Here is a 72089-nt window from a genome sequence, read left to right on the forward strand (position 1 = left end):
CCTCATAGGAGATTAGAAACAGGCCCAAACAGGTTACAGTAGCAAAGAGTTAATTTTTTTTTTTTTGGAGAACAGAACAAACATTAGCTTTAGATATTATTCCCAAACAAGTGGACTAAGTATATATTACTAAAGATAAGTTTACATTTTGATCAGAATTCTAAGAATTAGAGAACAAACATTCTTAAAACCAACGTGCCCAAGGGAATTTGTGAAGTCAGCTTATCTCAAATATGTTAGTAATTAACAAAAAACAAGTAATTCTATTTTGTTATGTAGTAGGGGGACTTTGAATCAAGAACTTTGACATCTCAACCTGCTGACATACCCTGGTCACTTTTGTTAGCTTGAGATGAGAAAAAAAAACAAAACAAAACACATTTTTCTTAGAATTTCGTGTTTTGTTTTGTTTTGTTTTTTTTGTAATTTCTTCAAAGGACATAAGCTGGAACTAGATGGATACTTCCATCATAGAATCAGATTTACAGTGATATTATTACTAATAAAAACTCACCTAATATAGCACTTCAAGTAATTGCAAAGTCTGCACTTCACAACAACCCTGGACATGTATAATTGGGCACATTTTACAGATGAGTAAACTGAGGCTCAGAAAGGTTAAATGACTTTCCCATGGTCACACAGCTGTTAAGTTCAAAGAGCTAGAACCAAGATCAAACAATTTCATTAAATTGTAATATACATGTGAAAAAATATGTATCAATTTCACACAGGTCCTTCCTCATGCAGAAAAGTTGTGTAGTGCTACAGTTTGATAGGGCCACTGTCCTAAACCTAAGTGTTGTACTGTTACATTTGATCTATTAAAAAAAAATACAGAGAATAGCGAGGGAGGTAGACTATAATTTTGGCTTGAAAAAAAATTACCTATGATGTCAATGGTATAGGGAACTCCCTGATGGCATCTTCTACAAGTGGAGCTCAACCCCTAATCTGCAATGTCATCTTAGTCATCATTATCATTATCAGGAAAAGACTGGACCTTTGATTTCATTGGTATAGAAAAGCCCTGGATGAGGAAAATTCTATCAAGGCACCTCAGCACCTCTTCTTTGGTTTATAGTCTGAGGGAGTTTCCCAGAATACCAAAGGGTAACATAGCCAGTTGGTCTCAGAGGTGGGGGCTTAAGCTCAAGTCATACTGGGTTTAAGACTAGCTCCCTATTTGCTGTGACCCAAATGTCATAACTGTGGAAATTTAAGATTTACAAAGCACTTTAAGTATGTTATCTCATTTCATTTTGAAATAACCCTGAGAGATAGGTGCTATTATCAACCCCATTTTACAGAAGAGGAAACTGAGGCTGAGGGAGGTTAAGAGACTTGCCAGTCACACAACTGGTAAGGGTCTGAGCAGGAATCAGACTCAGGCCCCCGGGACTCCTAGTCCCAGCACTGTGCAACGCACCACCCAGCAGACTGTATAACTTCCTTATGATGGAATTGACATTTGATTCCTGTAACTCCCCATTCATCTTACTTCTGCTCATCAGTATCTTGCCAGGCCATCCATCACCCCTGTTCTGGCTGAACTCTCCTCTTTACCTAATCTCAATCCTTGAGTCAACCAGTGCAACTCTTCCCTCTCCTCTGCTTTTGAACTCCTTGCTGTCTTATTCTATAGTTGTGCTGCCTTTCCAAACCCCCCATCCTGGGCTTACTCCCACCACCTGCCTGACTCCTCTGCTCCAATTCAGGTACTGGTAAAAGGAGCTGGAGGAAGTCCTGAACCTAGACATTTATATGCAACTGGACCTCCATTGCTTACTACAGTAAGGTAATCCTTTTACTCCTCCTTAATTGATTCCCCATACCAGTGGTGTCAAACTCAAATAGAAAAGACCTTACACTTAAACTACTAAACCTTAGTAAGGATCCCTTCCAGTCTCATACCAGCTTGGAAAACCACAAATTAACATTATTCTGTGTTTCATTGTACTTTTTTTATTTTGTTAATTATTTCCCAATTACATTATGATTGGTTTCTAGCAGCACTTAGGAGTTTTGAAGATGCAATGTGGCATTCAGGCCTCTAGCCTGGCACCTCTACCCTATACCATTCTGCACAGTAGCTGTCCCAAGCCTTCTTTTCTTTCCTCAAGCGTTCTCAGCTGAATCCCTTGCAGCAGACTTTACTGGAAAAAAGTCAAAGCTGTTAGCAAGAGTTCCCTCTTTCCCTCTTCCTCATCAAAAATCCTATTATCATCCCTCACCATTTCCTCCTTCGGGCCATTTCCCTACTGAAGAGGTAACCCTTCTCCTTACTAAGGCCAGCCCAAGACTTTTCACACTTTATCCCCCTCCCGTTTTACTGGTACTTTACCATCCAGTTTTACTGGCCTATTTGCTCTTCCTCATGGCCAACACTCCATTTTCTGTTTCCTTCTTGGTCTGTTTGCCTGGTTCATCTTCATCTTCCTACCCCCGTAAGTGTGAGTATAACCTAAGCCCCTGCCTTAGCCCTTTTTTTACTTTTCTCACTATACTGTCTCCCATGGTGAGCTCTATTTCCATGGCTTCAATGATCACCTCTGTGGTAGTTCCCAAATCTACATATACAGCCTTTAATCTCTCCTCTGAGGTTTAATTGTATATCACCAACTCTCATCTGGGTATCTTTACTTGGATGTCCCATCGATGCCTCAAAAAAATGAAACTCATTTTTCTCCCTAGACCTGTTTGTTCTTCAATCTTCCCTATTTCTGTTTTGAGTGCATCACCATTTCCACAGTTGTCCAGATCTGTAAGTTCCAAGTCATCCTTGTTTCTCCCCCTCTCCCTTATACTCCATGGCAAATTAACCACCAAGTCTTGTCAAATCTATCTCCATATCTCTCATATCCAGCCCCTTTCTTTCTAATTAATAATTATAATAGCTAACATTTAAATAGCACTTATTATGTGCCAACTGCTTTACAATTATTATCTTATTTGATCCTTACAACAACCCTGGGAGGTAGGTGCTATTATTACCTCCATTTTCATATGAAGAAACTGAAGCAGACAGAGGTTAAGTGACTTGCCCAGGGTCTCACATAGCTAGTAAATGTCTGAGACTAGATTTGAACTCAGGTCTTCCTGACACCAGGCCTGGCACTCTATCCAATGAACCATGTCAAATGGTGCTCATTCAAATGGCCACTATCCTAGTTCAGGCTATTATTATATCTTGCTTAGACTATGGCAATAGATTCCTAATTGGTCTCCTTACTTTTATTCTCCTCCTCTTTCTAATTCTTTCTTCCATACAGCTGCCAAAATAATCTTCCCGAGACACACATAGACTATGTAATTCCTCTATTTAAAAAGTTTCAGTGGTTCCATGTTGCCTCTAAAAAAAAATAGAAACTCCTCAACTTCACATTTATAGCCCTGTACAATGTGGCTCCAACCCACTTTTCTAGCTTTATTTCATATTATTCATTTTCATGTTTCCCAAAATCAGCATTCCACTTTTCACCTCCATATCTTCACAGAGTCTCTCTCCTATGCCTGTAATACACTGCATTCTTATCTTCATTTGTAAGGATCGTAATCTCTCTTCAAAGTTCAGCTTAGATACCAACTCCTCTAAGGAACCTTCCCTAATCTCCCACATTTTTAACACTCTCTCCCTCATAAAATTATCTTGTATTTACTTATGTAACACCCTTTCAGGGCTACTTCTCCAACTTGCACTTACACTCAAGGGCTGTATTCCCTAGAAAGCAGCTATTACTTTTAGGCCCTAGGGTACCTTATGGGCAATTACTCCTAAAATAACTCATAAGTCCCCATCAGTGACCTTCCGATTAACAGTAAGCCAGTAGACAATAAATTCAGAGAAAAGAATTGCAAAAAATGGCATGGTAAAAATAGTACCTGAAAAAAATCTTTCTTCGCCCCCCATTGGGAGGGCGATTTTTGCAGGTACTGTTTTTGTATACTACAGGTATATTTTGCAGGTATAGTATCCATGGGAAAAGTAAGGAAAAACTTAGAATATAATAGTAGTGAGACTTACATATAGATTACAAATAATCAGAGATAACCAGAAAGGAGATAACTGGGGAAAAATTTTTTTTACAGCAAGTATTTCGGATAAAGCCTTCATTCCTCAAATATGTAGAGTACAGAGTCAAATTTATAAGAAATGATATTCCCAAATGATAAATGGTCAAAGGATATGAACAGGCAGTTCTCAAAGGGATCAAAACTATCAATAGTCATATGAAAAAAAATACTCCAGATTGCTTACTGTCTCAGGGAGAGGAGAAGACGAGGGAAGGAGGGAGAGAATTTGGAACTCAAAATTTAAAAAAAAAATGTCAAAAAATGTTTTACATGTAATTGGGGAAAATAAAACATTACTTAAAAAATAAACAAAAATTTATTTTTAAAAATAGCAATTCACCATTCCAAAACTGCAGGGCCTTGATGTCCTTTCTCTACCCATGAAGTCCTCAAGAGGCTTCTCTTTCAGCACAGCATCTCTTCTTTGATACTCATTTTTCTTCCAATATAACTAAAAGAAAACGCTGTTTTTAAATGTCACCATCTTCCCTCTTCCACCTCAACTTATTCTGGGCTTTAGCGTTCTTGTCAGTATTTTTATAGGACTATGCTACGGTTTTACATTCATCTTCTCTTACTTGGCTTTGTTTCCATCTTATGTATATTTCTTTTTAATCAATCAATGAATCAACATTTATTAAACACCAACTATGTGCCAGGTACTGTGCTAGGCACTGAGGATACAAAGAAGGGCAAGAGACAGTCCCTGCTCTTAGGGAGCTCACAGTCTAATTGGGGAAAACAATGGATAAAAAGAAGTTGAATGGTCTAGGGCAGGGGTAGGGAACCTGTGGCCCGGAGGCCACACGTGGCCCTCTAGGTCCTCAAGTGCGGCCCTTTGACTGAATACGAACTCCTTTGGGGCCACACTAGGTCTTAATTGCACAGCATTGAATTTTGGTTATTTTGCTGTTGTTATTCTTTTCATTTATGTTTTTATAGTCCTTGAGTCTATTAACTGGTTATGCTTGCTTCACGTTGCATCAGTTCACCTTTCTATGTTTCTCTGTTCAATATATTCGTTGTTTCTTATGGTACAGTAATATTTTGTCAATTTGTACATAATTTATTTAGCCATTTTACAATAAATGGACACACAATTCCTTATTACTATTAAAAGTGCTACTATAAATATTTTAATGGAAATAGGACCTTTCATTATGCCATATGCTTTTTCTAGGCCATATTAATTAGCCTTCATTTATATCATCTTGTAGTCATCAGTGAAAATAACAGAATAGTATTTATCTATTATTGCCATTACATATGTCACAATCCAAATGACCACTTTTCCAAATCACATTTTTAGTGTCTCAAAGTGCAAACGGGGTGGATTAGGGTGGTAGTAAACTAGATTATCTCTAAGATCCCTTTCAGCTTTAATATTCTAATTTATTGTGTAGAAATATTTTTCTGTGTATCAAAGAATTATAGTTTCTTTTATTGTTTAATTATAAATATAATTTATGATATTTATTTATAAATAATTTATTATTATATATTATATATTCTTATTTATGAGTAAAATTATAATTTATAAATCATCAGAGGGGTTTTTTGGGGGGGAGGAGTCTAGATCTGTGATGTCATTGGTTTAGGGAATTCCTGGTTTAGTTACTCCTACCACTGAAAGTGTGGTCATTTATAACTTATCATCTTTGAGAGTTGCTTTGGGCACTGGGAAGTTAAGTAACCTCTGCCCATTTCTGCAGCTAGCGTGTGTCAAGGCCAAGACTTGAACTGAGGTCTTCCTGACCCCCAGGTTGACCCTCTAGTCTAGCCACTATGTTATACTGTGTTTCTTTGTCTGTTCGTATTGTGTCTGTTCTTCCTCCCCTATATCCTGCTCATATAAAATGTTTGGGTCAAGTTTGTTGATTTTACTGAATTGGAATCAGCCCAGGATATAAGAAGAAGAAATCTTACATCAGGCACAGGGCTGACCTTGGATAAAACTATGAAGTACGCAGTCACTGCCTCCTGTTCCCTGCTTCTTCTCTAGGAACTTAGTGACTTCTTGGCCCATGGTAGCCTAGGACCTCCTAGCACAGCACTTCAGCATGTTTTCCCTCTCTGCTCCATGCTCCCTGCCCAGCACAGATGTCTCAAATGTCTGCCTTTTTGTTTTTCCCTTCCCCCTTCTCCCAAGACTTAGAACATTTTTAGATCGGTGATTGAAGTTAAAAGCAATCATAAGGGTAGCTTTGAAAATATATATTTTACAAAAGAGCAACATGTGACTTGAGCAGGACAGAATGGTGGTTATGGGATTCAGGGCCATTTCAGGAACTGCAAAAAACCAATGAGGGAGATGTGGTGAGGGAGGACTCTTCAGTGTGGCTAAAATTACATTTTACAGGTAGTTGCCAACCCTTCGATCATCCTTTTGGAACTAAGTCATAATCAGTTTTCAAGCAAGAAAAGTCAATAGTGGATAAATGGAACAAAAGCATCAAGAGCTTTCAGTGGGATAAAGGACCAGCTTTATTTTCCCTTTAAAATGCTGTCACACCAGCAACACTTCTCCACTTATTACTATAATTAATTATATTATCTTTTATTTCTTTTTCCAGTTCACGGAAAGATGCTCCCTTTTTGTTTCGGGTGTGTGTGTGGGGGGGGGGAGTCTTCTGACCAGGGACTCGGCTGATCTTCATTTTCATTTATTTTTAATATAGTATTTTATTTTTTCCCAATTACATGTAAAGACAATTTTAAACATTCATTTTTAAAAATTTCTGAGTTCCACATTTTTCTCCCTCTCTCCATCTCCTCCCCCGTCCCTAAGATAGCAAGCAATTTGATGTGGGTTATATTTGTGCAATCATGTAAAACACTTTCATATTAGTCATGTCATGAAAGAAAAAACAGACCAAAAGAAGAAAAAAAAAACATGAAAAAAATAAAGTGAAAATAGCATGCTTCAATCTGCATTCAGACTCCACCAGTTTTTTTCTGGATGTGGACAGCATTTTTCATCATAAGTCCTTTGGAATGGACTTGGATCATTGTATTGCTGAGAATAGCTCAACCATTCACAGTTGTTCATTGTACGATATTCCTGTTATTGTGTACAATGTTCTCCTGGATCTGCTCACTTCACTTTGCATCAGTTCATGTAAGTCTGAAAGAGGTTCCTAAGACTAGATTTTAACACTGATATTTAGGAGATGTCTAACTTCACCACACACACACACACACACACTCTAAATCCTAAGTATTAGCATTTGTCTTGGCATTTTGATTTTTATTGAGTTTGTAACATCCCTGTTTTCTCCATTTCTTACATTGCCACATCCCAAACACTTTGACTTTATATTACATTTCTCAACTTTGAAAAGCTATACAAAACTGAAATAGAGATACTGGTAGTAGGTTTGGGGAGACCACCAGGTGATTCTAATGGACTTTTAAGTGTCATTACCATCATACGTCATGTGGACTATTTTAACAGACTCTTAAATGGTGTTCTTAATTTCAGTTTTTCACTGCAATTCATCCTGTCAGGTTAACTAGAGTACCACATACCTCTGTTTATATACCTTCAATGACTCCCCATTGCCTAGTGAATACATAAATGAATGAATAATATTTATTAAGTGCTTACTACGTTCCAGGCACTGTACTAAATCCTGGGCATGTAAGTACATACAAGAAAGGTAGTCCCTGCCCTCAAGGAACTTGAATCCTAATGAGGTAAGAAAGCATATACAGGGCACCTGATGGGATGGGGTATGCTTATGGCAACACGGTTTGACAATCTCCAGGAAATGACTTGGAACCCTGGTTCTTGCCAAGCCAAGGTTCACCTACTAGAACTTGGGGTTGCAGGGGAAAAGTCTGATGGGAAGTACCAGAGCTGGTTTGGAATTGGATTAAAGTATAAATCGCTTAACCTGAAATTGCAAGTCATTCAAAATGGGCACCAACTCACCTACCTAGCCTTACTTCATTCTACTCGTGTCTCCCACAGTCTAGTCAATATAGATGATTTGTTATTCCTCTAAACTACATGATGCCTTCCCTTTTCAATGTGAAGAATCGAGTTTAAAAATACCTTAGACATCCCCTAATCCAAACCCCTTATTTTATATTCAATCAATCAACCAAACAATACAGAGCTTATTATCTGATTGGAAAGGGAGGAGGTTGGACATTGGAGAGCTGCTCCCTAATCCTCGACCGTTTAAGGAGAGCAATCAGGGAATTCACCTGATGATTTTTCAACTGGGCCGACTTCGTGGATTTCATCATCTCCAGAAACTCATCATTCTGCAAGAAGAAAACAACTCTGTGACTCATACCTCCTCAGATCATTTCCCATCTTGGCTGCAGGATTTCCTCATACCTCCCCTTTACTAACCCATTTCAACTTTTTGTGTGGTGAGGGCAGAGGCTGCCTTATGCTTTTCTTTGTATTCCCAGCACTTAGCACAGTGCCTGTCATGTAGTAGGTGCTTAATAAATGTTTATTGACAATTGAGTATGTATCAATGTGACATAAAGGATATAAAGCAGGTTTATGCTAAGTATTGGGGATAAAAAGAAAGGCAAAACACACAAAAAATTATCTACCATCAAGAAGTTTACACAGTAATGTGAAGATGACAGGTGAACAAAAAGGTACATATAAGCATCATATACAGAGTACAAGAAAGGTGACCATCAAGGGGAAGGCTCAAAGTGGCTGGCAAGGTCTGGGAAGGTCTCCTTTAGAAGATGGCATTTGAGCTGAGTCTTGAAGGAAACCAGAGATATTAATAGGGGAGATGAGAAGAGACAACATTTCAGGCATGAAATAGAATGGGGGACAGCCAGCGACGCGGCACAGAGCTCAGATATGAGTGTCACGTGTGAGGAGGAGCAAACAGACCCACGTCACTGAACTTTTGGGTACTTGGAGGAGAGTAAAATATGATAAGACTGGAAAGGCAGGAAGGAGCCATGCTGTGAAGGGCCTTAAAATCCCAAATGGAGGCTTAGTAATTTTCCCAAGATCATAGAGATATTAAGTAGCAGAGCCAAGATCACAAAATCAGAGTCAGAAAGGAACTCAGTGATTATAAAGACCAACTTGTGCCCAAACAGTGCCTTTTCTACATTGCTAACACTCTTCCCTCGTCTCTGACTGAAGATCATAAACTCCCTAGTTCAGGTCATTGTCTCTCGCTTAGATTATCAGGACAGACTCACAATTTAGTTCCTTCAGTTCCACATTCAGTCTTCTTTCTACTACACCATGCAGCCTCTTCTAATTTCAGCCTATTGAACTTGTACATATACTCCTAGGTGCAACTCAATGGAAAACCATTGAACAGGTATCATATGGAAGAATATTAAACTTGTTCTTTTTGTCCCCAGAAAGCAGAACCAGGAGCGATGGGAAGATACTGCCAAGGAGCTGGATTAGGTTTCACATCAAAAGAACTTGTGAAAAATTTGAGTTGTGCAAGAGCAGAGAAGGCAGCTTTTGAACGTAGTTGGATTCTATCAGGTCTCCAAGCAGTATGGTATATTGTAGGGGGGGGATTCTTTTTTGGGGTATGGCTGGATTAGATGGCTACTGAAGTCCAACTCTGAACCCCTGGAAATCTTTATTTTGTGAAATAATACCTTTTTCACTATATATATGGCAAAATTTGAGATTTTCTTCAGTTCTTCTTATCCCCCTCTCACCATTGGGGGCATGTCAAGAGTTAAAATTACTCTCTGAGAAGTAAAAAGATTTGACTTTTAAGAAAACTCTTATTATTCTAATATTGTAAATTTTACTTATTTTAATGCTACTCCTTGCAGCAGAACTGCAGCAGAACACATGAATGTTATTCCTCTGGGAAGTCAAGGGATCATGGAAGTCTTGTATTTCCTACCCGTTATCCACCCATATAGTAGAATCAACCTATGTAGGAAAGAATAGGAGACTGATTACTAAATTTTTTTTTAAACAAAACTGATGAGACAGCAAATGATATTCAATCCTATTAAAGAGACTAAGCACAGACCTTTAACAAAATCCTTACATTCCTTGCATTGGGATTGTGTGATATGGTTCTACAACTCAGGGAGATTGGAAATTACAGAACATCTGCAATGAAATTGGTTTTCTGTGGAAAACTGATGAATCACTTACTGCCAATGACTGGAAGGAAAAGTACTTGTTTATGCCCTTATGTAATGAATTTTTATGAGGTGAAGTTTGCTCTTTATAAAAAATACACTTTAAGCTGCTGTAGATGTAAAATAATAGAATTCAGAATTCAGAGCAATGCATTATTGCAAAGACAGTCACTAGCAGAATATTATCTGCTTACAAAACACCAAAACAGGGCTATTACTTCTATAATGGAATTAAAAAAAAAATCTCATCCACCCAGTTAGATTCTAGGAGAAAAAGTATTTAAAGAGATATAGCTAAAATTGACAGTTCTGAAATTGCATGTACCTTAAAAAAAAAAATTCTCTTACTGTCCTCCTGAATCCCAACTGTGCTTTTCCTTAAAGCAAGAGTGCTACATAACATTTTAAATTAAAAATGACACTCCTGAGAGACCCTACAAAAACAAAACTGGGAAACCAGCTTCCCTGTACGGTCCTAGGCAAGTATGAGCATGTAGGAAGACTGGCTCTGCTCTATTCTTGGGGAAGGATTTGGTTTTTGAAATCCCAAATTATCCTGCCTTTTTTGAAGAAAAAAAGGGGGGGCATCTTCATTCTTCTTTTTCCCTCTTTAAAAAGATTTAAGACAAAAATAATAGAGACCATTTCTCTTTAAATGATTCCTCTTTTCTTAAATAATCCAGGTTTGTTAAGGCATTATTATCATTCTTATTATTGTGGGAGGGGGAATATGTGAATTGAGGAATAGGAAGGAATGTATGTGTGTGTGTGTGTGAGACCTCACTCCCTTGTTACTCTTTAAATGTATTTAAAGCCAAGAATCCAATGTAGAGGGTAAACTTATAGAGCTCATTACTGTTCCGCTCTTAAACAAAGACATCTATGTAAGACAATATTGGTTGTAATTAAGGAATATAGTGATAGGGCCATCAAGAATTGATTTATGAAAAGCTTTGTAGTGCTCTTCCTCAAAGAACCGACAGGCCTTTTACCCATTGTTTAAAGAACTTTGCATTTTTGAATTGGATGGAAAATGAGAATCTTCTAATTTGAGGACATTTTAAAAAGTTCTTTTAAAAAACTATGATATATACATATATAACATATATATGTGTGTGTGTATATATACAAGCAAACATGCACACACACACATAATCAACAAAAATCTGCCTTCTTTCCTTCCCTTCCTCTCCTCCAAAATTGAGACCTAAAGAAAAACAATCCCCTTTATAAGCATGTGTAGTCAGTCAAAACAAATTTTCAAAGAAGTATTGTCCACAAGAAGTACTTGTCTCATTCTGCACTGAGTCCCTCACTTCTCTATCTCTACCAGGAGGTAGGTAGCATGTTTCATCATTAGTTCTCTGGAATTGTGTTATGTTGATAAGAGTTGCTAATTTTTCCAAAATTGTTTGTCTTTGCCATAGTGGTGTCATTGAATAAATTTTTCTCCTGGGTTCTGTTCACTTCACTCTGCATCAGTTTAAACTATGTTTAATCAGAATAGTAAAACCTACAATTCCACTAATTCAGAATATGGGATAATTTAGGCAGGAACTGAACTGATGTTTATGTCTGTGCTAACCATAAAAATGGATTTGTCAAACAGATGGGAAATGCAAACAAATAACCTAGAATACTAAGAAAATGCTTAAACCTATGTTTCCCTAACTTTACACATAATGAATCTGGATTTCTATGAAATATGAAATATGTTTAAGAGTTCCAAGAAAATTTTTATGCTTGAAATAATTATCTGAGGACATAAGTGGGGAAGAATCTTTTGAGGGTGAGACAACTAAGGCAAACAGTAGCATAGGTGTCATCCAAAGACAGAGCTGTGGTAGAACTTGGGGAAAAGGATGTCACAGTGGAACTGGATGGGGTGGGAGTCTAGAGGCCTTGCAATAAGAAGCAGAACCTGTCTTACAGTAATGTGCAGCAATAAACCCTTCTCCTTGCCTGAGAAACTACTAAGGGCCCTAGGATATGAGCTGAGTTACTATTCATAGCTGTTAAGTCCATTCTACTTGCAGGTTATAACTACTTTAGCTACAGTAGCCCAGCTATTGAGAATCATAGCAAAGCTCACTCAGTATTAAGAACGCTAAAATTCACAATTAGCTGAGGCTTGTGATGAATGCTAAGGGAAAAAAAATGGGGTGAGGGTTTAACCTGCATTGAGATCAAGAGAAAGCCTAGTCAAAGGATAGGATTGCTGGTGCTTAGGTGGGATGGGTTAATGTCATGACAAAGAAGACAGAACTATTCAACTTTTATTATTTGTTTTTTCTACCAAGGACAATGATCTCAGGCCAGCACAAGAGAGAAAAACGACACAAATAGTTTTCAGGGTACTGAAATTCAAAATAATCAAGATGTTGAAAGCACCTTGCTACCCTAGTAAGTTCAAGTCACCAGACCCAGGAGAAATACATCCCAGGGTACTCTATTGCCTGCGGGGATACTAGCTGCAAAACTTTTTTATCTTTGTACAAAAAGTATCAACTTCATACCTCTTTTAAAAATCCAATTTAATCTAACTAAAGGAAAATATGCATTTACTGGCACTACAATTTAGGTACAGCATGAGTTAATCTCTTTTCTACAGAGGATCTTCTACATCGGTTCTTTAATGAGAACAAGTTGTTCTACTGTTAATATGAAGGGTGTACTCACTTCAGTAGTGATTCCATGGAAAGTTAACTACGTATTGAATTACCTACTTTTGGATCCCCTGTCCTCAAGATTGACTTGGCTTAACCTTGCTTGACTTGTTACATCTGCCAGAATAACAGGTCAAGGCAGGATGGATGAAGGCCATTGTGCAAAGAGGTCCTTAATAAAATCTTTTTTGTTAATGGCTTTGTGAAATTGTAAGCTTTCTTATTGAAAGTAAAAAGTTTTCCAGAGGAAACACAGGTTGCCTTTCTAGGAAAGAGGAAGTCATCCTCTTGTTTCACTTCTTACATCCCTTTTAAGGGAAACTTAGATAAAAATGAAATACTCCTCACTTGCAATAGAGGCTGAACATGAGATTATCTTACATATTAGTTTAAAATAATAAAAACCATGGGCAATTGACATTGTGACAAGTGTATATATGTGAAAACCATCTCTGACCGGTTCAACTGAATTATGATTGCAATGATTCTATTTGCTGTCAATGTGCTACTAAGCTCAAATCTACTTATTATAATAATACTTCATTCCACCGGCCCTGAAGTCAGGAGGACCTGAGTTCAAATCCGGCCTCAAACCAAACACTTGACACGTACTAGCTGTGTGACCTTGGGCAAGTCACTTAACCCCAATTGCCTTACCAATAATAATAATAATAATAATACTTCATTCATTGAGCATTGCCAAGGAATAGGCTTTTATGTATGTTCTCCAAATATCTGACAGTTACCTCTTACATGAATATTTTTAATGTGAATTCTTGTAATGAAAAACTCCTTAAAACTTATCAGTTTGGGGGCAGCTAGGTGGTGCAGTAAATAGAGCACCGACCCTAGAGTCTGGAGGACCTGAGTTCAAATCCAGCCTCAGACACTTGACACTTACTAGCTGTGTAACCCTGGGCAAGTCACTTAACCCCACTGCCTAGCAAAACAAACAAACAAATAGAAAAAATAAACAAACAAAAAACATACCAGTTTGCTTCCTCCTTGAACAACATGTACCAAAGACAACTTCTTGATTCAGGGTCATCATTACGAACAATTAACGTACTATGCTAGAACAATACTTTAACCCATACTGATTCTAGATTGTTGTGCTTTTTGAGTTCTTTTCTTTTTTAGTTTTTATTTCTTCCCTTACTAATAGGCTTTCAGCTATCCTCCTTAATGCTGCCAGGATTGCCTATCTCTACTAGTCCTCCCCTATCCCATTCTATTTTACTGCTTCTAATCTGCACTGGGCTCGGACACCAACGAACACTGTGGGAATTATGTTCAACAAGCTCTAAGTGAGGGCTTAAGAATCATTAGCTTTGACGCATGAACATCACCCAAGGGTTCTTTTTTTGGGGGAGGGGGCGAGGGGGGAATTAATTTCCTGATTCTTAGTTCTATTCTAGATAATGATACTGCACACTTACAAAGAATGTTAAAGTTTACAGCTGCCAGGTGACTACTAGACAAGTGAAGTGTTGGTACTTTCTTCCAGGGGCTACGTAATTTCATGGGTGCGGATATCCTCTTCACTGATGTACCTTACAAAGAACCGTGCTGCCTTCTTATCTTGATTCTGATACATGCTTTCCTACAAAATCCTTCTTAGCAGATTTAACCACCAGGTTGGAGGCCGTCCTCTTGTTCTTTTCATATCGCAGAGGTATCAATAGGAAACTTCTTGTTTCTCATTTTCACTATAAAATCAGCAATTACACATCTTTGTTAGTGTCTTGTATAACACTTTGAATGAAAGTCATCATTAACATGCATTTATATCTTCCATGCATCTTTACATTTCGTTGTAGATTATTTTTTAGTTCTAAGATTGTAATATTCTGCAACTTGCAGTCACTTATGAAAGAATATTTTACAATTAAAAATAATTTGGCCAAAAGATAGAATATAAAATTGAATGAGAAAAAGATTTCTGCCTTTGTTGATTTAACTGATATTCTATAATGAGATCATTAAAATCAAACCAAGATATAAGTAATTAACTTTTTTTTTTTTGCAGTGGTAGGAAGGCATCAGGGGTCTCCGAATCTGTGATTTTATCAATATAGGGAAATCTCAGAATGGAAACTGCTCCATGGATACATAGCTGGTATTTATGTTGTTAGAGTTGCCTAGAGCACTAAGAAGTGACTTAGATAGGGTCACACAACTGTGTCAGAAGCAGTTCTTCAACTAAGGTCTTCCTTGCTCTAAAATAGGCCCTTTATTTACTATTATATGTTGCCTCTCAAGCCATTTAGTAGCTATGTGGCTTTGGGCAAGTCACTTAAGCTCTTTAGGCCTCAAGTTCCTTTCTACTCATCATTAAGAGATAGCATTTATGTAGCACCTGTAGTTCTAGCCACTGTACTAAGCACTTTAATAATAATAAAAGTTAACATTTATATGGCACATAGTAAAACACTATGCTAAGTACTTTACAAGTATTATTTCATTAATCCTCACAACCCGCTATTATTGTCCTCATTCTACAACTGAGGAAACTGAGGCAAACAGACGTTAAAGTGACTTGCCCAAGGGTCATACAAAGAGTAAGTGTTTGAGGATGTATTTGAAAGCCCATCTATAAAATGAGGATATTGGGTTAGATTACCTCTAATATCCTTCTGGGCTCTAACCCTACCATCCCTGTATCTCTTAGAAGTGTTATTATTTATGGTTGTTAAGTTCCCAGCGAAGTTTGGAAAAGCCTACTTAAATCCACAACCTAGCTGAAAATAAGAGTAATTTTTAGCCTCTCATTTCCCTAAAGAAGGTGGGGGCTAAAAGTCCTAGAGATTAGGTAGAATAGGGAGAAAACTCTAATGGCAAAGAAGCAGGGAGGGCAGTTGATGGAGTCTCAGATAATTCCCACAGCAAAGTATGTGGAGGCCAGTGCATTAATAGTAAGCATAACATACTAAATGGGCTAGTAATACTCACACAGAAAGATCTGCCAAAAATTCCTTCACTATGTTGTAGTTTTATTTTCCAATTAAAATAAAAGGGAATTACTGAAAGGCAAGGTTTCTGAAGAAAATATTCATATATTCATGTTAAGACTTATGGTAAAAAGACTCAATGCTTATGTTTTCAATTCTTTAATATATTACAGTTTTTAGAAAGTAATAGAATTTTCACTGGTATTGACATTTCACCCATAAAACAATTGATTTAGCATCAGAAGAGGTATCCTTTTGGTTAATTCTCAAGCTATCTAAATTTTTCTCAATTTGTTATCTTAAGATAAAGCACAACTCATTTTATATTTTTTCACTGTTAAAGAATATAAATTAAGAGCTAATTTTTAAAAATGCAATTATAATTTAAGTAACCAAAATATACCATGTACTTTTCATATACCTATTATTTAACATGAGTTATTTTTCTAAGGTACTTTTTTTTTTTTAAGGCAATTGGGGTTAAGTGACTTGCCCAGGGTCACACAGCTAGTTAGTGACAAGTGTTTGGTCTGAGGCTGGATTTGAACTCAGGTCTTCCTGACTTTAGGGCCAGTGTTCTCTCCACTGCACCACCTAGCTGCCCCTCTAAGGTACTTTTTTTTAGGCAATTGGGGTTAAGTGACTTGCTCTGGGTCACACAGCTGGTAAGTGTCAAGTGCTTAGTCTGAGGCCGGATTTGAACTCAGGTCTTCCTGACTTTAGGGCCAGTGCTCTATCCACTACACCACCTAGCTGCCCCTAAGTTACTTTTTTTTAAATTAAGAAAGCAAAGCACCAAAAAACAAAAAGACTACCAACCTGACCAGTGATGGATAGTGCAAATGAGCAGACATCCAGACATGCGCATATGTATGTATATGCATACTCATGTTTATTTGGGCCTATGATTTCACTGTTACGGGGAACTCTGATGAGGAAGCTCCCTCAGCCAATGCTGAATGACAACTGGTTTGCATCTTAGAGTCCTAGAAAGCTTCCTGGAAACACAGAAGAGGTGAAGGGACTTACCCATGGTCATAGAACCACAATGTGTCAGAGGCTAGACAGCTATCATTCTCTCACACTGATTCTCATATATGCCTACGTATAAACAGCTAGCTGTAGAGTTACAGACACACACCTGGATAAATATGGGAGTATGGATTTTCATACTAGAGGTATCTGAAACTTTGTTGGCTTTGGGGACTATCCACTGACAAGATTTCAACTCCTCCAACATGTAGTTGCTACAGTCAAAAAAACTGATTACCAAGTGGTGATCACAATATGCATGTTATACATATGAATTTGTAAAATGTGTGCATGTGCATATACACATATATGTATATATACATGTGTATATATATACACACACATATGTATATATTTAAGACAATTCAATAATTTAAACCACCCATTTATAAACAAAACAAAACTTATAGTCACAGAATTTCAGTTGCAGAGTGACAACCTAGTCCAACCTACATTGGAAAAAGAATTTCCTCCTAAGCATGCTTGAAGATTGGTCATCCAACCTTTGCTTAAAAGGTCACGATGGAACCCACAATCTTTCTGAGCTAGCTCTTTCCTGTTTTAGATCACTCTGATTGTTTGAAGGGGCAGCTACATGTCACGGTGGATAAAGTGCTGGGCCTGGAGTCAGGAAGACTCATTTTCATGAGTTCAAATGTCAGACACTAGCTGTGTGACCCTGGGCAAGTCACTTAGCCCTGTTTACCTCAGTTTCTTCATCTGCAAAATGAGCTGGAGAAGGAAAGAGCAAATGACTCCAGTATCTCTGCCAAGAAAACCCCAAATGGGTAAAGAAGAGTCAGAGATGAATGAACAACAATTGTTAGAAAGTTTCTTCCATCAAACCTAAATTTGCCTCTTTACATCTTCCACCTGTTGCTCCCAATTTTGCTCTGCAGAGTCAAGAAGAACAAATCTAATCTCTCTTCCACGTGGCAGCCTTTTAAAAACCTGAAGAGAACTATCCTATTTCATCCAAGTTTTGGCCTCTTCCAAGTGAAACATTCCCATATCCTTTAACCAGTCCTCACATGGCATGAACTAAAAGTACTTCACCATCCTGGCTGTCTTTCTCCGAGTACTCTCTTGTTTCCTAAAATATGGTGCCAAGAACTGGACACAACATAGATTTGTCCTAACCACAGCTAGGTAGACCAGGACTATCATCTACTTACTCCTTTTTCTCTCTTAAAGCAGCCCACTATCACACTGGCTTTCTAGGTTGCTGTATTATGTTGTAACTCTACTTTCACTATGCCTTTAGATCCAAATCACTCTGGCTTTCACTGATTGCTCAATACGAGGTCCTCTCCCATGCCTTACTTGCTCATTGTTTGGGTTTTGTTGGCTCAGAGTGAGTATAAACAGTGATTGTTTCTGTTCTGACCAGAAACTCTAAGTGTCTTCACCCCCCAGAATGATTCTTCTGTGAAGGCAAACAAGGCCATCTTTTGCATTAATTCTTACCTAGCCTTTAATTACTGAATGTGCTTCAGATAAACTGAGACCTGAGAAAGTCCTTAGTTTAAAAAGGCCAAGGTCTCCCACTGCATCTGGGGCCAGTGCCAGAAGTCTTGACTTGTGTCTTGCTACTGGACTTTGATGCCTCTGGAGGAGTGAGGCTGATGACTTTGCACAACCCTGCCTTACTTAAGTCCTATTCACTTGCACCACCCTCCTGAAGTCATACGTGCTCTTCAAGAACAAGGACAAACAATTCATATTTAATTTGCTGCTCACTCAAAGCCACAGATCTTTTTCATATGAAATGTTTGTCTAACCATACCTCCTCAGTCTTATACTTGCAAATTCAACCTGTGTAAAACTGTACATTATCTACATTTACACTGAAATAAAACTGTATGGTAATTTTTATCTCATTAAATTTAATCAAATGTCTTAGGCTAAGATCTTTTTGGATCTTGTATCTGGTGTGGTAGCTTCTCTCTCTACCTCTCCCCCAACTTTGTGTCACTTGCATGTTTGATATGCATATATCTATGCCATTTTCCAAGTGACTTCACTGCCATGGTGTCAATCATCTGCTATAACCCAATATTGACTTCTGATTTTATTAATCTTCACCTAGACACCAGAAGCATTGTAAAGACAAAAAACTCTTTTCTCTTCCCAGTAACTTCTGGTTAGCTCCATAGTGACCTTGAGTGGGCAGTCTACACTCTGAAGCAGTCACTGGTAAGACCATCACCCCTTACTTTTAGCTCTTCAGTGGGAAAAGGAGGAATGGATGTGTTGCAATATTCATAGATTCCACTACATTATCTTTCCTGCTAAACTGATCCCTCTTCTAAACTTCCTTATTTCCACAGAAGATATATTTCCAGTCTCCAAGGTTCATTATCCCTGATTCCTCAATTTAAAGTGCTATCTTCAAAGTAACTAAGAATCTCCTAATTGCCAAATTTGGTGGCATTTTCTCAACTCTCATCTTTCTTGTTCTCTTTGCAGCATTTGATACTAGAGACCATACTCTTCTCTTGTATACTTAACTCTCTTCAGTTTGCAGAAAATTATATAAGTATATCAACTATAAAATCATGTGTCATATCTTTAAAAAATTGGAAACAAATTTATAACCTGTTTTTTTGTTAAAATTTTGTTAAATACATAAAAATATAATACCTGATTAATTTGCAAGAACTGAGTGACATTAGGGAAGATTATTAGCTGAATTTTAATAAAAACCTTTATATAACTAGTGGATGGGATTGACAAATAAGCATTGTGATTTTGTAAGCCAATGGTGTACTTCTTCCATATAGATCTATATATCTTTGTGAGGTATTTTTTTCAGCTATGACAGCCATTAAAACTAAGTAATGAAATAAACTGTAATTAGAACCAAGACTTCTGAATTACTATCACAAAATAAGCCAATTTTTTAAAAATATGGCATATTCTATCATACTGTTCACTGAAACATCATTAACAATTATTATTAATTTGGGAAAAGAGGATTGTTTTTACTGTTCTCAAATCAATTTTTTTCATTTTTTGTTTTTGTGCAACCTTTAAAATGTCTATTTTTGTGTAAATTTACATATGATTTTCTAAGCAAATATACACATACTAATGGCATACATTCAAAACTAATTTACTGATAGAGGTATATGATCAAAAACTCTGTAGATCACAAGTCTAAAGATACAGTTAATCTTCATTTCCAAACTATTTTTACTTCCTAAAAGATCATTAGGCAAGTCTGAGAGAAAAAAAAGGTACGAAACATGACAGAGGCAATTTCAGATGTTGCTTAAGCCTGGTTATGCGGTAATATAATAGTAATGAGTAACATAATGTAATAGTAGTGAGGTAATATAATAGTAAAGGCATCTAACTTTATATAGAACTTTAGAGTTTGCAAAGCACTATACATACATACATACATACGTACATATGTATACACACACATACACATATACACATTAGGTCATGGGCCTCATAATAATCCCATAAGCTAAGTACTACAGGTATTACTCCATTTTACAGATGAGAAAACTAAGGCTCAAACAGGTTAAGTAACGTGGTCATACAACTAGATACAAAAGGAACACAGTATCTTCTTATTCCAAGTGTTTTTTCAAATATATTAAGGATTGCCTATAATGTGCCATGATTTTAAAATAATGCAAATAGTCAAAAAATATTTAGCAAATGTAATCTATGGCAACCAGTGGTGACGAAGAAAGGGCACGGGATTTGGAATTGGAGTAGCTGGGTTCAAATCCTAGGTATTACTTATTACAAACTACTTTTTTACTTTAGTGATCTGGGATAAGCCAGTGGGCCTTTAGTTTCCTTATCTGTACAAATGAGGAGGTCAGATGAGATGATTTATGAAGCAGTGTCATACAGTGCAAAGAGAACTAGCTTTGGAGTCACAGGTCCTGGTTCAAACATGTCTTCTGATACATACTGTCTATGTGACCTCAGGCAAGACACTTAACTTTCCTGGGGTTGCTTAGCAATCTTGAAAGAATTGGTCTAGAAGGCTTCTGAGGGCCATTCCATCTATGATCCTGTGAGCTGAAAAGTTCTGTCCATCTCTAAATATGACCCTGTGACCCAAAGATATTACAAAGGCATCCACATGCTATTAGGGTACATTTTATAGCTCAACTTCTTTGCAGGAAAGAACATTCTTACTAGTTGTTATTCAGGAAAGTAAGCAAGCAGCCATTAAATCACTTTGAGCATAAGCCAAAAACAAATCCTTATTTCAAATGGAATTGTTTTTTAAAAAAAAATCTAAAATTGGTTAAGTTCAAACTAATGATACTTTTATTTTCGAGATGTAGTAGAATTTACACAATAAATTTGACATAATGTAGCTTCCAGGGATTAGTGTCTTAATTATGTCTTTAGAGAGATTTGAAATGGTGACTCTGACATGCATTCTTAAGTATTACCTATTTTGCTTAAAGAAGGTGGATTCTGTTTCTAAGGAACATTTACTTCTGACATTTCGATCCCTGACTTTAGTGGCTGCAGACTCTGCACCTCTGTGCCGCACTTAGGACAAGTGAAGTACATGTCAAACAAGTAGCTGCTTTTAACACAATAATAACAAAACACATGTACACAACCTATGGTATGAGGCATAGTGGGCCACTCTCCACAAAGGGAACATTCTTTGCCATGGGTGGCTAATGTATCATCACTGTTAGGAACACCTGTGATGGGGATACACCAAGATGACAGTTTGGCTTTCAACTTTTGGATATTAATAAGTGGTAAGAGAAAGATCAGAAATTCTGCAAAACCATGCCACAAAAGTTCCCTGTTCATGTACTCAAAGCCAACTTCTCGGATGTTTTGGGGTTTGCAAAATACAGATCGAATACCTAAGAGACGCTCTGTCAATGTAGCAAACTTTCCTTTTTGAAGGAAAATCAGGAAATTAACCAAACTACTTACTTTCAAAAGCCCAACAATAAAATTAGTACACTGTTTGATTTTATAGAACGATGCTAAATGGTGGTTACGGAATAAATCATAACATCTTTCTTCTAACCACCTTCCTCCAATTGTGCAAACAGCATACCATAACTTTTGATTTTTACTTAGTGGCTGATATTTCTGAGTTTGAGAAAAATCATTCTTGTATTGGATATTCATAATTGACTGTCCCACAGTGGCATTCTTGGAGTAAATGGTGAATCTCCATAAGAAAAGCCACAAAAATGCTTTTACCTCAGGTTCAAACCGGGCTAAGAGCCCTGGCTTAAATCCATGAAAACAATGAGTAAACTGGGACCAAACTAATTGTTCCAGGGCTTTGTTCAGTTCCAGGGCATCCAGTTGACTTATTCTCAGTACAGGGCTTGTGTGCTCAGTATTCTTTCCTTTGGAAGACATATCTTCTTCACTGCAGGACTCTGGTGAAAACAAACAAATAAGTCAACACACCCCAATTTATTAATGCTTAAATTTTGTAAAAGCATGATTCGTGTTCAGGACATTCAGGACAAAAACTATACCATTAAACAGTGCAAAAATATACTATAGCAATGTAGTTACTATAATTTCTTTATTATAACTGTATTCTTTCTCCTATCTCATATATATTTACATACTATATATATGTATATATGTGTGTGTACACACACACATTTAGTTGGTTGTATCCTTTTTCTTTTTTGCTAGGCAATGGGGTTAAGTAACTTGCCAGGGTCACACAGCTAGTAAGTGTTATGTGTCTCAGGCCCGACTTGCACTCAGGTCCTCCTGAATCCAGGGCCGGTGCTCTATCCACTGTGCCACCTAGCTGCCCCGGTTGTATTTTTTTTTCAACAAACCACTTCCAAGGCAGAAGTGTCCCATAAACTTTTAGCCAGATACTTTAACCATTACCATAAAAAAATTAAAATTAACACTATTTTCCAAATTACCTTTAAGTTAATATGATTAATGGGAAAGTTTATCATAAGACTAATAACTGTAAACTATAACTTTTCACTAGATGGTGAATCAAGACAAGAGTTTAATCTGTAGCTCTGGCATTTTCCACATTTATATTTTTAAATGAATAATTTAATTTTTAATCGCTATCCTTTTCATTGATAAAGGCAAGTGGTGGGGATAAGAGAGGTGAATGCCTATCATGCTACTGTGAAAACTGACAAGGGAAAATCAATTCTTTTTAAAAAACAATCCAAATAAATATAGTAATATTATCACTAAAATACTAATAGGTACAAATTATATATGGGGGAAATTTTCAAAGGAATATTGAAAGCTATAGCACAAATGTTATTCAGAAATGTGGTGAACTGTAGGGGTCACGGGTATAGGATAAAAAAGAGAACAAAAGTGTCAGGAATATTACACATCACCAAAATGATGAGGTAGGGAGTCTTTTCCCTTATCTAGACTACTCTTTTCCTCAAATTATAGTCCATTTACAGAGTTAGGGTCCTGATTTAGAATCAGAGAAACATGAGGTATATATACTCACATTCTGAAGGACAGTGACTCTGGCTTGGTTTGTTGTAATATGGCACTGTACTGATATTCAATAGAAAAGCATCCACATTTTGGCTGCATCACTGGAATACCACAGATTAGAACATCAGGATGAATCTAATAAGATGAAAATAGGGATAAAATTTTATACCTGGGTTTAAAAAATCAACTTTACAAGAACAAGATAGAAGGGGAGACATTAATTTACCTGAAAAAGATCTGAAAGTGGTAACACAAACTTCAGCTGCATTAATTGAAGCACAGCATCCAAGACTATGGAACAGAAGCATAATTCTTCAAATGAATAAATGAAAGAGATTGTATGAAGTGCCCACTATGTGACAGACACTGTGCTAGGCACTATAGATATAAATCCAGAAATGAGACAGTAATTGCCCTCAAGGAGTTTACATCAAATGGGAGAACAACACATACAGCAGAGTGCCAGGGAAAGGTTGGAGAGTCAAAGGAATGGTGAACAGTCAAAGTGCAGTCCAATGTCAACGTACTTTTCAGAAGCAATAGCAGGATTGATTTGATACTGTTAGGTAGGTAGATACTGTTAGGTAGAAAGAATGGGTGGAGAAGGGCAGAATGTGTAGTGTGGCAAGATGTCCCAAAATGTCTGGGGTAGGTGGATGTAAAACATGGTCTAGGTTGTTAGATACATTCATTAAGGCAAGTTTGCACTCACTCACTAGCCACTCATTGCTTAGCAGATTTAATTCACTTAGGGAGAGGCATGATATCTAGTACAGATTGGTATGTTCGAGGTGGGGAGTAGAAGAGTTGCCAGGTGAATGGCACAATATCCCAAACTTTCTAGTGTGGATGGCTATATACTACTGAAAAGATTATGGGGAATGAGTGAGGTGGGAGAAATAAGAAAACATATGGCACAGTATTAACTACCTTACATCACCATAAAGGGTGTCCCAAAAACCTTACTGCAGCTTTAAGATACTACTAAAACTTAAAACTAAAACTGCACTAATGTTTTTGGGATATTCTGTATTTCTTCATAGCCTTAGTCTGAATTCCAGATTATCATAAACTATTTTCAACCCCAAATAGACTATGTTAAAATAGCATGAGTAAAAAGAAGAGTTGAGCATCATTTGAATGATTAAAGAAAAAATCAAAGTATACCTGTTTTAATAACATCTGAAATTCCTAAGGAGCAGAGAAACAGCAAGCAACTCATAATTTTGATATACATCACATGTCAATAGCAATCAATTGGCAAGCATTTACTACGTGCCAGGTACTGTGCCAAGCATTGGGGATACAAAGAAAGGCAAAACCATAGCCTCTGCTCTTAATGAGTTCATATTCTAATTCGAGAGACAACTTTCAAAGAACTGTACATACAAGATATATAGTATAAACAGAAGGTAATCTAAGTGGGAAGGCACTAGTACTGGGTAGGGGGTAGATGGAGGGGACCACTTAGAAAGACCTCCTTTAGAAAGCGAGATTTGAGCTGATCCCTGATGGAAGCCAGAAGTTAGAGGTGAGGAGGTAGTGCATTCCAGGCATGGAGGACAGTCAGTCAAAAGGCATGGAGTTAGGAGATGGCACATCTTTTAAAAGGAATGCAAGACTAGAGACACTGAATCGCATATCACATGGAAGGGAGAGACTGGAAAGGTAAGAAGGAGTCCACCTTATTGATGGTTTTAAATGCCAAACAAGGCTTTAGATTTGATCCTGGAGGTGTAAGAGGCCAATAGAGCTTACTGAGTGGGGAGGGGGTGTGATATGGTCAAACTTGTGCTGTAGGAAGATCACCTTGGCAACTAAGTTGAAGGATGGACTGGGGAAAGACTTGATGTAGTGAGACCAAACAGAAGGCTCTTGCCATAGTTTAAGTGTGAAAGTGATGAGGGCAGTACCAGATACATGGGTGTGTGAGTGAAGAGTTGACAAATAAAAGGTAGAAATGACAAGACTTGGAAACAGACTGGATATGTGGGGTGAGTATAAGCAAGTAGTCAAGGGAATCAATGTTATAAGCCTGCATGACTGGATGGGGGTACCTTTGACAATAACAGGGAAGTTGGGAAGAGGGTAGGGCTTGGAGGGAAAATAATGAGTTCTGTTTTGTACATGTTGAGTTTGAAATGTCTATGAGGCATAGATTTGGTGATGAGATACTGAAGTCAACTGGGTCAAGAAACCCAGAGAGGAAGAAAAAAAAAAGTATGGCAAGCATAAGATTATGGATCTAGAACTTGAAGGGACTTTGAAAGTCATCTAATCCAACCCCCTCATTTTATGGATGAGGAATCTGAGGCCCAGGGAGGCTAAGGAACTTGGTCAAAGTACTCTAATACCAGAGCCAGTATTCTTTTCACTATAACATGCTGCCTTCAGTCTTAGGGGATCACTCTGTATCCTCAGTTTAAAGCAATACATGATTGTAGAAGGCTCCTAGTCTTTGGATTATCATGATGGACATAGGCTTCAAGTAGAGGGGAATCTTGTGGGATTTATTCTGTTCCACAGCTGGTTGGGAGACAGTAATCTCTGAATTTGGGGTAATCCTGAAGATGTATAAAGTCCTCGGTTTAGGCATTTCAAGATTTCTTCTTAAATGCTATCTAGTTCAATATAAATTGAGAAAGACAGAGAAAGACATAGAGAAGGAGAAAGTGAGAGAGACAGACAGATAGTCTGATACTGCCTGAATCATTACAATGAAGCTACTTGAGTTAAGAAAATTCGGATCAGGTTTCATCTCTAGTAATAAGCGCCCCCCACTACAAAGTAAACTCCTTGTAAGGATTATTTCATTTAAAATATTTATATCTCCAGTGCCTAAGAGAGTGCCTGGAACACAGCAGGTGCTTAATAAATCTATATTGATTAACCTATATATACTTTCTTTCCAATTGCTTCCCCTGTCCCTCATTCTACAGTGCATGTATTGATGTCTTTTGAACTTAAGAGTGAAAGAAAAGGGGGTATAAGAATTCTGTATGAGAACTCCACAGGTAGACTTCTGGTTGAGATGGTGACATTTTGATACTTTTATTTCAAAAGAAAAGAAATCAAAAAATGTCAATGAACTGTTAAAAAATGAACAGAAAAAAAAGTTCAGAAGAAGAGAGAGGATAGCATTGGAATTACTATGTCAAATTTGAATTACACAAAAAAAAAAAATCCCAATGACCCCAAGATGTGTGTAGTGGGAGAAATAGCAAACTGCACATGACAGATGTTTTCAGTTGCAAATAAAATCTCCTTTTTTGTTTTTCTGCCTATGTCCATGTTGGATGCTGTTTATTAAGTTTATAATAACAAGGAAAATTTACAAGAAAAAAAGGTGGCAATATTTTACAGAGCAGTCCAGCGCTCCCAAATACACTTCAGCAAGTATATCTGAAAGGGCACCATAAAGAATGATCATCAAGAACACCAAAAAAAAATAACAGTGAATTCTTCCATAGAGGTCAGGATTATACCAGCCAAAAGCCTATGAGTTCTTAGAGGATGAAAAGAGAGGTAGAAGGCAGCCTCAACTATTCTAAATGGTTTAGTGCAGACCTTCTGAACAGGAGGGGGAAAAGCAGTCTAAAGTCTGCAGTCTAAGACAGGATGGGCTGCAGTGGGCCTGTCCTCACAGAGTTTTAAAAACGTGGGTTCTCATACTCACAATGTACCAGGTGAGGAGAAAGTTAGCACAACAGAGGGGATGTTATTTCTGACCTGCTGAAGCAGCAGGGAGGGCCACAGACCCAGTCTCCATAGGTCATTGCTAAGAGATACAATAGTAACAAGAGCCATGGAGCACTCAAATCCGCAGTAGAAGATAAAGTGAGCTCAACAAGAAGGGATACAGGAGCCAGTATGATGAAGGAGGAAGGGGTGGGGAAGTAGGGAAAGGGATGGGAGCTTTGCAAAGAAGCCTAAGACCAGGGTTATCTCTATCATTTGATCAGGGCCTATCAGGGCCAGAACTGGGCTCAGAACCAACTCCCAGTTGGGTATTTTGTCAATAATTGAATTGGTATTGGAGAGAAAGCAAAAGCTGAGATTGCAGCAGACAATGAAGCTTGGTACTAGAGACCCCTATCTAGAATTGCAGTGGTATCAAGACTACAGTGGAAAGAAGACCAAACAGGAACTGTGCACTACATTCAAGAGTTCATGAAAAGGTAGAGATGGGACCTAACACAAAGTTCCAACACAGAAATTGAGACTGGAGATGAAAAAAGGAAGAGAAGTGGCAAACAAAATGAAGAAATAGCATGAGTTACACGAGGCCCAAGAGGTTAACCCAGAAGAGACTGTTATCTACAGGTACAAACAGTCAGAGAAAAGAAAAGCTTAGCCACAAAGACCTCAAGTGCGGCTGGAAGAAACAAAGCAATAGATGAATCGCTGAATAAATGGTAGTATATGAATATAATGGAATATTATTATACAATATTACACAATAAGAAACGACAAGAAGGACATCTTAGGAGTAACCTAGGAAGATATGTGTGAACTGATTAACAGTACAGGGGGCAGAGATTATCTTATTTAAACTTTGTATCTATGCCACTGTCCAGTATAGTGTGGTCCACAGTAGACATACAAGAGTAAGAATTAACTAAAAATGGAGTGGGCTACCTCTATTTGTAGTGGTTTCCTCCTCTCTGGAAGTCTTCAGGCAAAGGCTGGTTGACTCTTAATGAGACATATTGTAAAGAGGATTCTTTTTCAAATATGTATCAGTCTAGATGTCCACTGGTCTTTTCTACCTACAAAATTCTGTGATTTCATGAAATGTTAACTCTATTTTGACCACTCCCATATTCTATCTATTTTCCTCCATCCATTTCACAGATATTCATTTTAATATTTAGCTCTCCCTCTTATGCTCAAAAAGTATACTTTATTGGAGTTGGATTTTTCTCACCTCATACTCACTTTTCAAATCTTTGCAATTTGGCTTCTGAGCTCATCACTCAATTGAAAATGTTCTCTCCAAGGTTATCTTTTCTCAGTCCTTTTCCTTCTTGACTTTTCTGTATTTTTTTGACCCTGTAAATCACCGCTAGCCATTCTCCCCACACCGTACTCTCATGACGCTCCTCTCTCCCGGTTCTCTTTCTCCTGTCTGGCTGCTTTTCAGTCTCCTTTGCAGGATTAACATTCACATCACTCTCATACATGGGTGTGCCATAGGCCATTCTTCTCTATTTCCTCTCAGTGATCTAGTTTCTACCAGTTTGTGAGTGTGTGTGTGTGCGTGTGTGTGTACCCAGTCCACCTGAATGTCTCACAGGAGCCTCAAACTCAGTATATTCAAAATATAACTCACCCTTTCTCCAAATCCTCCCTTCTTCTATAATCTCTATTTCTAACAAAGGCACCAAAATTCTTCTAGTCATTCAGGTTTGCAACCTTAGAGTCATCCTTTGTTCTTCCTTCTCCCTCATTTCTTACATCCAATCAGTTGTCTTGTCAATTCTATTACTGTACTCCAAACTAATGTATTTTACATTTGTCCCTTCTCTCCATCCACTCATCACTTTTTACCCTGACATATACTAATAGTCCCCTAATTGTTTCCCTATTTCTAGCCTGTCTTCTATAAAGATGACAAATTCTTAAGATGTAGGTTTGACCACGTCACTATCCTGCTGAAGAAATTGCAGTGATTCTCTGCTGTCTCGAGGACAAAGTCCAAACCTGCTGTTTGACCCTTACAACTTCCAACTTAATTTTTTAGACCTATGGTACATTACAGACAAGTTCTAGTCAAACTTACCCACTTCACTGCTCCTTTCCCATGTCATTCCATTACTCCCATCTGTGCCTTTTGCCTGGAATGCACTCCTCCTTCATCTCTACCACTAAGAACACTGAGCTTCAAACTACAGCTCTAGGTATTATATCCTTCAGGAAGCCTATCCTGATCCCATCAGTTGTTAATATCTTCTTCCTGGAAATTCCTTTGTATACAAGGTATCCCAAAGGTCTTAGTGCAGTTTTAGGTTTTAGTAAGCTTAAAACTGCACTAAAACTTTTAGGATACCCAGTGCTATGCATAACAGCATATAAGTTCTTTGAAGACAGGGACTATTTGATTTATGTTTTTATATCCTCAGCAGTTAACATAGTGCCTGGCACAAGCAAGTACTTAATAAATGTTTGTTGAATTGGACTGAATTGATTGTTATGATTTTAAGCTCACCATACAATCTTACTAACATAACTTGATTTGACCAGAATATTTTCAGGGGGGTCCCACATTTTTCTTTACTCCACACATGCTATCTCATGCTTTTAACATTTTCGTCCCCTTTTCCTGACCTTTTAAAGTCCTAAAAATTAAGCCTTGGTCACGTATTTCCAGTCAATAAAAACCGGAAAAAAAAAAAAAGAGTCCAACCACCAACAGGTTATTATCTTTTTAGCAAAGGAGACCCCAAGTCAGAGATATATGAAGGGAATGCTTAAGGCAAAAAGAAGACCAGATAAAAGGTGTAACGTCTACCAAGGTTAGGGTGATTAACTTGTCACATAAATATGTTTAAGACAAAATGATCTTGCACTAAAAACTATTAAAAAGGTCTCCTGCTGACATTTTATCACCAGGCATGTCACGTTGCTTTTCTTTCACTGAAAAACAACTGAAAATCAGTTTACCAAGAATAGCAATATATAACTTCTTTTTAAAAATAATACATGTTTTGTTTTATTTTTGTCTCCAAAAATCAAAAGCGCTTCTTATATAGCATATTCCATAACCAAAACAAATTAATGTATATCACTGAGGAAACAGGAATTTCTCAGGATGTATTTTAGAGCTTTTATTGAGTATTGTACAAATTATGAATGAATATATTTTATTTAGAAACATGTTATTGACAGAAATTTATCAATAATAATGTGAGTATTGTCAAGGGCCTGTCAATATTAATGTAATTATGATTAAGGGGATAACATGGATTTTAGCTATAATACCAAGTAACATCTCCTACATTGCTGCTATCAATATAAGCCATTATTATTGACTTGTTCCGAGACTCTCAGTATTAGATGTATTACCATTAGGCATATTTGTCAATGCATACTGCCTACAAAAATTCTACATTCAAATTTACAGATCTGTAAACCTTGTCAGCAGAAATGCATGATTCCCAAATAACATCTAAGGTCTCATCTGTCCCACAACCTTCTTTGCTCCTGTCCCAACACATATTTACGTACACACACACACACACACACACACACACACACACACACACACGCTATACTACTCTAATTCTACAATAATAAACTAATTTCTACAAAGTCATGCTCCTCTAACTCTTCTAGTAATCAAAGAGGATGAGACTGAACATCCCATTAGCCACTTCAGTTTTTAAAAAAGCTGAAGGGGAAACATACACATAACCAACCCTAATTTAAAGGATTGGGGATAGTTATGCAAATTTAATTCTGTGACTGAAGATTGCTAAGCTTCTTGCCCATACCCAAATATTTTATTTCCTTTGTGAAGTCAGATAGATTTACTGTCTATTGCATTGAAATCAATACTAATAAATGGGACATGCATCAAAAAGGGATTTAGCAGGACAGCTATTCCCAGAACAAATTACAAACACAGGCATAAGAGAACAAGTTATCACTAAGTCTCATTAGCAATAGTGTGACTTTGTGGACAGTGAACAGGACTGGAAGTGAAAAACTGAGTTCAAATCCCACCTTTGTTACTGAATTACTTAATGACTTTATGCAGGTAAATTAATCTCCTTCACTTCTTTCTCTTGCCTACTTCCTTTAGCCTAAATAGGACAAGGTTTACCTTATAAAGATATGGTGCTTCATTATTCTAAATCCTAATGTTCATTTTAAAATTGTGCAGCTATAGCTTTAACAAATTTAGGATGCCTAACATGACGCTATTTTTTTTTTTTTTACAATTCTGCCATCTTATTTCCTTAAGTGTTTGTCAATAGCGCTATATTTTACAAGTTACATTTTGCTAAGAACAGTAGATCTTTTGGTTAAAAATGAAAGACAACATCAACACCTTTTGTGTTTTACTAATCTTTTTGAAAACTATCACACTACTTATTTTACTATAAAAGTAATAATTGTTGAGTTGTTTCGATCACATCTGATTCTTCAGGACCTCATTTGGGGTTTTCTTGGCAGAGATACTAGAGTGATTTGCCATTTCCCTCTCCAGCTCATTTTACAGAGGAGAAACTGAGGCAAACAGGGTTAAGTGACTTGGCTGGGGTCACAGCTAGTATGAGTTTGTGCCACCTAGCTGCCCCTCAAAAGTGGACAGACCTGATATTTTCACTCAATCTCTAGGGCAATTTTAATTGAACATCACACTTTTCACTTCTCTTTCTATAACTGTGATACAGGACAATCTTGAAAAAGAAAGAATACTGTAGAAATGATACTTGAATAATCATGGAACAAGTTTTTATATTAGACTTGTGTTCTAGTCTCAGCTCCATCACTTTGCATTCAATATAAGTAGTCTATTACCTCAGTTTCTTCATCTGTAAAACACTTACCCTATCATCCTCACAGACTTGAGATCTTCACATTTAGATCTCAAAAAGAGGAGAAAAGCCAAAGGCATTAAATAGTAAAGCATTTATTTTCACCTTCAGGAATATCTGATGGAAAGCATGGATACAGGAAGGAAAAGAAACTAGAGCAGAGTAGTAAAAATAAAAGAACAAATGAGACAAGTATGCATTGACAGGATTAGGTGATAAAGATATAAGGAAGATCAAGTAAGAAAATAAAGCCATCCCCAAAAGATATTTAAGAGTAAAAGGAAAACAGAAAGTGGAGGTATGCTCAAAAGATAAAAACAGACACATTAAGATGACATGGAACAAACAAGAAGCTGTGGGTAATAGAGGAAGGTGTTGTTTTCTTTTTTTTAAATTTAAATAATAGAACTCTTTCAAGACCCAGAATAGTTACAGATCCAGGGGCAAGAGCATGGGCCTGTGCCAGGATTCTAATCAAAGGATGAAGAAATAAGCAATTTGGATGCAGACGTCATAGCCTGAGAAGTAAACAGTAAGATTAAATTGTTGGAAGAAAAGTGCTCTGGGGCCTAATTACCCCACAGCTGAGTACTGCAAGACTTTTGAGGACTGTTTAAAGCAGCTGTCTTTGGCAGCAGTTTTTAATGGCATATAGGAGAAAGGCAAAATGACCAAAAATGAGACAAGAACTATTAATAATGAGAATTTAAAATGAGGAAAGGTGAAGTACTAGAAATTGGAGACCACTGGCATTACTCAACATTATACAAAACTTATGCCAGTATCAGGCTGCAAATGATGGTAAGAATAGAATATGTGATGACACATGAAATTTAGAGGTTTGCCATTAAGGGATGGAAAATGACTGGGATTTTTTGTTGTAATTAAGAAGACTAATGAACTTTTGATTATTTAAACCATGACTTTCTCTTGAAGGCCACGCAAAAGTAGAATGCTGGACAATGAAATGTGAAGATATTCCATGCTAATAAGAACATCATATCACCTATGGTGGCCCTCAAGCGGTCAGCAGAAAGAAAGATAGATAGATAGATATAGATAGATGGATGGATAGATAGAAAGATTATAAATGAACATTGTATATTATTCAGAAGAAATCATTACCAAATGTGAAAGGAAGGAGTGTAAAGACTAAAAAAAGAAGACTAAGTCCAGTTTAGCACTTTAGCAAATATTATAAGAGAAAAAGTGAAATCAGTTGACTGAAGATGGTGGGTTGCTCTTCACTGTTCTTGGATGGCTTCAAGCAGAAGCTAAATGACCATTTGTCAGGTATATTATAAGTGGGGATTCCTTTTCAGGTATGGGTTAGAATAGATGGTCCCAGGATCACTTCTAATTCTAAATTGTCAGGAAAATATAAATGAGAGAGAGAATGAGAGAGAGAGAGAGAGAGAGAGAGAAAGACAGAGAGTGTTCAGTATGGCACAGCACAAAGAACAGTGGTCTGAGAAAGGAAAACCAGGTTCTAGTCTTGGCTCTGCCACTCATCTGTGCCAGTTGTTTGATCTGTATAGGCCCAAGTGTTTCTGTCTGTATAAGAAGAAAGTTGCAGTAGATTATCATTAAGGTCCCTCCTAGTTCTACAATTCTATGATTTTTATATCTCATTACTTCCCTTATGAAATAATATCTGTAAGTGTGAAGCACAAGAGAAAAAGGGATGATGGGGAAAGATGTATAAATGTAGTAACAGAAATTGTTTAGGAGAAGGAGATCATACTTCGTTCTTTAGAAGCTTTAATTCCACAAGGAACACAAAGAGATTAAGGAAATACTAAGTACACAGATCATAAATCAAAAATAAAAGTTGAGAATAGACAGAAAGGAAGAGAATAAAGACTCTTATAGAAAAAAAGTACAGAAAAAGAAAAAAAAACTAAAAAACAAAATAAATTGAAAGGAAGTAGATGAAGAAGGATTCTGAATATGCCACTTAACTGAGAAATGAAAAAGAAAAAGAAAGAAGGGGGAAGAATTACATAAGTAAAAGAAATAAAAATAAATTAGGAAAAACTATAAAACTAGGGAAAAGGCTGACAAAGAGAAAGGGGTAGGAAAGGTGGGTAAGCAAGGTCAGAGTGCTTGTGGGAATAGGGTTGCAGCAATGTAGATTAGGCAAAACTAATGGTAGAGCCAACCCCCTCCCCCCCCAAAAAACATCAATTAAAAAATACTAGAGACACAAATAGAGGAAAATATAAACACAACTCTCATAACTTTAAATGAGAATGGACTGGAGGAGCTAGGTGGCACAACGGATAGAGCACAGGCAGGGGTGGGGAACCTGAGGCCTTGAGGAACCACATATGGCTTTCTAGGTCCTTGGGTGCAGCCTTTTGACTGAGTCCAAGTTTTACAGAACAAATCCTTTTATTTAAGGGGATTTGTTCTATGAAGTTTGGATTTGGTCAAAGAGCCACACTTGAGGATCTAGCTAGAAGGCCACATGTGGCCTTGAGGCCACAGGTTCCCCACCCCTGGCACAGACCCTGGAGTAGGGAGGACCTGAGTTCAAACTCGGCCTCAGACACTTATTTGGTTGTGTGACCCGGGACTTAACCCCAATTGCCTCCCCTCAATGTAAATGCATTAAATAATATAATAAAATGAGAATGATAGTGAAAAAAAAGCATTATCTTACAGTTTCAAGAAAGATAATACAAGAAAAGATATACATAGAATAAAAAATGAGAGGCTAGAACAAATTTACTATGCATAAAAAGTAGGAGTTGCAATCATATCAGACAAAGCAAAAGCAAAAATTTACAATATGAAGAGATAAACAAGCAAAGTCAATTATGCTGAAAGGAACCATAAACAAACATTAACATTCAATCTATGTGTTCCAATGTCATAATATTTAACTTCATAAAGGAAAAGTAAATCAAATTACAAAAAGATATAGTAATGCAATAATAATAGAAGACTTTAATGTCTCTCTCTCAGATATGGACAAACCCAACAAGATAAATGAAAGGGAAAATATAGAATTGAACAAATTTGGAGAAACTAGAGCTAAAAGATTTACAGTGTCTTCTAAATAGGATAATAAATGTATTTCTTAGCTCCACATGTAACTTCTACAAAAACTGACCATATACTAGGGCATAGACATATTCTAAATAAATGTGAAAAGATAGAAAAAGTAAACACATTCTTTATGGACCATAACACAATAAAAATAGTAATCAATTCAGAGAATACAAACAAAAGACATAGACCTAAATGGAAGCTTAATAATAAAATCCTAAATAACGAATTGTTCAAAGGAAAAAAAAAATCACAGAAACAATCATTATGTGAACGACAATGATAATGATGAAAAAATTGTACTACAATTTCTAGAATGTAGCTAAAATAGTTCTCAGGGAAAACATTATGTTCCTAAAATATATTAGTAAAATAGAAAAAGAGGATTAAATAACTGAATATGCATTTAAAATTAGAAAGTGAATAATCCAAAACAAGCAAAAAAAGAGGAGAGATTGAAAATCACAAGAAAAATAGAAAAACTGGATCTGAGACTATAGAAACCTAAGGAAAAAAAATCACTCAAAAATGATTTTTTGAAAATACTATCAAAATTGATAAACTTTTAGCCACTTAGCTTAAAAAGAGGGCAAAAGTCAAAACAACAAAACAGCAAGTGAATGAAGTAAAATCATAACAAACTCAGAAGAAATAAAAATAATCAGAACCTACAATGAACAGTTATATAGTAACAAAACTATAAACAAAACAGAGGACTATCTTCAAAAACATAAAACAACAAAACTAACAAAAGACCAGACATGTTAAGCAATCTAGTATCAGACTAGGAAAAAGAACTAGCTGTAAAGGAACTATCAAGAGAAAAGGAAAACAAAAACAAAAGCTTTCATTCCTGCTGAGTCCACAGAAGAATTCTATCAAACTTTTAATAAAAACAACAATTAGCACAACCATATTTTTCTCAAAAACTGAAAAAGTGTTTTATTAGATTCTTTTTATGAGATATAGTCCTAACAGCTAAACCAGAAAGGGATAAAACACAAAATAACTATAAACTAATTATCATTAATAAACATTGATTCAAAAACTGTAAATAAAATCTTGCCAGACTACAGCAATTCATCAAAGAAATCATTCATTATGATGAAGTTAGATTTACATAAGGAACACAAGGATGGTTCAACATTAGGAAAACAATCAACATAATTATTGATATTAAAAGCAAAAATATACAAAGCCACATAATTATCTCAATAAATGCTGATAAAGCATTTGCCAAAGCAGAACATTCATCTGTGTTAAAAACCATACAAAGCATAGGTATTAAAGAGGTATTTTTAATAGGACAAAAAGCATATATCTTAAACCAAAAGCAATCATCATATGCAATGGAGAATCACTAGAAGCTTTGCCAATAAATAAAGGAGTAAAACAAAGATGCCCCCTTTCTCAGGTAGTATTTAATAGAAGCTCTAAAAATGTAAGCAATAGCATTAAGGCCAGAAAAATAAGTTCAAGATGTAAAGATAGGCAAAGGAGACAAAATTATCCCTACTTGCTGATGACATGATGGTTTATTTAGAAAATTCTACTGAATCACCAAATCTTTGTTATAAGGGAAGGCTTTCTGGTTGAGATGAGGGAGAAGGATAAAGGGAAAATTTATCTGATGCAGAAATAAAACATATCAATCAAATCTATTTATAAAAATAACATATCCAAATCTGCAAATAATGGTTAGAAAAATATAAATCAAAACAATTCTGAATTTTCACTTCATATACTTTGCAAACTGGCAACAAAGATAAGAGGTGGAAAAAGCAATCTGTAATTACAGCTAGGTTCCAAACAGTGGAAAATAATGAATTCTTTGAAGTTGTTGCAATATTCAAATTTGCACTGTATATTTCCATTGAGTTAGAACAAAGACTGCATTTGACAGAATTATAACTTCACACATGTGAATCTGAATACATGTGACCATATGAGGGGATTCATTATTTGCACTAATCAGTACCTAGCTGTATGTTTTTTTAAAATTTTTTCAAAATTAATTTATTTTAAAAAAATAAAAAGCTAATTTATTTTGATTCATCAACAATCACTTCCATAAGCTTTTGAGTTTTAAATTTTTCTCCCCTCCCTCCCCAAGACAGCATGCAATCTGATACAGGCTATACATATACATTCCTATTAAACATATTTTCACATTAGTCATTTTGTAAGGAAGAATTAGAACCACAAGAAAGAGGAAACAAAACAAAACAGAAGAAAAAATAGCAAATAGTATGCTTCGATCTGCATTCCAACTCTATAGTTCTTTCTTTGGATGTGGATAGCATTTTCCATCATGAGACTTTTGGAGATGTCTTAGATCCTTGCATTTCTGAGAAGGGCTAAGTCTATCAAAGTTACTCATCGCACAATGTGGCTGACACTATGTACAACCTTGTCCTGGTTCTGCTCACTTCAGTCAGCATCAGTCCATACAAATCTCTCCAGGTTTTTCTGAAGTCTGCCTGCTCATCATTTCTTATAGCACAATAGTGTTCCATTACATTCATATACCACAGCTTGTTCAGCCATTCCCCAATTGATGGGCATTCTCTCAATTTCCAATTCTTTGCCACCACAGAAAGAGCTGCTATAAATATTTTTGTACATGTGGGTCCTTTTCCCATTTTTATCATCTCTTTGGGATACAGCCCTAGAAGTGCTATTGCTAGGTCAAAGGTAGCTGTATGTTTTTAAAAAGTGACTAAAATGTCCATCCATACCTTTTGACCCAGAGATTCTACAGCTAGTGCGCTATATGAAGGAGGTCAATGACAGAAAGACCCATATCATACCAAAACATTCACAACAGCACTTTTTATGGCAGCAAATAACTGGAATCGTAGCAGATGCCCGTTAACAGGGAATGATTAAATAACCTGTGGTAAATGAATGTAATGAAATACTAAATATCAATACATCAGAGAAACAGGAGAAAATCAGTAAGAATTGATACAGAATGAAGTAAGCAGATCTAGAAAATCACTACATATGATAACTGCAAGGTAAATGGAAAGAATGAAACAAAAGTGAATGCTGTATAAGTCAACAAGCATTTATTAAGTGCCTATTCTATAACAGGAACTGTGCTGGATATAATTGTGATGATCAAACTTGGCCCTTGAAAAGAGAGAAAATTCACCTTCCTCTCCCTGTGGATAAGAAATATCACATTGTCATACACGGTCAGATTATTAGTTTTGCTGAATTGTTTTTTTAGCCTCTATTTCTTCTTAAGCTTCATTATAGGATGAGTAGAAAAGTTATATTCTGAAAAGAACATGATACAAAAATAAAAGGTATCAATAGAAATAAAAATTTAAAAAAATTAGCCTATCTAAGGTTGGAGAGATTATCAGGTTGATTACAGGGTAATGATTTCTATTTTTAGCCACAAAAACTCTTGAAGATCATTTACAGTGGATGACAACAGTCTAATGAACTTCATAGTGTAGCACATAAATACCACACGTTCTGGGCTCCTTCCTTCCACTTTTCTATAGATAAGGAAGTTACCATCCCTCACTCTTAATTTCTCATTCATAGTAACCAGAATTGGCTTCCCTTAGTTCTTGGCTCATTCCCCATAAAACTTTGCAAATTCATTCAAGGAGGAAATCAGTGGAAAACTGGACCAGCAAAGGATTACATGTCTGATGGGAGTGAATTCACTAGCTCAGGGGTGATCACACTCTTCAAATAAACCTTGCTTTACTCTAGAATCATCTTTCATACAGTCATTCCTTGGACTCTGTGATTTGAACCTGAGCACTGACAGATTTATCCATCAGATTAATAGGAATTAACAATTCTATTATGTTGTCATTTCAGCTGTGTCTGTTTGTGACCCCATTTAGAATTTTCTTGGCAAAGATACCGGAGTGGTTTGCCATTTCCTTCTCCAGCTCATTTTACAGATGAAGAAACTGAGGTAAATAGGGTTATGTGACTTGCCCAGGGTCATACAGCTAGTGTTTGAGGCCATGTCTGAACTCAGGTCTCTTGACTCCGGGCCCAGCACTCTATCCACCGTGCCCCCTAGCTGCCCAATATTATCATAGCTAACACTACTATAGCACCTACTATATGCCAGGCAGGGGACCTAGGCGGCAGAGTGGACATGGTGCTGGGCCAGGAAAAGGAAGTCTTATCTTTCTGAGTTCAACTCAAAGTGTCTCAGACACTTACTAGCTATGTGACCCTAGGCAATCACAGATTCTTTTAGTATGATCCTTTAAGTATGAAATAGAAATAGTAAAGAAAAGTATAGGGTAGGCAGGGTAAGATTGTGAAAAGAACTCTGGATTTGGAGTCAAATGACCAAAGTTCTATTACCAGCTGGGTAAGGTTGGCCAAGTCACTTAATGAGCCCACAACTGTGAAATTAGGATAACAGTACTTACGGTTCTTACCTCACAGGGCTATTGTGAGGTTAAAATGGAATAATGTATGTCAAGTGATTTGCAAATTGGAAAGCAGTGTCAGTTATTATGTTATTATAAAATAAAACCAGAAAATCTTCAAGTATATCAAAGTCAGGAAAGTAGAAGAGGGATTTGACTTGTTTTCTTTGGTCCCAGGGGGCAATAACCAGAAACAAGTAGAAGTTGCAGAGGCAAATTTAGGCTTGATGATAGGAAAAACTTCCTACCAAAGCTACCTAAAAGTGGGAGGAGATGCTTCAGGTGGTAGTAGGTTCCTCCTCATTGGAGGTCTTCAAACACGGCTGAATGCCTACTTTTGGGAAATGTCATAGATGGGATTGTGTTTTGGCATTAGTTGGGTTAGGGGATTACCAAGGTCTCTATTCCCCGACTCCCCATAGAATTTTGTGAAAGCAATCTAATTAAATGCAAAGTAGCCAGGTGGGAGGAGAGCATTAGTAATTGGAAACACAGAGAATCATGATAGTGCTTGTAGAGGGGACACCCTGAAATAGAAGAAAGAAAAAAATTAGAGAAAAAAAAGAAATTTTATGTTTAGAAGAAACTAATAAGTGATTAAATAAGGAACTTTTTTCTTTTGTAGTTTGGTACTGAGTCAACAAGGATTTATTAAGTACCTGCTATGTGCTAGGCAAAGAAAAACAAAAAAACCGTCCCTGCTCTCTACAAGCTCACAGTCTGATGGGGACACAACATGCAAACAACTACATACATCAAGACATATACAAGATAAATCGGGGATAATCTTTGAGGGAAGTCACTAGCAATAAAGAGGGATTAGCAAAGATACAGAAGATAGTCTGTATCTGATGAGTCCTGAAGGATGCCAAGGAAGCCAAGAGTCAAAGATGAAGAGGGAGAGAATTCCAGGCACAAAGGACAGTCAGTGAAAATATAGTGTTGGAAGATGGATTATGTGAGGAACAAACAAGAAGCCAGTGTCACTGGATGGAAGAAGATGTGGAAGGGAATGAGGTGAAAAAGAATTATAAAGGATATATAGAACAGAAATATCTTTTATAACAAAAAGCCTGTGACGATTAGATGACAGAGTAGATAAAAGTGCTTTGAAAAGTGTCAAGTTCTCTCTTTCTGTCTGTCTCTCATTATATATGGCATTTATAGCCTGAAGGAATCTCAGAGAATCTGGTCCAACCTGCTCATTTAACAGAATAGGAAATTTCGGTCCAGAGAAGTTAACTAACCAGCCCAATTTCACTTAACTAGACAGTCTCAGATCCAAGACTAAAACCCAGTTTCCTGACTCCTAGCTTATCACTCCTGGACTATGCTACCTTAATGCTGTTTACGTGTAGAGGAAGAAGGGTTTTCTTGGGAAATTATCCACTAAATTGGCACATTTCTTTCAAAAATCCATATTCTGCTCAAGATTTCCCAGCTTTAATCTCTTCCAATAAAAGCAAATGGTAATCAAGATAAAATCAGAGTTTGTAAAGACAAAGGAAAAACAAATAAAAACCTAAAACAAAAAAGAAAAGCCAATGATCCTCTGTCCCTCTAGTTCACATCTTCCTTTAGTATTCCATGATTAGAAAATTGTAGTGTATATTGTGGTTTTATTTTTCTACGGTTTTCAGAAGTCAATATTAGAAACTTCAGTGGGGTTGGGGTAAGACACACAATACACATGATTTTTTCTGCCAAACTAAATGCTCACATGATGAAAATTTCTTTGGCTTTTCATTAGATATCATGCATGTAGCATTTTCAATATTAAGACTCCAAAACCGAGGGGGCAAACAGAATCAAGATTCTTAACTAACTCAAAATCCTAACATAAAGACCAGAGATACAAGCAGTGCCAAAACCAACTTCAGAAGAATTAAAACCACCAGTGAAAACTCTGGAAACAGCAAATATCCAGTAAGACAGAGATTCATGAAAATAAAGCTGAGAAGTTTGGCAGACAAGTGATTTTATGTTTCCCTAAGGAACCATTTTTGCTATTCACCTGTGTCCCCAATATACTTTCATCTTGTGATAATATTCTTTATTCTATATTACTTAGTGAAGTGACAGGAAACCTATTTGCTTAGTTCCTCAACATCCCAGACCACATAGGGAAGTGAAAACATGGACACAGTAAGATGTGAGGGGAGAGAGGAAGGAAACTTTAGACATCCTAGGAGCCTGGTTCCAAATGACAGTAAACAGTCAAAGCATGGCACAACCTATGAATAGCTTCCAAGATGATGTGAATAACTGTTATCTATTTTGCAGAAGGGCAAAACTGATACAATGAAGTTACCACTGGGTTAAAAAATCAGAAGCCTTGGGTTATAGTCTTAGTTTCACCCATTACTCTGAGACTGTTTCCTCATTGGTAAAATGGGGATAATACTTGTATTATACCTCCTAGATCATGGGGGTAATATGAAGACCAAATGTATGGACATTTACCTCTCTTTCATTTAAGCTTTAAAATGGGCATTAGGTTGGTTCAAGGACTCTTACTTCTACCTACCTCAAGCTTTATGAGAAGTGTTTTGTAATTTATAAATGCCAGTTCTATTATAATTATTACAAATTTTTTTTTTAGTTAAAAAGTTAACCAAGTCAAAATGAATTTGGTAAAATTTAAAAGGTAACAAAGTTAAAGTGAATTTGGGCCAACTCTCTGATGGAAATATTTATTTTGCAATTAAAAGGGTGAGCCCAAATTTTACTAGTGAACCCAAATTTTAAATTTAGGATCAAAGTTTATAATTGAAAAGGGTCCTGTAAGGTAGGTCATTTAGTACAATATACCTATTTTATAGATGAGGAAACTGAGGACAAAGTTAATAAACTCATCCAAGGTATTAAAGGGTAGAGACAGGATTCAGATCCAAAAATGCTATTACTTTACCAGCTTGGATCATGTCATTACCCTGCTACTTCGTCTTGGATAAAATGCAAACTTCTCTGTTTGCCATTTAAGGCTCTTAATAATCTGGCTCCAGCATACCTTTCATGGTTTATTATATATTACTTTTTTATACACTGTAAGATCCTGCAAAACTTTGTTTGTATGTGTTCCAAGAAAATGACAGTCTGACACACAGCAATAAATGCTTTTTCTTTCATTCATTCATTCGTTCGTTCCGTTCGTTCATTCATGCCTACTTGCAGTCCCTCCTACAAGTTATTCCTAGCTCCAAGACTTTTCGTCCTGTCCCCCAGGCTTGGGAAGCACTCCCTTTTCACTTCCACCTCTTAGAATCTCTAGCTTTCATCAAAGCTCAGCTCTAGAGCCATTTTTTACCGGAGATGCTTCTGGTTCTCCTTAGATGCTAGTTTTCCTCTTCCCCCACTGACTTTTTACTTATTTTGTATGTCATTTGCGTACACAACGTCCCCATCCCCTCCCCTTCAAAAAGTAAGCTAGCAAAGTCTATGACAAATATTCACATTTGATCCTCTCACAACAGTTCTAAGAGACAGGTGATATTAAGATTTTCATTTTATAGTTAAGTAAACTGAGGCAGGTAGAGCTTAAATGACATGCTCAAGGTGGCTGAACTCGTAAGCATCTGAGGCCACATCTGAACTCCAGACCCAGCACTCTTCACCACCTGCCTGGTTTTTGCTTTGTGACTCTATCGCTTAACATAGTAGAAACTTAATAAACGCGTGTTAATTGACAGGGTGCTTTACGCCACTACATGGACCGTTTAAAAAGTTATTTTAAGAATGACGCAGTACTTCATAAAAAAAAAAAGTGACGCTGTAACTTTTAGCACCCTAACCTGTATTAAGTGGCATCACAATTCCTCCTCCCCCTTTATCAGAAGCCAATTTTCCAATAACTGACCCCTCTGTAAGCCGGTTTCCATCGCTAACTATTTTTACGGTAGAGAAGCCCCTGCAGTGAGCATACTTGTTGGAAAGTGTTAGGAACTTGCTCCTGAGGAACAGACTTGGGAAAGGCCGGGATGCGTCTACCCGGTGGCGATGCGGGCATTTGGACGGGGCCTTCGGGGATCTGGGGAGGCCTGAGCCGGAAGAGCCAACGACCCCCCGCCCCCAGGCCCAGTGGGTCGGAATTCCTCGAGAAGGCCTCGGGGCAAAGCACGGAGAGCTCCCGCCGCGGCTCGGCGAGCTCTCGGACTCGGCCGCGGGCACTGGAGGGGGTCGGGGGCGCGCGGCAGCTTCCGCCCAGTTTCCTCTTCCCCGCCCCTCCGGAGTCCGGGCACTTTTGTTTGCTCCTACCTGGAACGAGGAAGCCGGTCCGCGGGCGTAACCACGCAGGCCGGAGCTCGCGGACCGGGCCCCCAAACGGGCAACGCCCCGAGCGAGGAAGGACCAGGCGATTGGCCTGCCGGCTGTCAATCACTGCACGCACACGCGCGGACACCGAAGAGCCGACGCCGGCAGGAATGATGTGGGAGAAACCACGGTCCAGGCGGACTTTCTCGGAAACATTCGGTGGACGCTTCCCCCTCCCCCTTACACCCCCCACCCCAATTAGGCCGACCTCGGCTCCCCAAGGGCCATACTTCCGGAACCTAGGGCTTCCGGAGCGACTCCAGACCCGGAAGTAGCTGAAGCAAGGGAGCACACGAACGCACACGAACGCGCACACACATATCAACCCACCCCCCCACCTTCCCGCAACCCCCCCTGACACACTAGCCGCACCTCCTCCCCCAGCCCTGATTTAGGTCGAGACAAGGGCCCAAAACGAACTATGAAATGCACCGAGAAGAGCCGAAAACACGATTTGCACGTCTAGTGGCGCTGTGATTGGTCAGTCCGCCACGTGGAAGCAAAGAAGCGCACTGATTGGCCAGCGATGTAACTAAAAGGCCATACTGCTCAAAGAAGACCTGGAGTCAGCCGTGTACCCTCTGTCTGGCAAAGGTTTCGCGGGAAAAGGAGCTAATAATAATAGAATAAAGTAGCGAGAATTGGGGGAACAGGAGGAATGATGGTGGCAGTGGGGAGCGAGGTGTGGGGAGGGGAAGGAGCGGTGCTGCCGAAGCTGCAGACGCTGACGGGGAATTGAGTCAGCTCCTACCCGAATAGCAGGCAGGGTTTAGAATTGGAAGGGGCTTGAGAGATGCCGGGGTTGCTGTGGACTGAGGCTATAGCGTTTAGCGTTGGAGTTTTGGAGGGGCAAAGAACCTCAAGATCTCAGTTTACAGGTATCTAGTGCTGATGCATCGGCGGGGTTGCTTTTGATCAATGCTGCACAGTAACCCCAGAGAGCTTCACTAAGGGCTTATCAGCTGGAAGAAAAGCTCTCCATTGTGTGCATGGGCAGGGACACTTAAAGTCGTAGGATTTTTAATGGTAAGAGACTTTTAGGTAAGCTCTAGTCCAGCCTCCCTCGTCCCAGAGAGGTTAAATGACTTGCCCAAGGTCACGCAGGTTTTTTGGTGGCAGAATCAGGCTTTCTACTCAGGTTCTCTTGACTCCAAATTAAGCAGCTCTTTCTATAGTACAATACTGCCTTTTCCTTTTAGATCACAGGAGCTTGCCCCTAGGGGTGCCATTGTACTACAGGTACACCTGCCATTAGGAAGTTCTTTTCATTAGACAATTGCAACATTCACCTTGGTGTGCTACCTTTAATGTATAATTGGCATTAATAACACTGCACTGCTTGTCAATCATTGCTACCTCATTGATCAACCTGCAGACCTCAGCATCATTTAGAACACGAATAATTGGACATTTCGGGAGAATTTTTTTTTTATCAAGCTCTATATAAATAGGAATTTCAAACATAGCGTCAAAGATTCAGTTCATTTTGACAAATATTTCTAAAGCACCTACTTTATGCCCTTCGAGATACTGTGCTAGCCAGCCTGGAGATTCAAAGAACAATGAAACAGTGCATCCTTCAAAGAGTTTATATATTCTACGGGGAAAAAAAACAATGTGCACAGATAAGTAAATATAACTGGGGTGGTCCAGAAAACTTTGAAAAGGAAGTGACATTTGAACTAATCCTTTGGGAAATAGGACAGAGGGAGACAGTTCGGAAATTAAAATGTAACCCCCATTTTTTTTTTTTTCTACAAAGAGGAAACTGAATAATACTGATAGGCAGAGGTAAGGCGAGAATGCACTCCAGGCTAGGGGTTAAGCTATGTATGACAGCATAGTCAGGAGATAGAATGCTGAGTTTAGGAAAATGTTTTTAGTCTGATTTGGCTGCAAAATAGAGTACTTAAATATGAAATAAATCTGGAAACAGAGGTTGAGGACAGATTTTGAAGGTCTTCAGTAGCCAACAGAGAGCGACTGAAGGTTTTTGAGAAAGGAAATGACATTAAACCTGTGCTTTATAGGAAGCTCATTGAGCACAAATCTTGTTTGTGTTTGTGTCTCCAGCATCTAGATAGTGCTTTGATCATAATAGGTGCTTAATAAATGTTTGTTGAATTGATTTAAAAATAAATTCTATCACTTAAAAAGTTGGTTGTCAGCTGACTGGAAAACTCAGCTATCCAGAATGATTCATTCGGTAAGATTTCCAGTTAGCTAAGATTTCCCTGTAGCTACAGGTTCACTTATGTCGTTGCTGAATATGCAGAAGTCATTGGCTGTGTAATGGAATTTCAGATGAATTTATTTTGTTAAAGAGTATCAATTCATAGACAGGGAATAACCAGATAATGACAACCTGGGCATAACAATGAATCAAGCTCTTTAAGTAAGTGCTTTATCTTTAGAGATGGTAGTTGAGGTTATGAACCCAGTTTTTTTTTTTAATACTTCTTTGTGCTCTTTTATATTTTTGCATAAGTATTAAAGGGGTAGTCCTATTAGTTACTCATGATGTTTCTTCAAATGCATTTCCCTAGAAGTCTGGGCGTATACACTAATTTATTACAAAATCAATCAAAAATTATTGTGGAATTATATATACATACACACACACACACACACATCCTTGAAAAAGCCTTAGTAAAAGCAAAACTTACTTAGGTTTTATAATCATAGGGCAACTAACAATAATGTAGGACAGTTTTCTTTCTCAAAAAAAAAGATTTTTTTTTTTTGGAAAGCTTTATGTTGTCTCTTAGCTGCCAACTAATAGAGTGCTAAAACAATTTAAGGAATACTCATCTATGCTTAAGGCAGGGTATATACAAATCATTAATTTAAAAAATCAAATATAAAGTTTTAAATCTTTTAATTTGTTTTAAATGTTTTCATTTATTTGTATAGTAGTGGAGACTATAGGATTCATCTAACCTTTTAAATGAAGTTTTAAAAATACAATGTGGGATAATGGATAGAATGCTAGACTTGGAATCAGGTTCAAATCCTGTCCCAAATTTCTGACACTTAACTAGCTATGTCAAAGTAGACTTTCTGAGCCTCAGTGTCTTTCACATCTATAAAATGTGAATGATGATAGCTGCAGTACCTACCTCACAAGGTTGTTGTGGAGTTCAAATGAAAGACTTAATGTAAAATGCTTTATAAACTTCAAAGTTCTGTATAAATATTGGTTATTATTATAATTTATTATGATCTCTCCCAAGCTCATTTTCTTCTACTGTTCTCAACAGTTCATATGAGGTTCAGTCCTAAATTTCAGCTGGCTGTGATAAAATGAGGAGGTTGTAATAGATGACCCTCCAGCTCCATACCTATAGTCTAGTGATCCCTTCATACTAGACTAATAACTATAAAATGTTCAGGATTCATGAACCAGTAGGAGTCATATAGAGAACCTGGATTTTTCAGATGCCTAAATAAACAGAAAGAAAAAAGTAAAAAGTAAGTTATTTGTGTATGTGCTTTGTTTTTCATATTAGCCTTATTGAAATACTTTTTTTTTTAAATTAGGAACTCTATATTTCTTTATAAACACTTAGACATATTTTAAAAATTAGGTATGCTTGCTCTTGAAAACAGATTTCTGAAATTTATAAAATTGTATTGAACTAGAGTAACAATACTATGTGCTATTATGGTGGTTGTATTAATAATACACTGTAATAAAAATATGTCAACATAACTGTTATTATGATTATTGATTGATTTGAAAGATGGTCCACTTCTCCATGATTTAAATAAAAATTTATTTTAAAATGATTAAAACATCTTAATTTTTTTGATATAGCTATAAAATCTGAAAAAAATGAAATTAATCACTTTAAAATGTTTAGTGTATATACCTTTTAAAAAGAAAAGTTACATTTATCTGATGTGTGAAAAATATATGTTAGACTTATGTAAAAAAAAAACAAGAAAGCACTTTTGGTAGAAAAATTGGTTATTTAGTTTTTTGACTGATGAGTCAAATCAAATTTCTCCCAGTTCAGAGAAGACAATGACACTATTTTAGATATGAATTTGAAAGGAAAGGAGTCAGATTGTATGAAAATACAAACTCACATAAGATATTAGCATGTAGAAAAATATGAGTTTGTGCTAAACACTTTGCAATAAATATGATTCCCAAACACACTTTTAATTTAATATTTCACTTAAAATACACATTAATATCCCAAATTATACTTTAAAAATCATTAAAGGCAATTATTCAAAGGACATTAAATTTTTTTTTACCAGAAACAAAAACATACAGAAAAATTTTTGTACCATTTTTGGGTCTAAATTATTTTAAGACTTTAAAAAAACAACATGGAAGAAAATCATACATAGCAATATTTAATTTTTCTTGAAGAAATATCTTTCAAGTGCACTGGAAAGACCATTTTAAAAAAATAGGACTCAACAACAAATCTATTTAATATGCTGGGTTTCAACTTTAGACAATTTATCCAAATTATTTATTTATACTAGATATTTATTTATACTTTCAATTCAGATTTAGTATCCTTTTTAAGGAATAAATTAATCCAGGGAAATGCTTCTACAATTCATAGTTTAGCCAAAAGCAAACAATAAAGACCAATAACCTTAGAAATGAACTCATTGAATAAGGATAAAAAGAAAATATATCATCCCCTTCCTCTTCTCTTGGTTCACCCCACATATCCAATCTTTTGTCAGGCCTTTTTGTTTCTGCCTTTTCAACATCCCTGTTATGTGTCTCTTTTTTACTTACAGCCACTACGCTAATATAGGACTTATCATCTTGTGCCTGGGCTACTTCACTCACCTTTCAGTTGATCTCTCTGCATAAAGTCTTTCTCTCCTGTCCTCTATCCTCCACTCAGCTACCAAAATGATTTTCCCTAAGTCTAACTATGCCACGCTCCTCAATAAACTCCATTGGTTTCTTGTTTTCTCTAGGATTACACATAAGATGCTCTGTCTTTTAAAGCTCTTCACAGCCTTGCCATGTCCTACTTTTTGGCTTCTTACTCATTTCCTTTTATGTGCTCTTTGATTCAGAAACACTGGCACACTTGCTGTTCTTTACACATAAGACTCCATCTCCAGACTCACTAATTAACCCTTTTGACTGTGTCTCCTATGTTTAGGCTTCTCCTTTCCTTATCTCTATCTCCTGGCTTTCCTGACTTTCTCCAAGACTTAGCTCAGATCCTGTCTTCTGCAGGACGTTTTTCTCTATACTCTCTCTCCCTCCCCCCAAGTACTAGTGTCTTCCTGCTGAGATAACCTTACTGGCTGATATGTCTTGCACCTACATAGTTATTTGCATGTTATTGCCCTCATTAGAACGTGAGCTCCTAAAGGGCCAGGGATCTTGTTTTTGTCTTTCATGGTATCCTTTGCACTTAGCACAGTGCTTGGCAACTTAGTGAGTGCTTAGTAAATGCTTGTTGACTGTCTTATTGTGCTTCATTACTTTTTTGCAAGCTACAAAGCCAATTGGTAATATATCTTTTTCTTCTTAAAATTTGAGTTTGAGAACTTTGAGTCAATGTAGTGCATAATCTGTGATCTAGGACTCCCTAAAGACTCTGAGCTCACATCGACAAAGTCTGATCCTGGGGGCTGACCTCCAAAGGGGCATTATCTGAAATAGCTATTAGCTCCCTTTAACATTCCATTTATCTTTTTTTTTCCCATAGAGTCCAACACAGTCCTCCTAAGACTTGGACTATCCTTTCTATACTGGCTGAATAATTTACTGTAGGATTTTAGGTCCAGTACAAGGTCCAGACCTTTTGTACTATCCCTCTGTGCCCAACTCCAGTCCTTATCGCTCTTCAAGAAAGATACTTTTTTTTTTTTTAAAGCTGTAGAGTCAGAACTTCTTTCTCTAGGTCTGATGACTGGACTCTTAAACTTTATAAATTTTGAATCTGAGGCCACTCAAAGTTATGTCCCTTGCACATAACTATTAAAAGAAGTTGATTACCCTGATCAATCTTAATATAACGCTTCCCAAATACAGTACAGATATACACATCAGGACCCATCTAAAAAGGGCAAAGAATTGCCAATTGGATTTCAATGTCCGAGACCACTTCCAAGATGATTGTTGCCCAAAGTTGGAGCTGCCCAGGAAATCTCTTTTCTTTGGCAAGAGGGCTAGATTCTGAAATCAGCTGCCAAGCAAATTTGAAACCATCCTTCTTCTACATAGGAGATTGGAGTCACAAACAATGTTCATGAATTTCTCTCTTGGACTATGCAGGTGCACATGTCTTTTGTATTGTGCTTTTGCAGGAACTCTGAACGCTATGTCTGTCGCCATCTCTTGAAATGGGAAAGTCCAGTCCTAGAAACTCTTCATCTCTGACATGTGCTCAGATATCTATGGGAAAACATGTAGCCTTATCCAAAGGCAATCATTACTGATTTCCAGGGGAAGAGACTAAAAATATGTAGACTTCCACATCTCTAGTCCCACGATCACCCCAGACCCCAGATTGCAAGATCACTATGTAGCATACTGGTCTGTTCAGAACACAGAAGAGTTGAATAGGCAAAGGGAAAGTCCAAAAGAACCAGAGATGGTCTTTCAGCTTTTTTTTAATATACAGACCATGGGGATGAATGACTCCTTCAAGAAGGCTCCATCCTCCTGTGGTCCAACCAAATAGTTATCTTGGAAGCAGTCCTAGACACACAAAACCAATTGGCAATTCTCTGCCCTTTCTAGATAGGCACTGATGTACATATCTGTACTGTATTTGGGAATGGTTATATTAAAATTGATCAGGAGACCTAGATCTTCAATAGTTTTGTGCAAATGACATACTAGAGAGCACTATATTACAAACTAGGAGACCTGGTTCTAGTCTTGGTTATACCACTAGCTATCATGGGTTAATCATTTAAGCTTTCTGGACCTTAGTTTCCCCAAAATGATGGGTTTAGACTAGATAATACTAAGGTATCTTCTAGCTTCTAGTTTCTATGATGATAAAAATCAAGCCTTAAATAGTGGAAAAGCTGAAATCATTCACTCGATATCTGCTGTTTAATCCCAGGTAATCAGCAATAGTTTCTCATTAAATTTCAGAATTGGAAGAAACCCTGAAGACACCTTGTTCAACTTATACCCAAAGGAAATTGATCATCTCTCTATATTATTTGCCTAACTCGTACTTGCATTCATGTTTTGGGTCACTAGAGTGTGGTAACTACTTCAGGGTCTAGTATACTCCTGAAATGGCTCAGCAGCTTTCATTGTTATACTTCTCATTAAAATCTAGCCATTTTATACAATTACCTCTTAGCAAAGGCATATTAAAAACAGCAGCTCAAGACATTTTCCCCTTCCCCCCCAAAAAAACAACAAAAAACAAAAAGCAAGAAAACCTGGGGAGGGAATACTCAACAAGTAGCATCCACAGGAAGAGTGGGCACAGAGTACAATAATAGTGAGGCACATGTTAGGGAACATGTGTAGCTGAAGCTACTCAGTTTTCTAGTATTCTTGATTAGCAGGCCTAGCTGTTTTGATTCTATTGCCAGCTTTCTTCTCTGCTGCCAGAGGTTGAACTCCTCAAAGCTGCTTCTTCTTTAGAGTATCCTTGTCTTTCTAGAGTGTCCGTCTCTGCTCCTTCAATTGTGTTTCTCAAGCTGACTTTCTACCTGTTTGATAGGGTGTCCTATTTTATATGAGCAGTTTTGCTACTAGATACCACAACTGATAGGATGTGGATGGGGGAAAGGGAGAAAAGAGAGATTTTCCCCTTACCTCTGTAGGTGTCTCCTCCAAAGTCAGCTCCTGACCTGCACTCGCTTAAACTGTTGAACTATAAAATTCCTGAATTGCTGGCTATCTGCAGTGCTTGGCTATTTATAGCCCCAATGGGGTGGCTAACTTTTAGCCCACCCAATTTTGTTGCCACTTCTCACTCGGAGAGAACTGTTTGTGCTTTGGAAAGGGGTCACTGGAATTTAACACCTTATTACCACATCAACACTCTTTTTCTTCTACTACATCCCATGACTAAATCAACTGAGCCAGAGAAAAAGAGTATAGGAAAGAAAATCCCCCTCCACCGCACAAGAATTCCCTCTAATTCTCTTCAAATTCCTTCTTCAATTTGTGTATATAGACTACCAATGAGTGATAGAGAACTTACTACCCCCCCCAGGTAGCACACCCCACTTTTGGGCTGCTCTAATTATTAGGAAGTTTTTTCTTTATATAAAACCAAAATTTGTCCCTTTCTAACTTATGCACATGATTCCTATAAGTCTGATTCCCTCCTCCATGTGACAACTTTTCAGATATTTGAAGACAGTTATTGTAGCCTTCCTAAACCTTATTTACAGGCAAAACATCATCCATTCTTTCATCCATTCCTTATAATAGCATGATTTGACACTTCATTATCTCTAAGTCTTCAAACTACTTTGGAATAAATATGGCCTCAATTATTCAACAGGCTAGAGGCCCAAAGACCTTAAGTTAGAATTAGGTGATTCCCCCTCCATTTGTCTTGCTGACTTACTTGTAAATAAGCTCCTGTTCTTGAATCTGGATAGTTCCATAATTTGTAGAAAGAGCAAAGGGAAAGGAGCTTTCCCCATCCCTTTTAAGTAGATGAATTTAAGAGTATGTGTTTAGAATTATTTATTTACACACTCTCCATATATATGTATGTATTGCTATTTTCATTGCGTATGGATGTCCTTTTGTTAAGAATGTTGTAAAAGGAAATTTTGTTCAAGTATGGCATGGGTTGGACTGGATAGCCTTTAGAGCCCCTCCTAATTCTAAAATTCAGCATTTTACTGTTAAATTAGAGAGTGTGATGGAGAGGAAGTGAAGACATATGTGGCAATATTATTCAGATAACATTAACTCCAGGATCCTCTTTAGTCAGGAAGTATAGTTTCCTCTCTGGAGAGTTGCAGTGGCTATCAACTATAGTAGTACTCTAAAAGAGCTTCTAAAAGCTTTTTAAGTGCAATTGAATAGGTATGAATAGTAGTTAATCACTTTGCCACTTACATCAGAGATTATTTACATCAGGATTGTTCTACTGTCAGAAGATAGAGAGTAATCATTTAAGGGATGGGTGTATATACATACACAAATACACAAACACATACATACATACATATGTGTTGACATACATATGTGTGAGATAACGAAGTCTTTAGGAAATTCACCTAGGCTAGGGATGACTTGGAAATCAGTTTTTGCATTTATAGGTATACTTAGATACACGTAAATATAAATATTGGCTTATTGATTGACCACTAATATCACCTGGACCCTCACTGCTACTCCAGAATCCTTTTATTCCTCTCCTGCAGGCTCCCTGCAATGCTTGTTTCAAACCTTTGTACTGTCCTTGTCACTGATCTTACTCTAATCACCTTACTCTCAGATGATCACTTTACTTTCTAATTTACTAAGAAAGTTAAGGTTAGTGTTTAGGGTGTAAGTTTAGAATTACTTACAAACTCTCCTTTCCATATATATTTTTGAGTACTTTCATTGTATATGGATGACCTTTTGTTGAGAATGTTGTAGAAGTAATTCTTGTTCAAGTATCATCCCTTGCCTAGATGATTTCCTAAAGACTTCATTATCTTTGGTTTCTGAGTTAAGTCCCTTAGCTTTTAATGATCTAATTAATGCCTGGCTATGATCCTGAAAGTATTATAGCCTCCTAAGGATTGTAGAGCCTAAGAATGACCCTCAGCATCATGTTAAGAAAGATAACATGGTATAGTGGTATAAGATCTGAATTGACTGGATACCTGGTTTCAAGTGTAATCTTTGCTACTGACTAGCAAACACGACTCTGAGAAAGAAAGAAATAACACATGAAAATACAGAAGTTTTTAGGTATGAAGTGGGGAGGGAATTGGAGGACTATAATATTGAATAACCTTGATTTCCTTAATAAAGTAGGAAATAAGATGTTCTTCTGAGAGTAAGGGGATTAAAGTGAGTTTGGTGATGAGGACAGTAGAAGAGGTTTGAAGCAGTCATTGCAGGAAATCAGTTAAGAGATGAGCATAAGGATTTTGGAATAACAGTGAAGTTCCAAGTGATATTAGTGGTCAGTCAGTAAACATTTATTAAATGCCTACTATGTGCCAATCACATAATGCTAAGCACTGGGGATACAAAGAAAGGCAAAAGAAAGTCTCTGCTCTAGAGGAGTTAAATTCTAATGGACGATTATGTACAGACAAAGATAAATAGGAAATAATCATCACAGGAAAGGTTTCCTCTAGAATATGGGATCTTAGTGGGGACCTGAAGGAAGCTGGGGCTTCCAGGAGGTAGAGAGCATTCCAAGAATGGGGGACAGTCAGTGAAAATGAACAGAGTGAGGACATGCAGTATCTTGTTCAAGGAACAGCAAAGAGGCCTGTGTCACTGAATTATGTGGTAGGGTATAAAATATAGTAAGACTGGAAAGGAGTTTGTGTGTGTGTGTGTGTGTGTGTGTGTGTGTGTGTATACTTATTCTCTCATCAGTAGTTTGCATTAGACTAGAGTTTTTTTGTCTCTCTTTTTTTGGGGGGGGGTCTGTTCATTGTCTCTAATTCTGGTGGGAAATGAAAGGGCCTCCTTCACTGCTCCCCAGCAGTTTTCTCTGAAGAACAACCATGTCTCTGTCTCTTTAAAGACAAATGGAGCTTCCTCTCCTTGTTTCTACCCAATTGGTTATACCAGACAAAGATTTGGTAGTGTCTTGATTTTCATTTTTATTAAGGAGAAGAGAGGACAGATTAATAAGTAATAAAAATGATGTCAGAGAGTTGATAACAAGACACTTGCTGGCTGTATGAACTTGAGCATGTCACTGAACTTCTCTCAGTCTATTTCCCTGTCTGTAAAATGGAGAAAATAATAGCACCTACCTCATAGGGTTGTTATAAGGATCGACTGGGATATTATACGTAAAATACTTTGCTACCTTAAGGTGATATTTATCTATTATGATTATGACAAACAGTTGAGGAACAAACCTTTAAAAAAAAACTGCTTATGTAGCCCTCAGTAGGGAACAGAATCATCTTCCCCTTAGCTTTTAGTGAAGTCTTTTTTAAGGTGCTGAGCAGTGGGGAACGAAGCTCCTTCTGGCCGCTTCTGCTTTTCAGTCTCATCTGCATGCCACACCTGTTATCAGATGGATGAAGATTCATTACTCAGCTTCTGGTCATTATTGGCCACAACAAGAAGGAATGTCATGCTTCTGTGCCACACTTGCCTTGGTGGGCCTGCTCCCTGGAGGGGCCCACTAGGTGGATGCTCTTCCTTTTTTCCAGAATTCTCTCCCTCAGTAAGTTCCATGTCACTAAAATTGGTAAATTCTGAGAAGAATCTTCAGGGCTTGCCCTAGCCATTTCAAGAGTCTTGGCAACACAACACAGGTGCTACATCTAAAATAACTACCTTCTAATTCACTGAAATTCTGCAAGCTGAAATTCAACAAGCAATGGGAAATTAGAATTTTTAGGAACAATTTTAAGAAGCAGTGTACTATATTTTTTAAAAAGGAAACCTTTGTTGATACCATTTGTTTCTACATAGATTTCCCAATATATCCTTTTCCTGTTTTCATTCCAGATACCCACCCTTATAACAGAGAATAAAGAAGAGGGAACAATGTCAGTAAAAATAACTGCAATATAATCAAGAACGTCAATTCTAGCTTTGGTTCTTCAATTAACCAGCTGTGTGACCTTGGCCAAGTCATTTAAGTTTCTCATATCTAAAATGAGAGCTGGACTAAATAATATTCAAGGTCTTTTATTGGCTACCTGGGCCTAGCAGAATTGTCTTCAATCACATTACTTTGCTAGTTATTCATGTCAGGTAGTAAAAACAACAATGGATCCTGGATTCAGCTTTTAGCCTCTGCTACTCATCTATGTGATCTTTGACATTTTATTTTCAACACTCTAGGTTCATTTCTTCATCTGTAAAATGAAGGGGTTGCATTATATTATCTCTAACATCTCTTCCACTATAAATCCCATGATCCTATGGATTGAGTGACCAGCTAATTTCATAATTACCATTACAAAATGCCAGATTTCTAGAGAAAAAACAAAGAGGTTTCGGGTTTTGTTTTTCATAAACTTTCAAAACTAAGACTGGCCAATTAAGCTACCGAAAATTAGAGAATATGTAGAGAAGTAGATTGCCACTGAACCACCTCATTTCTTTACTCTTTAAAAAGAAATTTTAAAAAATGACAGGATAAAGGAGAAAAACCATGTTATAAAAAGTGCTCTTACCCCAATAGATTTCCCTGGTGATTGATTGTATTTTCTTCTAGGAATTGAAGAAGGAGAGAGAACATGAGGGTTGATTGCATCAAAAGTGTGACACAAATGAAAGAATCAAGAAATCACACATCTGCACAGAAGTCAACTAATAAATCAAAAGCATGTTATTAACTACATCAGACGTTTCTCTGGAACAGCATATGGTGTAATTCCAATATACTCTATATTTGGATACCTAACAAGCTGTCTTGTTTCTTTCAACTAGCCCAAAATCTAGCAGCACAAATGTTTATAAGACTGGCAAAATGTCTCAGTTTTATTTTATACCCTGTTGGATACTTCTGAGAGGATTGTTATATTTTTATCCATAAAACCTTAAGTGAAGAATTAAGCAAAACTGTTGGCAGCAGTGAACACAAGTTGCTACAATATTGTATTTTAAAACTGCTCATAATTTCCACTAAGCAGTTGCTTTTGACCTACAATTTACCAAGTTTGCTTTCCTCCCAAAATTTAAACGAAAGTCCTGTGGATATAAATCTTTGCAGCACTTAGGCAATTGAGATTCAGAAAAATAAACCTTTTCTTTTATGAACCAAACTAAAGCCCTATAGCAACTTGTCTCCTAAATCAGAAAAGGATGAAAATAATAATTAGATATAGCTTAACTGTCCTTTGTTATCAAAGGCAAATAAGCTCCATCACTAATATTAGTAGCTGAAATTTATGTTGTGACTTACAAAGCTGAAGAATAATTATGTGCCATGAATTTCAAAGTTCAACTCTCTTAAAAGTCCAGATCAGCAAAGATTCCAGTCAGTGGGTATATGTTTATAGTAAAAGAGAGATAAGTACTGTTCTGCAACAGAAAGACATAAAAATTCTTCAGCATCGTGATTATTCTTATTTGAAATACTTTAATGGCTTATCTTTTCCATTTAAAGGCACCAGAAGATCAGACTGTTAAGACCAGTTGGGGAACAGAAATTTATGTCTTAGCATCCAAAATCTGGGTTGGGGATGACAAACTGAAGCCATCTTCCCAACTCCTTTACTCTTTTCTGTCCACCCTTTTGTTATGTTTCTGATCACTGATCCCATCCTTGATTCTAGGCTGAAGCAGAAAGCCTAGGAGAGATGGTCTCACTAAGGGAACAGTGAAGAAGGTCATGTCTAGGTCAGAGGGGTGAAGGGTTATGGAAACTGGAGGAAAGGAAACATAAAGGGGATGAAACTAAGGAACCATGGGTATTATCTCCTACTCAGACTTCCAGTTCTAACTAGTCAACCAAATTATCAAATACAGCAATGTGGAAAACTTTTTTTTTTTTAAATGAAAAACTTCACCTGATAGCCAGGCCTTGGTCAGACTTGGCCATAATCAAGTTGGTCGGTGGGTTAATGTATAGGCAAGAAGACAATGACATCAGCTTCTGCTGTGGTAGAAATAAGTATAAATTATGCTGTTATGTTTCCCAAAATGAGTTGTTAGATATACTGTTTCTTTAGGGCATTTTTCATATGGAACAGTTAATGATGAAAAGGTCAGAAAAAGTGATTTTTGTGTAAAAGAAGAAATTTATATTAATTGTCAAAGGGTATAGGTTATTGTCATTGTTAAAGATAAAAAAATTGGTACCAAATATGAATAGAAAAAGAACTTTCCTTAATATAACTGCTAAAATATATGTATGAAGAACAAATATCATTCAGGTGGGATTTGGACCATTTTGGAGGGAAAAAATGATGTGCAGTATAGATTTGAGGACTTGGATCACCTACCTGTATTCCAAGCACCGTGATAAGTGCTTTACAAATATTATTTCATTTGATCCTCATAATAACCCTGGGATATTAATGACACAATAACTAGGTGCTAGTATTATTCCCATTTTACAGTTGAGGTAACTGAGACAGAGGTTAAATGACTCACCCAAGGTCACCCAGCTTCTGTGACATTTAAAAAGTTTGAGAGACATAGTTTCTGGGTAATTAATCATTTTATTAATAATGCTAGCATATTATTAATAAAAGGATCAGTGAATGACGCTCTCAAAATGCCAAAGACCCCTTATAGAACCCACTCAATGCTTATATGCCCTTGGAAGGGTGGGTGTTCCCAAGGGTGGCAATAGACTCTGGTTAATAAGTAATGAGAGAGAATCAATATTATAATGAGAGGTAGACCAATTCTACTGAGGGGCTAGGGGACTTGAGATTGATTATGTCATTTACTTCCAAATCACCCAGGCATTGGGCAATTTAGATGAAGGCTCTATCTACCACCCAAACTTTTGTATTCTACCAAAGTAGAATACAATGGGCCAGAGTTTCACCTTAGATTAAATTCCTCATAAGATTGGGTGGGGTAAGAAATTTAGATTGAGAAGAATGTTAATCCTATATACTATCATCAGTCCTGTCCTTCAGAGACTGAGCCTTGAAGAGGACTTTAGAAAAAGGAGAAAACTCTGGATCTCCCCAAATTATTGGTTATTAATCATCATTTCCCTCACTAATAAGTGTCTGATGCTGAATTTGAATGCAGGTCTTCCTGACTCCAGGCTCTGCACTGCATGAACTGCAATAATTTAGCAGCCCAAAGCAGAGAAAGCTATTTTACTCATTGAAAAGTAGAGAAATGTGAGTTTGAAGAAAATTTCAAGGGCAACAGAGAGACTGCTATGGTGAGAACTACATTGCTGCAAAGCATAATGGTAAGTCAATTAAACTTCATATAATTGTTTTATTATTAAAGAGGGTAAAACTGATGTAAACTTGGCTGCCACTGCCTGGAAGTTAGGTTTCTCTAACCTATCTGGTCATTACTAACCTGTGAACAACCCCAGGGAATTGGGAGATCTAGGCTATCTGCTATTGGCCGAAACCCAAACCAATGTGTTCCCTCAATTGTAGAGAGTGGTTACCTGCACCTGCTTCCATTAGCCACCTACAATCAGATTAACTTTTACACAGAAATAGTTATTTCAAAAGGTATAAACTCCACCAATACGTGGGAAGCATAATCCTCACCTCCTACCCCTCAACTACACCACTTCAGTTTTTGGTGAGGAGAAGGTCTCTCCACTTTCCATCTGCAGCCCTGTTTGATTTGAATACCACAGAACAGGAACAGGATGCCCCTGTACCAGGTATCCCCTGGTGTCCATCTCCCTACCCTGCCCTTTTCAACTTCCTTTTGTGGGTTGTCTTTTCCCATTATGCTGTGAGCTCCTTGAGGGCAGGAACTGTCTTTCTTATTTGTAGATTGGACATTTAGTGAACATTTATTGAATCTAATTGAAGAAGGGAATTACATTCACAGCTTAGCTAGGTTCCTATACAGGACAGTCCCAGTTCTAGGTTCAAAATGTTCCTGGGACTTCAAGGATTGTAAGCAGGCTGATGCAGCCAGCCAGTGTGGCATGGAAGCCCTGAGAAACTAAGTTACCTGGGACTCAAGCCCCAAAGGCCATTTCTTGAAGCCAATGTAAAAGAGAGAGAGAGAGAGAGAAAGAGAGAGAGAGAGTAGGGGAAGGTAAGTCCTCCCACCAGTTGGGTTCATGGTGCTCATGCTGAGAGTAAACTGGAATCTTCACCCTCTGGACACAGCTGATAAAAGTGGATAAAAAGATAGGAACAGAAAAAGATTAGCAGGAAAAGAGAGAGGGAGGGGCTTTGTCTTTCTAGTTTTAAGGTCCCTGTCAGGTAATCAAAGAGGTACCAACCCAGAGGCCTTCATATTAGGCAACCTTGACATATTCTAAGGGCCCCTCAAGGGCATCTCCATGTAAGGTGAATTGGACATGCCTAGACATGCTTGGGTTACACATTTCCCCTGTTTGAAATTTGCTGTACCTGAAAAATGTGCAGAGATGCATTTATTTTTTTTTTAACACTGTTCTTGTCCCAATTTCAGAACAATTCTCTGTGTCTCTGAGGGGCATAATTAATGTCCTTTCACTTACTTCCCCAGTGCTATATAGTAATGTCTCAAAATAGTCAATGTTATTTTATATTCAATCCCACATATACAGAGAAAATCACAATTATCTCCAAATGAAAAGTTTTGCAGATTTACAAAAGAGAACATTTCACAATGTTCCAAAAACCAACATAATAAGACAATAGTATTATGTTTAAAAAAAAAACCAACGTACATACCTTAATTTAAAAATATTTTATTGCTAAAAAATGCTAACCATCATCTGGGCCTTCAGTGAGTCAATCTTTTTCCTGGTGGAAGGTCTAGCCTCGAAGTTGATGGCTGCTGACTGATCAGGGTGGTGCTTGCTGCAGGTTGGGGGTAGCTGTAGCAGTTTCTTAAAATAAGAAAACAATCGAGTTCTCCTGGTTCATTGGCCTAATTTCAGTATTGCTGTGTCTCAGGGAACAGGGAGGCTTGAGGAGAGAGAGGGAGAGAGACAAGGAATGGCCAGTCGGTGGAGCAGTCAGAACACATACAACATTTATTGATTAAGTTAGCTGTTTTGTGTGGGTGCAGTTTGTGGTGCCCCAAAATAATTACAGTAGAATATCAAAGATGACTGATCACTGATCACCATAACAAATATAATAATAATGAAAGAGTTTGAAAGAAAATTTCCAATATGTGACACAGAGACACAACACAAGCGTATGCAGTTGGAAAAAAAGTGCCAATAGACTTACTCCGTGCAGGGTTGCCATAAACCTTCAATTTCTAAAAAAAAAAAAACCTAAAAACCACAATATCTGCAAAGTGCAGTAAAATGAGGTATGTCTGTACCTATTTTTTCTCAACTGGGTTACCTAGATCTTCAGAGATTTGGGATGTAATACTATGTTATTGTTCTATGCCTGGGAATTTAGACCCGCTAGTGTGAGAACAGGTTGCCAAACAGCAAGCCAAACCCAGAGAAGTGGGTTGTTTTATACACTTAGGTGAGAGGTACAAGACCCCAGCCCTGTGCAGTGTGAGAGTTGACTATTCCTCAAGTACCACTCTTCACTCGTCTTTATGTGTTATGGGAACATTGAAATAGATCAGAACACCCAATCTATGACTTGTTACAGAAGCTACTGTCATTCCTTTAACACTTTCTACCCCCTTCTCGTGCTGTGATTTTTGTCATGTCTCCTAAGCAGAGCAATTCTTATATAGAAAATATTTAAATTAGTTTATTACTTGATTATTTAAATCTATTATTTGTAGACCCTCTATCACTTTTTCTTCCATTGTGTGCCATTATTGAAGACACATAAAGAGATGGTGCAGGACTGAGCAAAATTGTGTATTTTTCTTTGTTTTATAGGTTGCCTTGGCCAAAGAATTCGTCACTTAGTGTGAAGTCTATTGGTTATAAGCCTTTCCATACCTAATTAGGCTGCTCTTCAGATAATAGACACATGGTCTATGACTAGGACCATATTTAGTGATTAATAAAAGGTGATATGAACTCTAAAAAGCAATGGTGAGACTCTGAGCTTCTTGCAACTTGCTGGGGGTGATATGAATTTTTTTCCCCCATCTAAGTGCACATTTAAGAATGTTTTAGGTGTTAAATACTATTGTTGTGCTATTTATTAAGATTTTTAGCCAGATGCTTCAGAGATATGAATTCAGTGTTTTTTGGTTAATTCATTCCAGTATGATTCACACTCAAAAAATGTTGAAGTTCTGTCTAAATCTTTTCAGCTGCAATGTAAACTTAAGTTTGGTTTGTCTCTGGTATTGATGTAGGATGATTGCTGGCCATCAGAATATTATTTAATATTATTCAGACTCCAAGATAAATTCTATTCAGGAGACTCTATTTCTTTTTGAAATTCACATAATTACATTATCTTTAGCCTTTATTTTTAGAATTTATTTAACTATTTTTACTCTTGTTCTTTGGACCTCCTTTTCTATTAGCTGTTTATAAAAGTCTTAAAAAAAGGGTATTTGATGTGAGCTGGAATAGCAATGGGTTAAATTTGAGAATTACTCTTAATTGATCTGTTTCCTTTGTGTACATATGCACTTACATTTGTATTCTCCACTGAAGTCCTACTTATGTTCTTGAAGTGACCCTGGGTTCTCAAAGGCTGTGTTAGTGGCAATGGCCTCTGTAACTTTCATGCAAAGGCCAGCCTATCTAAGTTGGAAAGGCTTATCTCCAGAACTTTTGGTAACAGTAAATATGTAAAAGTGTAAAAATGTGCAGGAGAAGCTGTAATCTCTCTCAGTAAAGACGACACCTATACTTAACCTTGAAAGTGCAAAGGATTCTTAGATGCAGAGTTTAGGAGGGAATATATTTGAGATATTGGGGAAGTAGACAAGATTTTCCAATCTAAGACAATATATAAAAACTGTTAATAGGGGAGGACATTGAAAACTGTTGGAAAACATTGTCAACAATTAGGAAATGAAAGTAGTTATAGGATTATTATAGACCATTCGGACAATCCATACAACTTTCAGGAAGAACAGAATTGGAAGATATTTGGCACAGTAAACACCAAATAATTTTAAAAATGAAATGGATTAAATCTTAACAGACAGAAAATGACCAGTTGTAGACTTGCAGTATTTTAGAATCAGCTGTCTGCATGCAGTCAGGTTATGGACTGATTAAAGATTAGAAAAGAGGAAAAAAGGATCAAAATGAGAAGACAATATATGTGATTATAATAGCTCCAATTCAACCTGTTAAACTACTTATTTATTGTGAAAAATGAAAATTAGTAAAAATAGATATTAACTTAAAAAAATCTTTTCTTATTGAAATGTAATCAAATACAAAACAGAAACTACCTTAGCCTACAAAGACTTAAATCTCATTGCAAATGGGAGAAGCTTGGTAACAAAATTCAGTATTTTAGGAAGAAGAAAACAAATATTTATTAAGTTTTCCTGTTATGTGCCACTATGCTTTACTTTATACTTTACAAATATTACCTCACTTGATTCTGACATCAAATCTGTATGATAGATACTATTATTATTATCCCTATTTTGCCACTGAGGAAACTGAGGCAGACAGAGATTAAATGGCATGGCCAAGATCACAGACAGTAAATGTGTAAGGCCAAATTTGAACTCAAATCTTCCTGGTCTAGCGCTGTATCCACTTTTACCAACTAGTTCCCTCTATTTTAAAGGAGGATGACCAAAGACAGTGAAAAATTTTATCTCAAGAAACAATGAAAAGCAGTTTCATTGAGAAACTTCAGAGAAAAAGCAGAGAAAACAAAACTATGTTTCAGTTAAATTGAATTCGATAAATATTTATTAAGTGTCTACTGTGTTACAGGCACTGTGCTAAGCACTGGGGTACAAATAAAAAAAAAGACAGGTCTTGCCCTTCAGGACCTTATAATCTAATGGGAGAAAACCATACATAAAAGGAAACTGAAAGGGAGAGGGAGGGGGAGAAAAAAGGGTACCTAGAATGGGGCCATGATATTCCATGGAATGAAAACTGAGCAGAGTTGCTCATGGAAAATGGAGAGTTAACTGGGAAGTTTTTGAAAGTTCTGAGGCTTCTATAAAGGAAAGCTTTGGGAGTTTATTGTTCCAGTTCTCCCATCCAAGGGAAGAAGCAACTGTCAACTTGAGTATCAAAAACTAAGTCAATCATGCATGGTGATGAGATTTCAGATCATCATCTTAACAGTATCATTGAGAAACTAGCTCCTTTGCCTTTTGGAATATCATATCCCATTCCTTCTGATCTTTTAGCATGGAAGCTGCTAAATCTTGTGTAATCCTGACTGTGGCTCCATGATATCTGAATTTTTTTTTGTAGGCTGCTTGCTATATTTTCTCCTTGACCTGGAAGCTCTGGAATTTCGCTATAGTATTCCTGGAAGTTTTCATTTTGGGATCTTTTTCAAGAGGTTATTGATGGATTCTTTCAATTTCTATTTTACCCTCTGGATCTTCTTCCATAATTTCTTCAAATTTGATGTCTAGGCTCTTTTTTGATCATGACTTTCTGGTAGTTCAATTCTTAAATTATGTCTCCTTGATCTATTTTCAAGGTTGTTTTCCCAATGAAATATTTCACATTTTCTTCTATTTTTTTCATTCTTTTCAGCCTTATTTTATTGTCTTGATGTCTCATGGAGTCATTAGTTCCCACTTGCTCAATTCTTATTTTTAAGGAATTATTTTCTTCAATAAGATTTTGTACCTCTTTTCACATTTGACCAATTCTGCTTTTTAAGGAGTTCTTTTCTTCAGTGAATTTTTGTACCTTCTTTTCAATTTGACCTATTCTATTAAAAGAGTTCTTTTCTTCAGTGAAGTTTTATGCCTCTTTTATCATTAGATCAATTCTGTTTTTTAAGGTGTTATTTTCTTCAGTATTTTTTGGTGCCTCTTTTACTAAGTTGTTAATTCTCTTCATAATTTTCTTTATCACTCTCATTTCTTTTCCCAATTTTCCTCTGCTACTTTTATCTCTTTCTTTAATTATTCCAGGAATTCTTGTTGGGCTTGTATACAGTTAGTATTTTTCTTTGAGGCTTTGCTTATAGCTGTTTTCACATTGTTGTCTTCTTCTGTGGTCTTTCCTGCCATTCTAGGAGCTTTTATGGTCAAGTTTCATTTATTTATTTATTTGTTGTTGTTGCTCATTTTCCCAGCCTATTTCTTGATTTTGAACTTTTTATTCAAGTTGGGCTCTGCCACTTTGGGGTAGGGAGGCACTGTCTCAAACTTCAGGCTTTTTTGTGCTTCTATTTTCAGAGATAGTCTTGGGTGGGGAAGGGAGGTCTGCAAATTTTTAGTGCTTCCAAGGTGTTGTGATCCAGGACAAGCTGTAGTCATGACTTTCATGGTCTGTGATTTAGTTATTACCCAGGAAGGGTCCCTGCTTTCCTGCAGCCACAAATATTAGTGTTCCTTTCTGCTTTGGAGCTGTGACTTGGGCTCCTGCTCCCTTGTGACCAAACATAAGCACTCATTTTTGTCCTGAAACTGCAACCCAGAAATGCTTATCATCAATAGAGTTGCAAATCAGCCCTAACTACATCTAGTGCCAGTAAATAGTCCCCTGAATTCTCTTTCTGATCAGTTGTCTGACCCCCTTACTGAAGGGGACAGTTTTGGAAGCTGCTGCTGCTGCCCCCATAGTCACAGCCATCTCCAAGGCCCACTGTTGATACTCTTGCTTTGCTCTGGGCCAGCTCCCATGCTCCTTCCCACCCCCACCCCCACTCTCCTGCTCTGAGTCACATACCTCTCTTGCCAGCCTCCTAAGTTGTCTTAGACTGGGAAAATGTCTCACTCTGACCTTTTGTTAGCTCTGCCACTGCAGAATTTGACTTGAGGGATCATTTTGAAGTTCTTTGGAGAGGAATATTGAGAGAGTTCAGTTGGGTTGCTGCCTCTACTTCACCATCTTGGTTTCTTCTAGATAATATTTGTAAAGCACTTTGCAAACCTCAAAGTGCAAAAGCCGTGCTAACTACTATTATTCATTCATTTAATTTATTTCTTGAATGTCCTATTGCATATAACTTTGTGTATGTGTGTGTGTGTGTGTGTGTGTGTGTGTTTGTTCATATTAGTATTAAAGCACTGAATTGACATTTGTTCCAACAAACATAAATGTAGAGAAGGAGCTTGGGTCAGACTCTCCAATGATAGTTATGTGGTAAATGTATTGTAAAGAGTGGGCTGAGTAAAGAGTAAAGGCTGAGGACATCCTCAAATATATCTCTAATATGGCTGGGTTTAAGACTATTGGATGAGCATCTTTTAGCTCTAAGAGGGCTCTATTCCATAAAAAAATATGAGGTATTTTGATTGAAGTGAAGAAGTCGAGTTGGCACTAATCTAGCCTCCAATCAGAGGACAGCCCAAGAGCATATTCTGTAAAGAGCCCTTGCCAATGAGTCATTCATCACCAAGCCTTTATTAAGCACTTATTATGTGCTTAACGTTGTTCCAGCTTTTGGGGATACCAAGATAAAACACTTTATTCAGTTGTGTGAGAAAATTCATATAGATCTTTGCAGATATACAAATATATGGAAGAGCTGTAAAATACAAGGTAGTTTTGGGAGGGAAGGCACTAGTAGATGGGGAGTTCATGAAAGGCTTCATATAGAAAGTTATTCTGAAGATGACTCTTAAAGGAAAAAGGGATTCTCAGAGGCAGAGGTGAGGAAGGAATGCATTCCAGTTATAAAGAATGGCCTGTGCCATCCCAAGCAAAGGATTTAGTGGCACAGAGATTAGGTCTGGGACGTCACACGTGAGGAACAGCAAGAATGCCAATTTAGCTGGATCATACAGTGTGGAAAGTGTGATAATATATAATATGGCAGGAAGGATAGGTTTTGGTCAGGTTGTGAAAGGATATAAATGTCAGAGAGAGCAATCTATATTTTATGTTAGAGGCAATGGGGAACCGCTAGAGTTTACTGAATAGGGAAGTGATATGGTGAGAGTTGCGCTTAAAAAAAACCCAACACTTTGGAGCTACATGGAGAATGGATTGGAGAGCGGCAAGACAAGGTAGAGAGACCAATAAGCCAACTATTGCAGTAGTCAGAAGAAGTGATAGAAAGACACTCTTAAGGTCTCTTTTAAGAACTTTAGAATTGATTTTGTGACATGGGAGACACTGGCACAGGACCTCACAGCATGGCATGCCCTTATCAGAGAAGGTGCTGCGTTTTATGAGCAAAGCAGAATTAAATAGCTCAAAAGAAACGTGAGATGCGCAAATTTAGAGAATTCACCCCAAATGTTCACATGGACTATTTGTGCCCGACCCATGGTAGAACATTCCGAACTCGTATTGGTCTGATCAGCCACAGTCGGACACACTGTACCTTGGCTCTAGCATGGTGATGTCATTTTTGTCCTCTTCAAGAACGAAGGACAACAACCAACCGCTCCAGGTGAGAGGTGATTAGGTCCTGAACTAATGTGGTAGCAGTATGATTAGTGAGAAAAGGTCGAATAGGAGAGATGTGGTGGTGGTAGAAGCTGATTAGCTATGTGGGGTGAGGAAGAGTGAGGAATCGAGGATAATGCTGAGGTTATGAGGCTGATACTGACAGGAAGAATGCTCGTGCTCCTGAAAGAATCAGGGAAGTTTGGGAAAGGAGTGGGTTTGTGGATGAAGTAAATAAGTTCTACCTGGAGTATGTTGCATTTGAGATGCCTATGGAGAAGGTCCAGTTTGAAATATCCAATAGGAAGTTGGTGATGTTGGACCATTTGTGTGGTATATGTGGTACAGTAGAGAGTGTGCTGAATTTAGAGTCTGAAGACCTGGTTTTGAAATTTTGGCCCTGCCAATTACCACCTCTGTGGCATTAGGTGTGGCATTAGGTATTAAGTGGCATTAACTTCTCTTGGCCTTGTTTTCCTCATCTATAAAATGAGGGGTTGGACTAAGTGACCTCTAAGATCCCTTCTTGATCAAAATCCATGATCCTGTGTATTTGTGTTTTTCATGTCCTTTCCCCATAGGGATAATGAAAATATTTAAATGAACATTTGAATTTCACAACACTTCAAGAACTGAGTTAATACTTTACTTAGGAGTATTAAGCAAAGTATCTTTATTTAAACAATTAACTTTAAAGGAATAGAAGTCTAGAAATAATTTTCCTGTAATAGATACAGTGTGCCTATAAAGTAGACATTAATTCCCAAGTTAGGCTATGTAAGAAATCATTCTCTTTATTTTATAGTTACACTACATGTATGTTTTTAAAAATAATTTTAAATGCAATGAAAGCAATATCAAGTTTTAATGTAATGTATATAACATAATATAGATGAGCACTTGATACATCTTTAAAATCGGTTTGTACTTTGTGTTTGGACTGTCTATATAATTTGATTTTGTTCTCCTTTAGAATATTATCTCTCTCTTTTTTTCTAATTCCTTCTCTATATTCATAACATTAAATATAGTATTATACATTTTTGAAGGTGCTCAAAACCCCCTACTAGTGACTGTTGGTATTGAGAATAAGGACCTATTTCACTTTTTTCCTCATAAAGTATTGACTGCTATTTTAAATTTTGTAGCACTTCCTTGGTGATTTAAATGTTAAAAGAATGGACAACTTGTCATTTTCTCATTTCCAGTGGAGTTGTTTATACTAGCAGGATATCTTATTCCTGGGCAGCTCTGTGGTGCAGTGGATAGAGTGTCAGGCCTGGAATCAAAAAGACTCATCTTCCCGAGTTCAAATTTGGCCTCAGATACTTACTAGCAATCTGACTGTAGGCTAGTCACTTAATCCTGTTTGCCTCAGTTTCTTCATTTGTAGAATGAGCTGGAGAAGAAAATGGCAAACCATTCTAGTATCTTTGCCAAGAAAACCCCAAACTGGGTCATGCAGAGTCAATCATGACTGAACAACAATTTTATTCCAAGATTTTATAGATAATTTTGACTACTGGTGAAAAATAGGTATTTGATTTTACCTGTGTTACCTGTGTTTTTTTTTTAAACACATAAAATAAGCGTATTCTTTAGGTTACAATTCTTGAGCTCGTTATTATCTAACAAGAGGATTTAATAAAAGACTAAACAAAGATTGCATAGAATCCATTTGTACACATTTAAATTAGAATTTCTTTTGCCTACGTGAAAATTTAAATCTTGGCATTCCAGACTTCAAAAAGCATACAATTACAGTTAATATGTATAATTATTGGAATTATAGGTTAAAATATATTTGAAAACTAATGGACCAGTTGCATTATTATCTATTATACATCTGGAAAGAGGCAGGGTAGTAGGAATTTCCCTTTTCTTAAAATTACATTAGGCTCTGAAATTGAGAGAAGTACCTGAGGTTTACTTTTTTTTAAAATTTTGAACTTTATCATCAAAAAAAGATAATTTCCATACACACAGCAGAACTGAGGATTCTATATGAATGCATAAATCTCTAAGTTATACTGCTTGCTTTATTAAAAAAAAGTATAGAATAAATTTGACATGTTACCTTCCAAATTGTCTTGCTTCTCTGAACTTCCTTCAATATATTTAAAACATGTTACAATCCTCCTTTCACTTCTGCTTTTGGCATTAATGTTAATCTCTGTCCCCCTCAATTAAAAACTGAGTGAGATAAAGAAAAAAAAATTTTGTAACAAATAATCATAGTAATCAAAATGTTACCACCTGGTAACCATGTCCAAAAATGTATGACTGCACCTTATGCCCATCACCTCTTTTTCAAGAGCTGGATAAACATGCTTCATCATAGGTCCTCTGGACACATTGTCAATCAATTCATTGATCAGAGTTCTTCAATCTTTCAAAGTTGCTTTTCTATACTACCTTCCTGTCCTTTTGTACTAGATTGTACTCTTGGCTCTGCTCATTTCATTCAGTATCAGTTTATGTTCCCCAGCATTCTCTGAAATTATCTCTTTTATAATTTTTTAATTGCACAATTATATTATGCTACGTTCATATGCCACAATTTATTCCAGCTCTTCCCATATATTCTAAAAGGAAACCTGAGGAATCAGCCTCCTTAGGTTCCAGGGTTTTTTTCTCCTTCCTTCTCCATACAATACTTCCTTCAGTATCAGGAAGTATGTTTTGCTTCTCACTATTCATTCCACAGTATTATCCTCCTTCTTAATGCCCCCCCATCCCCACTTGTTTTCTTTCTGAGTTTAATATACTTCTTAGAATAATATATTTTTGAGTTTAATATACTTCTTAATATACTTCTCTTTTTGAGTTTAATATTACAAACTCTTTGTAATTGTGTATGTGTATGTATGTGCTCATCCCTCCTTGTTTCAGATAAAACTGAAGGTCTTCTGATGCCTACTGCCTACACTCTGTCCTCCATGTTTGAATACTCTTCTCATGGACCCGCATTATGAAAAATCGCAAGTTTTACTCCATTTTCCCTCCTTTCTATACTAGTTTATTTCTCCTATTACCATTTTTCTTTTTCCTCTCTTAAAATCCTTTGAAAAGAGCCAATGCATCCCCAAGACCTCTATTTTTTTCTTCTTTAACTCTACCTTTTGAAGACATTAAAGTCCTGAAGAGACACTTGTTTTTTCTTTCTCTATTAGAATGTTAGTACTAAATAGTCCTAGAGCTCCTTCCCATTTGCTTAAATACATTTATCTTTCCAGGTTTCTCTAGGCTCTTGTATTTCTGTTTCAGAATTCCTACTCAGATCTGGTCTTTTCATCAGAGATAATTGAGAGTCCTCGTTCCATTAGAGGTCCATATTTTTTTTTTCCTCTGCAGAATTGTACTCAGCTTTGCAGAGTAAATTATGCTTGATTTTAAGTGTAAAGTGTATTATATCTTTAAAGTTCTTTTCATATGGAGAAGTTAATGATTAAAAGGGCAGAAAAAAAGTGTTTGTTTTTTTTTGTGAAGGAAGAGATTTGTGGATTGCCAAAAGATGTGGAATACTGCTGCTGTTACCAGTTGATATTTTGATGTCTGATATGAGTAGAAAAAGAACTTGGTTTTAATATATATTGCTAAAATATGTCAATGAAAAACCAGCTTTCAAATGTGATTTTGGTCAGTTTTGGAGATAAAGTGATTTGTGGTGTGGATTTGAGAACTCAGTTCTCTTTCTTAATTGGGTAGAGTGATGCCTTGCTTATGTAGAAACACTTTACTCTTATAAAATAACAGATACAGAACTCTTACTATTAAAAACTAGAAAATATGATTGTAAAGAAACATAATTTTAAGGCTACCAAAGAGACACACTGTCTTGGTGGAGACTTCAGAAATAAGGCATGATGCGTATCTCACCTAATATTCATATGCATGTTTTTTAATTTTTAAAATTTTTTAGTAATTTATTTTGATTTATCAATAATCACTTCCGTAAGCTTTTGAGTTTTAAAATATTCTCCTCCTCCTTCCCCTTCTTCCTCCCCAAGATGGTGCGCAATCTGATATAGGCTATACATATACATTCCTATTAAACATATTTTCACATTAGTCATGTTGTAAGGAAGAATTAGAACAAATAGGAGGAACCACAAGAAAGAGGAAACAAAACAAAACAGAAGAAAAAATAGCAAGTAGTATGCTTCGATCTGCATTCCAACTCCATAGTTCTTTCTTTGGATGTGGATAGCATTTTCCATCATGAGACTTTTGGAGATGTCTTAGATCCTTGCATTTCTGAGAAGGGCTAAGTCTATCAAAGTTAGTCATCGCACAATGTGGCTGACACTATGTACAGCCTTCTCCTGGTTCTGCTCACTTCACTCAGTATCAGTACATACAAGTCTTTCCAGGTTTTTCTGAAGTCTGCCTGCTCATCATTTCTTAGAGCACAATAGTATTCCATTACATTCATATACCACAGCTTGTTCAGCCATTCCCCAGTTGATGAACATCCCCTCAATTTCCAATTCTTTGCCACCACAAAAAGAGCTGCTATAAATATTTTTGTACATGTAGGTCCTTTTCCCATTTATATGATCTCTTTGGGTTACAGCCCTGGAAGTGCTATTGCTGGGTCAAAGGGCATGCACATTTCTATAGCCCTTTGGGCATAGTTCGAAATTGCTCTCCAAAATGGTTGGATCATTTCACAACTCCACCATCAATGCATTAGTGTTTTAATTTTCCCACATTTTCTCCAGCATTTATCATTTTCCTGTTTTGTCATGTTAGCCAATCTGATAGGTGTGCATTTCTCTAATCAATAGTGATTTAGAGCATTTTTTCATGTGACTATAGATGGCTTTAATTTCTTCATCTGAGTACTGTCTGTTTATATCCTGTGACCATTTATCAATTGGGGAATGACTTGTATTCTTATAAATTAGACTTAGTTCTCTATATATTTTAGAAATGAGACCCTTATCAGAGACACTGGTTGTAAAAATTCTTTCCCAGTTTTCTGCTTCCCTCCTAATCTTGGTTGCATTGGCTTTGTTTGTGCAAAAACTTCATATGCATGTTTTATGACCAAAGAAGGTAAAACTATGAAAATGAGAAATCATCTAAACATTTGGATACCTAAGTATGATTTAATAAGCACTGTCAATTTCATGAGGGAAATTTAAGGAATTATGACTCTTTAAGTTAAAGACGAGTCACTGAGAGTAAGGAAGCTCTCATTTCAGCCATTCATCACAAGGGCAGAAGCTTTTATTTTTGAAGAAAAAAACAAACAAACATTTATAGACTTGTA

At 37.0% G+C, this 72089-nt stretch overlaps 1 protein-coding gene across 3 annotated transcripts; it reads right to left on the reverse strand.

Moving 5' to 3' along the window:
* Positions 1-19939: 19939 nt before the first annotated feature.
* Positions 19940-43811, reverse strand: LOC114053925 (peroxisome biogenesis factor 2). Of its 3 annotated transcripts, none has more exons than XM_027877074.1 (3): positions 43578-43811; positions 23319-23443; positions 19940-22239 (listed from the first exon to the last, which is right to left on the reverse strand). In XM_027877074.1, the coding sequence occupies exon 3, from the start codon at positions 22217-22219 to the stop codon at positions 21302-21304; it is 918 nt and encodes a 305-aa protein (XP_027732875.1). In that variant the 5' UTR covers positions 22220-22239; positions 23319-23443; positions 43578-43811; the 3' UTR covers positions 19940-21301. The 3 variants fall into 3 exon arrangements, with proteins under 3 accessions (XP_027732875.1, XP_027732877.1, XP_027732876.1); XM_027877076.1 differs by lacking the exon at positions 43578-43811 and adding an exon at positions 43246-43401; XM_027877075.1 differs by lacking the exon at positions 43578-43811 and adding an exon at positions 23535-24194.
* Positions 43812-72089: the final 28278 nt, after the last annotated feature.

This window comes from Vombatus ursinus, unplaced genomic scaffold, assembly GCF_900497805.2.
Source record: "Vombatus ursinus unplaced genomic scaffold, bare-nosed wombat genome assembly UNPS02014812.1, whole genome shotgun sequence".
Taxonomy (NCBI): domain Eukaryota; kingdom Metazoa; phylum Chordata; class Mammalia; order Diprotodontia; family Vombatidae; genus Vombatus; species Vombatus ursinus.

Coding starts and splice junctions, on each gene's coding strand:
- LOC114053925 (XM_027877074.1), bottom strand. CDS start 22,219: ATGTCTTCCAAAGGAAAGAATACTGAGCACACAAGCCCTGTACTGAGA.